We start from the raw sequence: 59820 nt of genomic DNA, 5'->3' as shown, positions 1-59820 counted from the left end.
GTTTTATACATTTTTTAAAGACAATTTTGCTCAACCTTTCTTGCGCAGGGGTTCCGCTCGAAAACGTTCCGCTGAAAAGGAAGCGCGAAATTCAAAAGTATTTTTTTTAAATATGTAACTTTCACACATTAACAAGTCCAATACATAAAATGAAAGATCTTGTTAATCTACCCATCATGTCCGATTTTAAAAATGCTTTACAGCTAAAGCACAACGTATGATTATGTTAGGTCATAGCCAAGTCGAAAAAACACACAGCCATTTCTCCAGCCAAAGATAGGAGTCACAAAAAGCAGAAAAATAGATACAATTAATCACTAACCTTTGAACTTCATCAGATGCCACTCATAGGACATCATGTTACACAATACATGTATGTTTTGTTCGATAATGTGCATATTTCTATCCAAAAATCTCAGTTCACATTAGCGCCTTATGTGCAGTAATGTTTTGATTTCAAAACATCCGGTGATTTTGCAGAAATAAACATTGATAAAAGATACTAGTGTTATTCACAGAATAATGCAACCGCTGTGTCAGATTTCAAAAAACTTTACGGAAAAAGCATAATCTGAGAACGGCGCTCAGAACCCAAAACAGCCAGAGGAATATCCGACATTTTGGAATCAACAAAGTTAGAAACAACACCATAAATATTCACATACCTTTGATGATCTTCATCAGAAGGCACTCCCAGGAATCCCAGTTCGACAATAAATTTGTTCCATAAAGTTCCATCATTTCCGTCCAAATAGCCACTTTTTGTTAGCGTGTTCAGCCCAGTAATCCATCTTCATGAGGCGCAGGCACTTCATCCAGACAAAAACTCAAAAGTTACATTACAGTCCTTTAGAAACATGTCAAACAATATATGGAATCAATCTTTAGGATGTTTTTAACATAAACATCAATAATGTTCCAACCGGAGAATTCCTTTGTCTTCAGAAAAGCACTGGAACGAGAGGTAACTCTGTCGGGAACGCGCGTCATGAGACCAAGGCTCTCTGCCAGACCACTGACTCAAAGAGGTCTCATGAACCCCTCCTTTATAGTAGAATCATCAAACCAGTTTCTAAAGACTGTTGATATCTAGTGGAAGCCGGTGGAAGTGTAACTTTATCCATATCTCAATGTGTATTCGGTAGGCCAAGCTTTGAAAGACTACAAACCTCAGATGTCCCACTTCCTGGTTGTATTTTCCTCAGGTTTTCGCCTGCCACATGAGTTATGTTATACTCAGACATAATTCAAACAGTTTTAGAAACTTCAGAGTGTTTCCTATCCAATACTAATAATAACATGCATATATTAGCATCTGGGACAGAGTAGGAGGCAGTTCACTCTGGGCACGCTATTCATCCAAAAGTGAAAATGCTGCCCCCTATCCCAAAAATGTTAAAAAATTTAAAAAATCCCAGCAGAATTCAGATATTTAGTAACAAAATGAGCCCTTGCTCAATATTCTCCAATGGGAGAATCTGTTTTCCTATAGTCCTCCCCATTAAGTGCTGTCAATCAATATCAGTAACATACCAGTTATTGCCATTCAGGGCTGCTCACAGGGGTACAGGGTCTGTCTGCCCGCCTACTGGCTCTTTTGCCACAGATAGCCCACACTGCCTTAAAGTGCAAAAGTGACTTAAAAAAACAATGGACTCAGTTATGACTATCATAAACTTTATCCGATCAACATGTATCCTTCTTGAGGCCTAATGCTCTCAAGAGAGTATGAGAGTTTAGGGAGGAGATAATTGCATTTCTCTGCAATTGCCGCCACAACAAACCCGCCCCATGGGATTCCCGTTCGCGGCATGAACCCAGAGTCTCTGGTGGCACAGCTAGCACTGCAATGTGGCACAGCTAGCACTGCAATGTGCCTTAGACCACTGCGCCACCCAGGAGGCCCCAAAATGGTGTCAAATTTGATATGAAAATATACACATTGTGAGATATTTAGCAAAATAGACAGACATACCTATATGAAACAATGGAACAACCTCGGAGTTCCATGAGTAATTTTTTGTTGTTGTTTCCATTTTAACTACCAGCAACGTGGGCAGGTGTGTATACACACACACACACACACACACACACACATGTATACACACACACACACTTGTATGTATGCACACACACACACACACACACACACACACACACTTGTATGTATGCGCACACACACACACACACACTTGTATGTATGCGCACACACACACACACACACACACACAAACACTTGTATGTATGCGCACACACACACTTGTATGTATGCGCACACACACATACACACACACACTTGTATGTATGCACACACACACACACACTTCTATGTATGCACACAAACACACACACTTGTATGTATGCACACACACACACACACACTTGTATGTATGCGCACACACACACTTGTATGTATGCGCACACACACACACACACACACACACTTGTATGTATGCGCACACACACACACTTGTACGTATGCGCACACACACACACACACACACTTGTATGTATGCACACACACACACACTTGTATGCGCACACACACACACACACACACACACACTTGTATGTATGCGCACACACACACACTTGTATGTATGCGCACACACACACACACACACACACACACTTGTATGTATGCACACACACACACACACTTGTATGCGCACACACACACACACACTTGTATGTATGCGCACATACACACACACACACACACACTTGTATGTATGCGCACACACACACACACACACACACACACACACACACACACACACACACTTGTATGTATGCGCACACACACACACACACACACACACACACACACACACACACACACACACGTGTATGTATGCGCACACACACACTTGTATGTATGCGCACACACACACACACACACACACACACACACACACACACACACACACACACACACACACACACACACACACACACACACACACACACACAAACACTTGTATGTATTGTGGCAAACCTTTTCAAGGTTAGGAGCATTTGTCACAAATTAAGTGGTAAACTGTCACCAAATCACCCAAGAATGAGAGTTATTTCGAACAGGACAGTACGTACCTGTGTGTTTGTTTCTCCGTCCTGGTCCACCCAGGCCGTAGACGAGGTCAAGGATAGCAGGGTTCGGTACACGAATCGGGTTCTCGGTAGGTCCAGGTCCAAACGCCAACAGGTAAATCCAAAACAATCCAGCTCATACACGGTAAATCCAGCCAATCTCTATTGTCTCTTTCTCTATTGTTCATAGATCCTTCCAGCACTCTCTCTCCCTCTTCCTGTTTTTTCTTGACCCTTTATCTGTGGGTCGGCTCCACCTTCTGAGGGTTCCCCTTGCTTCTGGGACTTGTAGTTTTGGCGGTCGGCCATTTTGTGATCTGTAGTTCTGACAGGGGTAGCCATTTTTGTGATCGGGCAGAGCCCGTTTATTAGTTCTGCTCTCACATATCTGCCATTTATCACTCGACCCCCTTCTTTGCCACAGTATTTATATATATATATACACACACACACTTGTATGTATATACACACACACACACATTTGTATGTATATGCACACACACTTGTATGTACAGTAGTGGCCAAAAGTTTTGAGAATGACATAAATATTAATTTTAACAAAGTCTGCCGCCTCAGTTTGTATGATGGCAATTTGCATTTACTCCAGAATGTTATGAAGAGTGATAAGATGAATTGCAATTAATTGCAAAGTCCCTCTTTGCCATGCAAATGAACTGAATCCCCCAAAAACATGTCCACTGCATTTCAGCCCTGCCACAAAAGGACTAGTTGACATCATGTCAGTGATTCTCTCGTTAACACAGGTATGAGTGTTGACGAGGACATGGCTGGAGATCACTCTGTCATGCTGATTGAGTTCGACTAACAAACTGGAAGCTTCAAAAAGGAGGGTGGTGCTTGGAATCATTGTTCTTCCTCTGTCTACCATGGTTACCTGCAAGGGAACACGTGCCGTCATCATAGCTTTCCACAAAAAGGGCTTCACAGGCAAGGATATTGCTGCCAGTAAGATTGCACCTAAATCAACCATTTATCGGATCATCAAGAACTTCAAGGAGAGCGGTTCAATTGTTGTGAAGAAAGCTTCAGGGCGCCGAAGAAAGTCCAGCAAGCGCCAGTTGATTCAGCTGCGGGATCTGGGCACCAGCAGTATAGAGCTTGCTCAGGAATGGCAGCAGGCAGGTGTGAGTGCATCTGCATGCACAGTGAGGCAAATACTTTGGAGGATGGCCTGGTGTCTCTGTTGAATCCCCTTTCCGATTGTTTGGGGCATCTGGAAAAAAATCTTGTCTCTGGAGAAGACAAGATGAGCGCTACCATCAGTCCTGTGTCATGCCAACAGTAAAGCATCCTGAAACCATTCATGTGTGGGGTTCCTTCTCAGCCAAGAGAGTGGGTTCACTCACAATCTTGCCTAAGAACACAGCCATGAATAAAGAATTTTACCAATACATCCTCCGAGAGCAACTTCTCCCAACCATCCAGAAACAGTTTGGCGATGAACAATGCCTTTTCCAGCATGATGGAGCACCTTGCCATAAGGCAAAAGAGATAACTAAGTGGCTTGGGGAACAAAACATAGATATTTTGGGTCCATGGCCAGGTAACTCCCCAGACCTTAATCCCATTGATAACTTGTGGTCAAGCCTCAAGAGGCGGGTGGACAAACAAAACCCCACAATTTCTGACAAACTCCAAGCATTGATTATGCAAGAATGGGCTGCCATCAGTCAGGATGTGGCCCTGAAGTTAATTAACAGCATGCCAGGGCGGATTGCAGAGGTCTTGAAAAATAATTGAAATGGGATTGAAACCAGGTGTGTGGGAAGACATTCCGTCACCTGTTGTGTATTAAACCCTCTGTTTCCCCTCATGTCTTTGTCAGAGATGGTTTGTTATTTCAGTGTTGTGTTGTTTTGTATTGGTAAGCGATCAGGTCCTCGAACCCACTTTGTTTTAACTGTTACATTTAGTGTTGGAGTTATGTTTCGTCTGTTGTTAATAAATAACTCCATTACACTCTGTTTGATTCTCCTGCACCTGACTTCCCTGCCACCTATACACATACGACTCTGACAAGAACCTTCAGAATATAGCCGCAGTGTGTAGAATATTACTCTGAGTTAAACATATTGAGTCAGCTCTTTATTTCATGTCCACCCATCTAAATAAGCCACTGACAAATACAACACTAGAACATGTCACAGGTGTTGCTAGGCAGATTAAATCATAAGTGACATGTAAAAAGGTAAACACGGGCAGGAAGACACCAGGAGAAAGGGGGAGGGAGAGGCAATGGAGGGTGTGAGAGAAATAGTAAAGGGAATTATAAAGAGTAGAGAGAGGACTGCAGCCAGGACCAGGTCATTATTCTGCATCCCTTAGTAATTTGTAGGGCGATGTCCCATCCCTCCATCCCTTTGTTCTCCAATCAATAGTCTCCTCTCAGAGAGGAGACAGAGAGCAGCGAGGTAACCGCCTTTATTCAACATGAATCATTTAACACTTTGGGCTGGTGGGAACTGCAGTTTATTTAAACACTATCACTTAAAATACTCAGAAGCAACATGCAGGGACATAAAGCATCTGGCCGCAGCATTTAGGCTTTAGCACAACAGGTCCATTCTGGTCTAGATACGTTCTAGCTAACAAAAGGATAGAAATGTGGGAGGGAGGAAGGGAGAGAAAGAAAGATGGGGAAGGCGAGAACTCATTATAGTTACGTCATCAGCTAGGTGATTGAGAGAGGAGAACACGTTCTCTTTTATGGTAACGACCTGCCTATAGCACAGCAGCAGACATATGATTCTCTCTCTCAGCAGCTAGGGAGAACTGTTTTAGTGAACAGTATTGTTGTTTTAAGGCAGTTCATGTTTTCTCCACATCTGGTGTGACTAGGACAAAATTCTTTAGAGGACGTCTAAAGGAAATACAGTTCAAGTCATTTAAAAGGAAACAAACAGAAAATCACAAAGGTGAGGTTGGATTTTTCTGGACATTGTAACTGATGTGTACAGTGTTACACTAAATGACACATTTAATAGCTTTATATTTTCATTATAGAAGTGTGTTATTTAAAAAATTGCATGCATCAATGAACAAATTCAAAAAAAATAATAATGTCAACAGTAGCCGTCATTGTAAATAAGAACTTGTCCTTAGCTGACGCCTAGCTAAATAAAGGTTTAAAAAAATGTAAGCAGGAGAATTCTATTTGACTATCAGCAGAAAAAAACTCTGTGTCACGATCGTCGTATGGAGTAGAAGGTGTGGACCAAAACACAGCGTGGTTAGTAGACATTATTCTTTATTGAAGAAAGAACATGAAGAAAACTGAACCAAAACAATAAACGAATAACGACCGTGAAGCTATAATAAGAAAACTGTGCTGACACAAGCAACTAACAAAGACATAGATAATCACCCCCCCCCCCAAAGTACCCACAGAATATGGGTGCCTAAATATGGTTCCCAATCAGAGACAACGATAGACAACTGCCTCTAATTGAGAACCAATCTAGGCAACCATAGACATACAATTTACCTAGGAAGGGTACAGGCCCATAAACACACAAAACCCCTAGACAAGACAAACACACACATCACCCATGTCACACCCTGACCTAACCAAAATAACAAGGAAAACAAAGAATACTAAGGTCAGGGTGTGACACTCTGAACATTGTAGACAACATCACGAACAAAAGCTGCAGTGGGGAAACCCGGAGAAATGTTTTGCTGATTAATAATAAACTGAACTTGTATAGCGCTTTTCATTCCCGAAAATAATCTCAAAGCACATGAAAAGGAAGCTCATCAAGCTCATCCACAGGGCTCTCCAGTGGGTGGTGCGGTCTGCACAACGCATCACTGGGGGAAAACTACCTGCCCTCCAGGACACCTACAGCACCCGATGTCACAGGAAGGCCAAGAATATCAAGGACAACAACCACCCGAGCCACTGCCTGTTCACCCCGCTACCATCCAAAAGGCGAGGTCAGTACAAGTGCTTTAAAGCTGGAACTGAGAGACTGAAAAACAGCTTCTATCTCAAGGCCATCAGACTGTTAAAACAGCCTAACACAGAGAGGCTGCAGCCTACATACAGACTTGAAATCATTGGCCACTTTAATAAATGGATCACTAGTCACTTTAATAATGTAACTTTCATAATGTTTACATATCTTGCATTACTCATCTCATATGTATATACTGTATTTTTACCATCTTTTGCATCTTGTCTATGCCGCTCTGTCATTGCTCATCCATATATTTATACATTCTTATTCAATTCCTTTACTTAGATGTGTGTATTAGGTGATTGCTGTGGAATTGTTAGATTACTTGTTAGATATTGCTGCACTGTCAACTAGAAGCACAAGCATTTCACTACTCTCCAATAACATCTGCTAACCATGTGTATGTGACCAATCAAATTTGATTTGATGCAATACAAATAAGACATTTAAATTGAGATGGTAGAGATGGGGATTGAATGTCACTAATGTCCAATTCACAACTACTTGGTCAGCCAGATCTGAACACAATCCGACGACAATGCGATCTTTGTATTCTGATAGCAGAAGTCGCATGTACTGTAAGTGTAGACACAGCCAAAGAGGGCTTCATCAGTGCACCACATCTGCTTCTCCGACGGTCAGTTACTCCGTTGGTACGGGTCTTCCATTGCCGAACATGTAGCACCCACCTGGGTGATAATACAACTGCTGAAATGCATAAAAAAAGAACAGTCCCTGAGCCATCTCTGGACAACATGTAGTACTTGTTGTGATTCTTCCCAACAGAAGAAACAAAGCCGGGGGTGCACTATTTGAATCCAAAACAGGCCTATTAGGCCTAAGCCAAAAATATACTTTTCATCCCAATTCTGCAAGGGTCAAGACCATGAGATCTAAGTGATCAACCCCCAGAGCAGTCAAACACCTATTTTTTTTATGCAACCAAAAACACAACTACAAAATGATGTACAGTAATATTATAATTATGACTAATATTCCTTAATTGGAGACAAGAATACAATCTCTGACATTCTCTTCTATACAGAGCATACTACTGTTTGGTATTCTGCCGCATTTAGGCACTTTTACCATGTCAGAAAGAAAGGAATCACTAATGGTCGGCAGACCTTGGTATTTGAAGAACAGGAGCCTGATAACGGACACTTCACCATTAACACCTACAACAATGTCACTGTAATGATTCAAGGCCTACAAGCTGCACATATCCTCAATATACATGAGTTTACATCACTGAAAGAGCTAGCAGACACCTTGAAAGAGAATGGCACTGCTACACTTCAATCAGAAGACTGACCTGATAGGAAATCAGTTAATTCCAAAAGTCCCCCCACCCTCATTACTTACCAAGCCACCATAGCAGACATGGCAAATGACAACCTGTACAAGCTGTCTCAGGCCATTGGCATTATATCCCTACTGGAGGTAAAGGTGGTGAGGTGACAGTTCTGAGGCTGGATAAGGAGGAGCTGAGGGAGAAACTGGTAATAGTCAAGAGCATCATTAGTAGAGAGATACAGTGCCTTGCGAAAGTATTCGGCCCCCTTGAACTTTGCGACCTTTTGCCACATTTCAGGCTTCAAACATAAAGATATAAAACTGTATTTTTTTGTGAAGAATCAACAACAAGTGGGACACAATCATGAAGTGGAACGACATTTATTGGATAATTCAAACTTTTTTAACAAATCAAAAACTGAAAAATTGGGCGTGCAAAATTATTCAGCCCCCTTAAGTTAATACTTTGTAGCGCCACCTTTTGCTGCGATTACAGCTGTAAGTCGCTTGGGGTATGTCTCTATCAGTTTTGCACATCGAGAGACTGACATTTTTTCCCATTCCTCCTTGCAAAACAGCTCGAGCTCAGTGAGAGCATTTGTGAACAGCAGTTTTCAGTTCTTTCCACAGATTCTCGATTGGATTCAGGTCTGGACTTTGACTTTGCCATTCTGACACCTGGATATGTTTATTTTTGAACCATTCCATTGTAGACTTTGCTTTATGTTTTGGATCATTGTCTTGTTGGAAGACAAATCTCCGTCCCAGTCTCAGGTCTTTTGCAGACTCCATCAGGTTTTCTTCCAGAATGGTCCTGTATTTGGCTCCATCCATCTTCCCATCAATTTTAACCATCTTCCCTGTCCCTGCTGAAGAAAAGCAGGCCCAAACCATGATGCTGCCACCACCATGTTTGACAGTGGGGATGGTGTGTTCAGCTGTGTTGCTTTTACGCCAAACATAACGTTTTGCATTGTTGCCAAAAAGTTCAATTTTGGTTTCATCTGACCAGAGCACCTTCTTCCACATGTTTGGTGTGTCTCCCAGGTGGCTTGTGGCAAACTTTAAATTACACTTTTTATGGATATCTTTAAGAAATGGCTTTCTTCTTGCCACTCTTCCATAAAGGCCAGATTTGTGCAATATACGACTGATTGTTGTCCTATGGACAGTCTCCCACCTCAGCTGTAGATCTCTGCAGTTCATTGGGTTGTGTATCGGAGGACGCATGACTTTCAACCTTTGTCTTTCCCGAGCCCGTTCGGGAGTTGTAGCGATGAGACAAGATAGCTACTAACAATTGGATACCACGAAATTGAGGAGAAAAAGAGGGTAAAATTCAAAAATGTCTAGTGCCTTAAATTCTGTCAAGCAACACATTAAATGGGGCTGACCACATAATTCACACAGGTATTATAAACTTATAAATCATTGATGACAGAGGACATGTAGCTCCTGCAATGCAGCAGGTAGCAGCCAGAGCTGCAGAGAGATTTCCTAACACCAAAATCATTTAATCATATACCCTGTTGCCATGTGCCCTTCCACATTATTCAGAGCAACAACACTAAGCTGTCCAGTGACTATCCTCTCTTAGACAATGTTTACCTAGCGAACCACCGTGACATTAACCCCCAGCTGATGCACAACATAGTTCACTTGAACAAACAGTGTGTCAAGGTGTTTGCTAGGAATCTGAAAGAAACTGCTCTGGGACAAAGCAAAAACCAAAATAAGAGGAAATCTGCCATACATCCTCCAATGTCACAATCACAACCCCCAGCCAGAGTGAGGTTGTAATCGCTGCCAAAGGTGCTGAGTAGTGCAAAGTACTGAGTAAAGGGTCTGAATACTTAAAACATTAGTGTTTTTTGTGTTATTGATTTGCCCAAAAAATATAGACATGTTTTTGCTTTGTCATTATGGGGAATTGTGTTTAGGAAAAAAAAAACAATCGAATACATTTTTGAATAAGGATGTAACATAACAAAATGTGGAAAAAGTCAAGGGGTCTGAATTCTCGATCTCTCTCTTTGCCTCGTCTGAAGACTTCTTCTATAGGGTGTTGCTTAAGGCCACTGTTACCAATGTATGTTACTCTTCAATAACACAAACCCCAAAGCAAATCAGGGGGAGCCCTAGCCTGTTGTTGACCTATTAGAATTCTTTGCAATAAAACTAGCTAATGGCCAAATAATGTATCCTATTTCAGAAGACATATTCCTCCCATGTCTCTGAACCATTTATCAATAATTCCCAATTACAGAATAAAACACTATTTCCATTGATCGTTAGTTCTATTCTTGTACTCTGTCTCTGCGTTGTGTATTTATCTTCCAAATGTTATTACACCAACAAGTGCTAACTATCTATATCTGGAGAATGTGTATGATGTTCTCTGATGCTACAGAGAGAGAATATACTACATGACCAAAAGTATGTGGACACCTGCTCATTGAACATCTCATTACAAAATAATGGGCATTAATATGGAGTTGGTCCCCCTCTTTGCTGCTATAACAGCCTCCACTCTTCTGGGAAGGCTTTCCACCAGATGTTGGCCTTTCCCAAACTGCTGCCACAAAGTTTCAAGCAGAGAATCGTCTTGGATATTAGTTTATACTGCAGTGTTAAGATTTCCTTTCACTGGAACTAAGGGGACTAGCTTGAACCATGAAAAACAGCCCCAGTCCATTATTCCTCCTCCACCAAACTTTACAGTTGGCACTATGCATTGGAGCATGTAGCGTTCCCCTGGCATCCGCCAAACCCAGGTTCGTCCGTCGGACTGCCAGATGGTGAAGCGTGAATAATCACTCCGGAGAACGCTTTTCCCATGCCCCAGAATCCAATGGTGGCAAGCTTTACACCCCTCCAGCTGAAGCTTGGCATTGCACATGGGGATTTTAGGCTTGCTCAGCCATGGAAACCCATTTCATGAAGCTCCCGATGACCAGTTCTTTTGCTGACATTTTGCTTCCAGAGGCAGTTTGGAACTCAGTAGTGAGTGTTGCAACCTGAGGACAGACGATTTTCACTCGCGACGCACTTCAGTACTCTTCGGTCCCATTCTGTTAGCTTGTGCGGCCTACCATTTCGCGGCTGAGACATTTCCACTTCACAATAACAGCACTTACAATTGACCTGGGAAGCTCTAGCAGGGCAGAAATTGGACAAACTGACTTGTTGGAAAGGTGGCATCCATGAAGGTGCCATGTTGAAAGTCACTGAGATCTTCAGTAAGGCCATTCTACTGCCAATGTTTTTTTCTATGAAGATTGCACGGCTATGTGCTCGATTTTATACACCTTTAGCTGAAATAGCTGAATCCACTAATTTCAATGGGTGTCCACATACTTTTGCATTTATAGTGTATATTGGTGGCCTGAACATTGACTGATTATAATCTAGTTGTCCTCTCAAGAGGAAGGTTTTTAGTGTGACTAATTCCTGCAGCATGACCCAGGTTATCACTCAACCAACTAGAGTGTATTCCAATAATGTTGGATCTGTGACTTCCACTTGTATTGATCATATCTTCACTAATGCTGCAGAGCTTTGCTCTAAAGCAATATCAGTTCCCATTGGCTGTGTTGACCATAACATTACGGCAATAACAAGGACATCCAAAGTATCAAACGCAGGTCCTACAGAGATCATATGTTTTTTCATACATCTTTTGTTGAAGACCTACATTTTTTTTTATGTTGGTCTGTGTGGGAGGAAGAGACTCCAGATGCAGCACTTGGAGTATTTGTATAACAATTATTGCCAATTGTTGACAAACATGCAGCTGTTAAGACACTAAACTGTTAGAGCCCCCTAGATCGATGATGAATTGAAAAATTGTATGGTTCAACGAAATTATTGGCTGGCATGCTGTTAATAGTTAATAGAGTGTATTCCAATAATTGAGAAATTGTGACTAAACGTAACAAAATAAGATAAATTGCATTACCAAAACTAGATAAATTACAAACTTTACAAAAAGACTTGAGCACTTTAAATTATACCTGAAAATAGCCGTGTAGCGACGCTCCCCAAACAACCTGACAGAGCTGGATGAGAGGATCTGCAGAGAATGGGAGAAACTCCCCAAATACAGGTGTGCCAAGCTTGTAGCGTCATGCCCGTGAAGACTCTAGGCTGTAATCGCTGCCAAAGGTGCGTCAACAAAGTACTGAGTAAAGGGTCTGAATACTTATGTAAATGTGATATTTCATTTTTTTCCCCAAGAAAACATTTCTAAAAACCTGTTTTTGCTTTTTAATTATGGGTTATTGTGTCTAGATTGTTGAGGAAAAACACAATTGAATCAATTTTAGAATAAGGCTGTACCTTAACAAAATGTGGAAAAAGTCAAGGGGTCTAAATACTTTCCGAATGCCCTGTATATTGACATGATCCCATATAAAAGGTGATTGTAGAGAAGGTTGGTGCCTTCATATTGGACTTCAATCAAACCCACCATTGCAATGTTTATGCAGTGTCTATGTTTACAAACTTCACACTGCACTTCAGAGTATGATTGAATAGATAGAATTGAGCTCTTAGAAAAGTTGTGAATAAACTCATGCTGTAGTTTACCACCAGGGAACAGAGTGTGATTGGGTTCCGTGACAAGCCTGCCACGTATCAACATTTTATTTCATTTGTTCACTCCTTTGAAGCAAGGAACATTAGTGGAGAAGCCAGACTACTTTGGAAAAAGCAAGCGGTGATGATGAAAATGATGATGGCTCAGTGACTGCAGGTGCATCACTGTCTATAATCGCCTCTGCTCTGCATCCATGGGTATAAACAGGCAATCAACGCCACACACAGATAAATGCAGGTATAGACAAACGCTAACCGGTAGTGCACACAAACACACACACGGCATATATTATGCGCGCACACATAAGCAAACGAATCCACAAAGACATGCAAAGACATACGCAGCTCTGCGCAAAGACACCTCACACCGTGACACAGATCTAGAGAGAGACATCCTACACCATTGATGCTCTCAGAGAGGTAATTCTGTTTCTGTGTGTTTGAAAGAGAAGAAGAGGAGGGGGGGGGGGGTAGAAAAGAAAAGTGTAAATCCAATAATTCTTACAGAACAGGGCCTCGGGCGAAGCCCTATAGGATCAAATCCAATTGTGGCTAGATGCACATTAAGCCCCGTCACTCAGTAGCAGCACTACACTGGCTGCCCTTGGAACAGAGACAAATGTTGATGAGACTACTGGTGATGGTAGTAAAGTGGGAGTTTCTCTCTTAGAAGCAAGAGATGAGGAGTGTAAACTCACGTGCGCATGTATGGACAAACACGTGAACGCACACCAAAACAAATGTGCGCACGTGCATACACACACAAAGGATGCAGCAATGCATAAACATGAGCGCACACACACAACACACTTTGACGCCCCGGCACCAGGCAACGTACCTCAGCCAATCAAACACTGGAAACAAGATTACGCCGCACTGGGAGCACTACTGCATGCCAAATCCAACACATACGTGGACACACGACAAACACAGAGAGACATGATTCACACTCGCATACAAACACGGCACATACCCCGCCCAAAAGCAACGAGTCCCTGTTTGATTAGGTTTTTACCTTTCAGACACAAAAGCTCGTACAGTAACGTACATTAGTAAAAGCATTAACGAGTCTAGTTACTTAAGGTGCTGGACTTTAGCTAATTATCTTAATAACTACACAAGTAATTATCCTTCCCTTCAAAGTCTTTGTCCGCCTCCCAAACGGCGCTCTATCCCTTACATAGTTCACTATATAAGGAAAAGGGTGCCAATTAGGACGCAACCCCTCTCCCTCTCTCTATGAAGCCCGGTCCTACAGCTTCCTGTGCAGACTGAAGCATGACATTCACAGATAATAGGCTGATCACCATGTTGCTGCTGTGTTTGATGAAAGGACATGTGAGAGCCCATACAGGTTGGGTAGTAAAAATCACACTCAAGGATAAGCATTAACACTATCGCACGGGAATGCACACACTCACAGACACACACTTCCACACACTTGTAATTTGAGAGATAAGGGGGATACTACACATAGTGGGCCAAGGTGTTAATGCCTGAATGACTTAATGGTGCTATAGACATATCTGTCTATCTGGGCAAGCCCTGTCTAAGCCCTGCAGAAAGCGAGTGAAATCGCATCCGACTCTTCCCATCAACTCCACCCCGAATTCCATCCTCTCTGGCCGCAGGTACAGCCAGCCAAAAGTAATAACCCACAGTGCAAGAAATTATTTTAATACAAGTGCAATACTTCAGATGTACAATATAGACTTTGAGCACTAAACACTTTGACATGCAAATACAGGCCCACCCTCACTTCGACATTTTTAGACCCTTGCACTATCCTGCCGACTTTTTTGTAAATATTTTGTAAATATCTGATCATTTTTTCAGTTTTTTTCTGACATTATTAATGTTTATTCTGAACAACCATGCTGTTTGTAAGGGCAACATCCAAGCCGTTACACCAGAGGTCCAGACCTCTCAACGAGGTATCTTCTGTTCAGATGCAGACTATGGATCGCTACAATGTGACGAAAAGAGAGCCATTGGCTCATTTTATTACAACACCATGATCTGTTATGATTCAAGACAGTTAACTCCTTTCATTCCATGACATCATCTAATAATAGTTGACTCAAATGCAGTTGTTTGACTGAAGCATGTGGATCCAGAGTGGGCATGATGTCTGGCCAACAGCAGTGTGTTTGAATTTATTTACTCACCTGCCAATAATTCTCTGCTGTTCTCTGACATTCAGAGACAGATGCAGCATTCCAAATGGCACCCTATTCCCTATGTAGTGCACTACTAACCTATGGGCACCGGTCAAACGTAGCGCACTATAAAGGGAATAGGGTTCCATTTGGAACACACTCAGAGACAGACCATAGTAACCATAGTAATTGGGGCAGCAGGCTAGCCTAGTGGTTCAACCCCCCCCCCCCCGAGCTGACAAGGTACAAATCTGTCATTCTGCCCCTGAAGAGGCAGTTAACCCACTGTTCCTAGGCCGTCATTGAAAATAAGAATTTGTTCTTAACTGACTTGCCTAGTTAAATAAAGGTTAAAAAATAAATCAAGTCATGAAGTGTTCATTAGCTAGCTACTAGCAGCAGCCAATTCCAACATGCATGGCCGCATAGTAATGTATGATGAATGAAATTATAAAACTTGCATTCATATTCTTTTGAAGTTGTTTGTTTGGCTTACCTTGGAAACACTCAATTCCTATTTCCCCTCTGTGGTGTGCATAAATATATATTAATCTACCTAGGGCCCCTATCCGGCCGAGCTAGTGTTTCACCATAGCAACTGGAGAACAGGCCTATTGGGGGAAGGAGGAATATATTGGGGGGATAATGTTGAATATTCACCAGAGTTGACATGTTTCTCAGTTGAAAGTTGGACTGTTTGTGTGTAAATGTTTATGAAAGAGATGTGGTTTTTAAATATACATTCATTTAAAAATGTGCCTCCTCATACCCTTGTCTTCTCGTCACAAATGTTCCTGAGGAGAGATTCCTCTCATCAATGAATGTCTTGGAACTGCATCATTTTGACATAAACCAAAAAGTGTGTGTGTGTGTGTGTGTGTGTGCTTCATATGCGTGTGCACTCACGCTCCAGAGCGCATCAATGTAAAATGCATAAAACCACTGACATTTCCTATTCCTTCCTAACCCAGGTTGGTGACACATCTGTATGTTGGTGAGATGATGCATTCATCCCCTCCCTCTCTAGTTGTCACTATGGTCTCACCTGCTGGCTACCTCCATGCCATCCTATCGACGTATCAGGCAGGGTGATGTCACGCACGTCGAGCCCCAGGCCTTGCCAAGCTCGGCTGCCAGCGGCATGGTGTGTGCGTGCGTGTGTGTGTGTATATATATATATGTGTGTGTGTGTGTGTGTGTGTGTGTATGCGGCGCCACATGCCACTAGGCTAATTAGAGGGCTCTTAACTCTGTCAAAGTCATTTGATGACACTGATGTGGGAGATTGATATTCACGCTTGACTCTCCCGTCCTCTCTCTCCACCTGAGTGCTTGCTGTTGTGTTGTTTACTTCCCTACACAATTAGTATCTGATTGTTGATGGTTGGGGACTGGGTGAAGGGGTCTCACTGTGCAACCTGATGATTAGGAGGTTGGAGGAATATGCATCTGGCCTCTATGTCACCGGCAACTTATTTTTCAAATTGCAAATACAGGTTAATACTGTGCACGATTTTCTCTGAACATGTGGTCCTCAGTTGGTGGAGAAAGGCGCTTGTAACGCCAGGGTAGTGGGTTCGATTCCGGGACCACCCGTAAGTAAAATGTATGCAAGCATGACTATATGTTGTGTTTGGATAAAAGCATCTGCTAAATGGCATATCATTGTATTATGTCAAATCCATGCAAGCCATTGCAGTGTCTTCGTGAAAATATACACATCATAACACTATTTAAGGGTTTCCATATAATACGCTATGATCACACCTGGCTTCATCTGTGTAGTATGATGTGAGAGTAGAGTAAGCCTCCGTCCGCATTCTAAATGGCACCCTATACCCTATGTCGTCCTGTTGTATCCTGTACACGTGACAAATACATTGACTTGATGTAGGGAATAGGGTGCCATTTGGGATGAAACCCCAGTTATAGTTATAGTTGTTGTAATTATAAGAAATCCTGCTATGCCTACCGACGAACAATCAAAAAGGCAAAGCGTCAATACAGGACGAAGATGGAATCGTACTACACCGGCTTTGACGCTCCTCGGATGTGGCAGGGCTTGCAAACTATTACAGACAACAAAAGGAAAGCACAGCCGAGAGCTGCCCAGTGACACAAGCCTACCAGACGAGCTAAATTACTTCTATGCTCGCTTCGAGGCAAGTAACACTGAAACATGCAGGAGAGCATCAGCTGTTCTGCACGACTGTGTGATCACTCTCTCAACAGCCGACGTGAGTAATACCTTTAAACAGGTCAACATTCACAAGGCCAGACGGATTACCAGGACATGTACTCAGAGCTTGCGCTGACCAACTGGCAAGTCTGTAATACCAACAATTTTCAGGCAGACCACCATAGTCCCTGTGCCCAAGAACACTAAGGTAACCTGCCTAAATTACTAACGACCCGTAGCACTCACGTCTGTTGCCATGAAGTGCTTTGAACGTCTGGTCATGGCTCACATCAACACCATTAAACAGAAACCCTAGACCCACTCCAATTTTCATAACGCCCAACAGATCTACAGATGATGCATGCTCAGTCTCCTCCTGTACTCCCTGTTCACTCATGATTGCACGGCAAGGCACGACTCCAACACCATCATTAAGTTTGCTGATGACAAAGGCCTGATCACAACAACGACAAGACAGCCCATAGGAGGAGGTCAAAGACCTGACCGTGTGGTGCAAGGACAACAACCGCTCCCTCAATGTGATCATGAGAAAGGAGATGATTGTGGACTACAGGAAAAGGAGGACCAAGCATGCCCCCATTCTCATCGATGGGGCTGTAGTAGAGCAGGTTGAACGCTTCAAGTTCTTTCGTGTCCACATCACCAACAAACTAACATGGTCCAAGCACACCAAGACAGTCGTGAAGAGGGCACGACAAAACCTATTCACCCTCAGGACTGAAAAGATTTGTCATGGGTCCTCAGATCCTCAAAAGGTTCTACAGCTGCACCATCGAGAGCATCCTGACGGGTTGCGTCAATGCCTGCTATGGCAACTGCTCGGCCTCCGACCGCAAAGCGCTACAGATTGTCAAAGACTACAGCCACCTTAGTCATAGACTGTTCTCTCTGCTACCGCATGGCAGGAGGTAACAGAGCGCCAAGCCTAGGTCCAAGAGGCTTCTAAACAGCTTCTACCTCAAAGCCATGACTCTTGAACATCTAATCAAATGGCTACCAGACTATTTGCATTGCCCACTCCCTCTTTAAAGTGGCTGCTACTCTGTTATTGTCTAGGCATAGTCACTTTATTAACTCTACCTACATGTACATATTACCTAAATCACCTCGACTAACCCCGGTACCTCCTGTATATAGCCTCGCTATTGTTATTTTACTGCTGCACTTTAACTGTTACTTTTACTTCCTACTTTTTGTATTTTTCTTAAAACTGCATTGTTAGTTCAGGGCTGGTAAGTAAGCATTTCACTGTAAGGTCTACACCTGTTGTATACTGCGCATGTGAAACAATACATTTGATTTCAGGGATATGTCTATGCCAGTTGTCATTTTCTGTAGAGCCACAGCTCCCCTATGTGAACAGTCTTAGAATGACACCCCATTTGAACAAAAATGATTTACCCTTGGAAATCCCCAATATCCCATGCCTCCACAAACACAATGCTTTTAGATTTGCGGGAAGTAGTGAACGAGTGCACACTTCGGGTGATATTATTGGGACAAAGTCTGTTTGAATGAGCATCCGGACTCCCATTCTTGCTTGAAGTTTTCACCGATCTCCAAATATTTGGATTTGTGAAAGCTAGTAAAGCCATTGCCTCCACCTACTATATGCACTCACCTGACAAAGTCTTCTTAGAAGTCAAAACCATATTGATTTGGGTGCATTAATAAAGCACTGGGGGAGCTGCAATATTCCGCATAAGGGCCGATCATTCCTTTTACTCCCCCTACTGTATTAGATAGTATAATAGTCAGGTAAGCAAGCATCGTCTTGTCATCTGCGGCTGTGGGTCTTCCAGAGCTGCCGGTCCTCCATTGCAGACGCAATCTCATCCTTGTTCAGTCCGATGTCGCTCCTGAGCTGTTCCATATGCGATCTCTGACCGTTAAAACTGCTGAAAAGAGGCATGGCATGAGAAGTGTGTACAGTGCTGTTGAAATATAGATTGTATCATATTAAGAGATGACTTTGCTCGTAGTGATTTTACATCCTGGTCTTTTTATTATCTGTGTCTTGATAAAAAGGAAGGACAGTCCCAAGCAATAGGCCTGATGATAAAAAAGATCTCAACTAAAAATGAAATTATCCAAAACTACCCAATGCTACCCAGAAAAAGAACTTACTATAAAAGAATGTTATGAAGTTTACAAGCTAAACCATCAAATTAACCAGAAGTAACTAAGAAAGTATTCACCACAAAATGAGCCAATAACCACTAGAAACTCTTACATGATTCTCCAAATATAAAGTAATACCTTACAATAAATAACAGGCACATCTTCCTAAGTCTACAATAAAAGTCCTAGAAGTAAGTAACAGTCACAATCCTGTTGTAAAAAATAAACTTTTAACCATTTTTTTTCAATAAACTTTCAAACCACAGGCACAAACAAATCCAAGTATAAAATAATCTGGGCAGCAAGATTTTTGGTTTCTTGAGAACAACGCACTTTCGGTTTCCATAACAACAAAATACTTCCCAACATGTGAGCATCTGAATTATACAGATATATATATATATATATATATATCTGTGTAAGTATGTATACAGTGCCTTGCGAAAGTATTTGGCCCCCTTGAACTTTGCGACCTTTTGCCACATTTCAGGTTTCAAACATAAAGATATAAAACTGTATTTTTTTGTGAAGAATCAACAACAAGTGGGACACAATCATGAAGTGGAACGACATTTATTGGATATTTCAAACTTTTTTAACAAATCAAAAACTGAAAAATTGGGCGTGCAAAATTATTCAGCCCCCTTAATACTTTGTAGCGCCACCTTTTGCTGCGATTACAGCTGTAAGTCGCTTGGGGTATGTCTCTATCAGTTTTGCACATCGAGAGACTGACATTTTTTCCCATTCCTCCTTGCAAAACAGCTCGAGCTCAGTGAGGTTGGATGGAGAGCATTTGTGAACAGCAGTTTTCAGTTCTTTCCACAGATTCTCGATTGGATTCAGGTCTGGACTTTGACTTGGCCATTCTAACACCTGGATATGTTTATTTTTGAACCATTCCATTGTAGATTTTGCTTTATGTGTTGGATCATTGTCTTGTTGGAAGACAAATCTCCATCCCAGTCTCAGGTCTTTTGCAGACTCCATCAGGTTTTCTTTCAGTATGGTCCTGTATTTGGCTCCATCCATCCAGCTGAAGAAAAGCAGGCCCAAACCATGATGCTGCCACCACCATGTTTGACAGTGGGGATGGTGTGTTCAGCTGTGTTGCTTTTACGCCAAACATAACGTTTTGCATTGTTGCCAAAAAGTTCAATTTTGGTTTCATCTGACCAGAGCACCTTCTTCCACATGTTTGGTGTGTCTCCCAGGTGGCTTGTGGCAAACTTTAAACAACACTTTTTATGGATATCTTTAAGAAATGGCTTTCTTCTTGCCACTCTTCCATAAAGGCCAGATTTGTGCAATATACGACTGATTGTTGTCCTATGGACAGAGTCTCCCACCTCAGCTGTAGATCTCTGCAGTTCATCCAGAGTGATCATGGGCCTCTTGGCTGCATCTCTGATCAGTCTTCTCCTTGTATGAGCTGAAAGTTTAGAGGGACAGCCAGGTCTTGGTAGATTTGCAGTGGTCTGATACTCCTTCCATTTCAATATTATCGCTTGCACAGTGCTCCTTGGGATGTTTAAAGCTTGGGAAATATTTTTGTATCCAAATCCGGCTTTAAACTTCTTCACAACAGTATCTCGGACCTGCCTGGTGTGTTCCTTGTTCTTCATGATGCTTTCTGCGCTTTTAACGGACCTCTGAGACTATCACAGTGCAGGTGCATTTATACGGAGACTTGATTACACACAGGTGGATTGTATTTATCATCATTAGTCATTTAGGTCAACATTGGATCATTCAGAGATCCTCACTGAACTTCTGGAGAGAGTTTGCTGCAATGAAAGTAAAGGGGCTGAATAATTTTGCACGCCTAATTTTTCAGGTTTTGATTTGTTAAAAAAGTTTGAAATATCCAATAAATGTCGTTCCACTTCATGATTGTGTCCCACTTGTTATTGATTCTTCACAAAAAAATACAGTTTTATATCTTTATGTTTGAAGCCTGAAATGTGGCAAAAGGTCGCAAAGTTCAAGGGGGCCAAATAATTTCGCAAGGCACTGATATATATATATATATATACATACACACATACACACACACATATACAGTGGGACAAAAAATTATTTAGTCAGCCACCAATTGTGCAAGTTCTCCCACTTTAAAAAGATGAGAGGCCTATAATTTTCATCATAGGTACATTTCAACTATGTCAGACAAAATGAGAAGAAGAAAAAAAAATCCAGAAAATCACATGGTAGGATTTTTTCTGAATTTATTTGCAAATTATGGTGGAAAATAAGTATTTGGTCACCTACAAACAAGCAAGATTTCTGGCTCTCACAGACCTGTAACTTCTTCTTTAAGAGGCTCCTCTGTCCTCCACTCGTTACCTGTATTAATAGCACCTGTTTGAACTTGTTATCAGTATAAAAGTCCACAACCTCAAACAGTCACACTCCAAACTCCACTATGGCCAAGACCAAAGAGCTGTCAAAGGACACCAGAAACAAAATTGTAGACCTGCACCAGGCTGGGAAGACTGAATCTGCAATAGCTAAGCAGCTTGGTTTGAAGAAATCAACTGTGGGAGCAATTATTAGGAAATGGAAGACATACAAGACCACCGATAATCTCCCTCGATCTGGGGCTCCACGCAAGATCTCACCCCGTGGGGTCAAAATGATCACAAGAACGGTGAGCAAAAATCCCGGAACTACACAGGGGGACCTAGTGAATGACCTGCAGAGAGCTCGGACCAAAGTAAGAAAGCCTACCATCAGTAACACACTACGCCGCCAGGGACTCAAATCCTGCAGTGCCAGACGTGTCCCCCTGCTTAAGCCAGTACATGTCCAGGCTCGTCTGAAGTTTGCTAGAGAGCATTTGGATGATCCAGAAGATGATTGGGAGAATGTCATATGGTCAGATGAAACCAAAATATAACTTTTTGGTAAAAACTCAACTCGTCGTGTTTGGAGGACAAAGAATGCTGAGTTGCATTCAAAGAACACCATACCTACTGTGAAGCATGGGGGTGGAAACATCATGCTTTGGGGCTGTTTTTCTGCAAAGGGACCAGGACGACTGATCCGTGTAAAGGAAAGAATGAATGGGGCCATGTATCGTGAGATTTTGAGTGAAAACCTCCTTCCATCAGCAAGGGCATTGAAGATGAAACGTGGCTGGGTCTTTCAGCATGACAATGATCCCAAACACACTGCCCGGGCAACGAAGGAGTGGCTTCGTAAGAAGCATTTCAAGGTCCTGGAGTGGTCAAGCCAGTCTCCAGATCACAACCCCATAGAAAATCTTTGGAGGGAGTTGAAAGTCTGTGTTGTCCAGCAACAGCCCCAAAACATCACTGCTCTAGAGGAGCTCTGCATGGAGGAATGGGCCAAAATACCAGCAACAGTGTGTGAAAACCTTGTGAAGACTTACAGAAAACGTTTGACCTCTGTCATTGCCAACAAAGGGTATATAACAAAGTATTGAGATACACTTTTGTTATTGACCAAATACTTATTTTCCACCATAATTTGCAAATAAATTCATTAAAAATCCTACAATGTGATTTTCTGGATTTTTTTTTCTCATTTTGTCTGTCATAGTTAAAGTGTACCTATGATGATTACAGGCCTCTCTCATCTTTTTAAGTGGGAGAACTTGCACACATATATACATACATACATATATATATATATATTACATTACACACACAGTGGGGCAAAAAATTACATCCCAAAAATTATATACACACACACACACACACACACACACACACACACACACACACAGCCTTCGGAAAGCATTCAGAACCCTTGACTTTCTTCACGTTACGCTACAGCCTTATTCTAAAATGGATTTTAAAAAGAATACAGGTTTTTATAAATGCTGAAAATGTATTACAAATAAAAAACATAAATAACTTATTTACATAAGTATTCAGACCTTTGCTATGAGACTTGAAATTGAGCTCAGGTGCATCCTGTTTCCATTGACCATCCTTGAGATGTTTCTACAAATTGATTGCTTGTCCACCTTTGGACATGATTTGGAAAGGCACACACCTGTCTATATAAGGTCTCACAGTTGACAGTGCATGTCAGAGCAAAAACCAAGCCACGAGGTGGAAGGGACTGTCCGTAGAGCTCCGAGACAGGATTGTGTTGAGGCCCAGATCTGGGTACCAAAAAATGTCTGCAGCATTGAAGGTCCCCAAGAACACAGTGGCCTCCATCATTCTTAAATGGAATAAGTTTGGAACCACCAAGAATTCCTAGAGCTGGTCACCCAGCCAAACTGAGCAAAAAAGGGCGAGAAGGGCCTTGGTCAGGGAGGTGACCAAGAAGCCGGTGGTCACTCTGACAGAGCTCTAGAGTTCCTCTGTGGAGATCGGAGAACCTTCCAGAAGGACAACCATCTCTGCAGCACTCTACCAATCAGGCCTTTATGGTAGTGTGACCAGATGGAAGCCACTCCTCAGTAAAAGGCACATGACAGCCCGCTAGGAGTTTGCCAAAAGGCACCTAAAGACTCTCAGACCATGTGAAACAAGATTCTCTGGTCTGATAAAACCAGGATTTAACTATTTGGCCTGAATGAAGTGTCACATCTGGAGGAAACCTGGCACCATCCCTACAGTGAAGCAAGGTGGTAGCAGCATTATGCTGTGGGATGTTTTTCAGTGGTAGGGCCTGGAAGACTAGTCAGGATCGAGGCAAAAATGAACAGAGCAGAACAGAGAGATAGATCCTTGATGAAAATCTGCTCCAGAGCGCTCAGGACCTCAGACTGGAGTGAAGGTTCACATTCCAACAGGACAACGACCCTAAGCACACAGCCAAGACAACACAGTAGTGGCTTTGGGAGAAGTCTCTGATTGTAATTGAGTGGCCCAGCCAGTGCCCGGACTTGTACCCGATCTAACAACTCCGGAGAGACCTGAAAATAGCTGTGTAGCAACACTCCCCATCCAACCTGACAGAGCTGGAGAGGATCTGCAGAGAACGGGAGAAACTCCCCAAATACAGGTGTGACAGATTTGTAGTGTCATACCCAAGAAGACTCGAGGCTAAAATCGCTGCCAAAGGTGCTTTACCAAAGTACTGAGTAAAGGGTCTGAATACTTAGTAAAATGTGATATCAGTTTTTATTTTTTTATAAATTAGCAAACATTTCTAAAAACCTGTTTTTGCCTTGTCATTATGGGTTATTGTGTGTAGATGAGGTGGGAAAAAACAATTTAATACAGTTTAGAATAAGGCTGTAACCTCACAAAAAGTCAAGGGGTCTGAATACTTTCCGAAGGCACTCAATCATATAAATATGTACGAACAAAATATACTAAAACTATCGTTAAAAAAAATATTACAAAATAACTAATGCCAAAGGGAAGCTTATATTTAGAAACTTCAATAACTTAAAGAAAATACAAAAACTGTAAAAGGAAAAAAAGGAAGAAAAAAAAAACACTTTACACTGCTAAGGATTTTTACACTCGTCTTATTTTCACAGAACTTGGAAATACCACACCGTGGTGCTTACATAATTCACCAAAAAGTATAAATACTAGTAAGAAAAGCCATTGTACAGTACCAATTTCTTTCAATCTACACAATAAGTTAGTGTGTCAGACAAATATTGCAGTTATTTACAGTTAACTTTAAAACATAGTAGGTAGTTTTGGGTGGAAATAAATGGCATAAGGTAAGATGAGTGAGGTGAGGAAGAAGCAGCCCATCTTGGCAGTGGCATGGTCATAGGGAATAGAGGAGGATCATGGCAGCAGTCTTGCAGCACAGTCATGGGGTCATGTTCCTTATGGAACACAACGGGAAACATATCAAAACTGTTTTGAAAGAAAACGGAAATGAGCGTTTCTTTTTGGGCAAGTCCATTAAACCCACCCTGTTTCAATTAGTTTTCAATTAGAACACGACCTTGGAGAAAGGTTGATAGGAGGGGAACTCGGGCACATTCATTAAAGCAGCAGCCGTCAGACCAGCGGGCGGGGGCTGACGAGGAAGGAGGCACCATATCAAGCCAAGAGGGTAGCCAGGCACCTGGTAAACACAGTCAGCATAGAACTCTGGAAAGACTGACGAAGAGGAGAAGGAGAGTATGCCAGACTCCGGTACAGGACAAGGCCATGAGCAGTAATTCAGGGGGTTGGGTGTCTGTGTGTAATGGAGAGTGTGTGTGTGTGTGTGTGTGTGTGTTTGTGTGTGTTAGTCCACGTCACTCATGTCGCTGACAGGTTCATCCTGAACGATGCTAAGATGGTTCATGGCACGTTTGAAGGCCGTCTGAACAGCCTTACGGATGCTGGACGTTCTGCCCTCCATCATCTTGATCTTGTCGATGGTCTTGTCAATCCCCAGTGGGACCATCTTAGACTTAGGAAGCCATTGCCTGAGAAGAGTGAAATCAAATTCACAGTCACATTTCTTCTGATACAAATCTGCAAAAATGTAAAACTTCTAATACAAATTTGAGTTCTCTGTGTTGTCTGTTGGTTGTGTATTTGCAGCATGTATTGAAATAACACTTAATATTGCAAATGTGGATTATAAAATGGTGTATCCATGCATGTTACGATAAAAAAAAAAGTCCCTTTCATAGCATTTAATATTGGAGAAGTCTCACCAGCTGCGTTTGTTGTCAAAGAAAAGAACGAGGAAGAGTTTTTCTTCGTTCTTGTACTGCATCCGTTCTCCGACCCGGAGGACGTCAAGGGGGGGCATGGGGATAGACACCCCGTTGTGCTGGCACCCCACCCGGGGCATGTGGGGGTCGACGATCTAACGTGGTAGAAGAGGTGTACCAGGGTTACTAGGGAGTGGTGTCTGGAGTGTTATGACACAGTATACTTGCATACACACAGACATGCATTGCACACACATGCGCAAACACACATGCTCAAATACATAGCTGGTGCTTGTGATGAATAGGTGCATCCACTAAGGTAAAATCAGACCTGTTTGACAATGGCGCCATCTAGAGGACTTGAAAGATATGGACCTAGGTTTTACTCTACCATGAAAGGCAAAACATTGTAGGATGTGTGGGTGTGTTACCTTACAAACATCTAGAGTGTGTGAACATCCCTCACTCACAATTTGAACAGGGCCTAAAATTAACACCCACCAAATGCGGGTCGATTTTGGCATTGGCGGGTCTGAATTTCTAATTCACCAGCCACATTGGTCAAAAAGATATGCATTGGCACATGCGCGAGTAGTGATTTATAGCATTGGACATTTACATTGCTTTGTTCACAAATTAGGTTGTTTTTTCAATGTTTGAGTTTGCTTCCAGTGCAAGCGAAGAAGAGACAGTCAGCCTCAACTAGTCAGATTCTCACAGGCACACTAGAATCGATTCCTCGACTCCTTGCCCATCGACTCCCGTTGCAGACTCCCATTTAGCGGAATCGACTCCACGACTCCTAAGATTCAGTATTTTTTAAGGGAGGAAACTAGGTTGCCGTAGACTACTTCCGAGAACACAAACTCTTGCATCTATCACAGCAAAGAAAGAGTGAGCTAACGAGGGAGGGTGAGAGAGGGGATGGGCATAGTCAGGTATAGGTAGACATGTCGGCCACCAGGCATAGTCAGAACCATGCATCGGTAATCAAAAGATGTACAGGCTATCAGTGGCGACCCGTCATTCAGGGCACGTTTTGCATGTTATTCTGGCATTTATATCAGTTTGCAAACAATGAAAAAAAGTGTATATATCATACACACACAAACGTCAACTATTTTTCGCTTTCTTGAGTAATGCAACTCCAAAATACATTGGCCATAAAAATTACACAGCAAGTTGGAAATCTCAAATTCAACAATGAGTGGTTTGGAAGGAATCAGTGACTAACTGCAAGCATTGCAAAGCAATAACTAGCCTGCTATTAAGTGGAACGGATGTGTGGTCCAAGTCTGGGTTTAAGGGTCTCTTTCCAAGCTTAAAAAGGATAAGCATTCAACATTCGCCATGTTGTCAATCCAACATGACTTCTACCATAAATCCAGAGAATGCCAGACTTTGACAAAATTTGCCAACAAGAAAGACCGCCTTCCTTTTCAAGTGAGCACAGCACAAGGTGAGTCCAAAAATGTATTGTATGCTGCTGCATAAATAATGTAATACGCCAGTGAGATATGTATACTGTAGCTAAGAAAGTAATACTAAGTGTATGTTGTGTAGTAAGCTGTTAGTAGCTCATGTTCCTCACCCTGATAATTTGGCCCCTTTCCCCCCCTCATAATTTAGGCTACTGTTCTTACTTGGTGGTGCAGGTGTAGCCTATAGCCTGTTTTAGCTAAATGTCATCAAATATTGTAAGAGCTTTCATTGTCTGCTTGTATGCCCACTTTATTTATCCTATGGTTCTGACTTGGTGTACAGGGAGAATTCTGTCGCTGTACATTTCAAAAGTGCTGAACAAATAGTTATATTGACTACGTCCTACCTCGCTCATTAAATATCCGCTCATCATCCCCCTATGCCATAGTTTGAACATCTCAATTGTCAGCAGAAACCACATTTGTTCAAGCAAGTAAGCCATATCAGCTCAGTTGTTTTTCTTTCAGGCAGTAAATGAGGCTGAATGGACAGTTCCACTGCAGACAAGGATCCTCTGATACACCTGGCATACAAGTGGTAAGGTGTTTGGACTCAGCTATTGAGACAGCTTAATGTAGGCCCTAACAGTATGTGGGCACCGTTTGTCACCATTATAGTCCAAGTAATGTATAGTTTAGTGTTGTAGCTTTGCTGGCATGCATCTAAAACATTTTTGGGAGTTTGCCCCACCAACATTTACAAGATAAAAATCGCCACTGATCGCAATGCTGTGTCTTGCAATTTCTTGGCTTGCAATGTCTCGCACAAATTCACTAGTAGGGGCTATAAAGGAGTAGACTGAGCTAAACAGACCGAAGAAACACACTTGCATTTTTCATAGCAAAGAGAAAGACCAGGCGAGCCAGCGAGGGAGAGAGAGGATCGAGGCAGGCAGACAACCCGTGCGCATAGGCTAAATTTTGGTAATCTGTATCTCGCAATGTCTTGTGAATTTATGAGGCATTGCTAGACCAAAAAGTACATTAAAGCATATATTAGGCTATCAATGGCTAAGCTATTCTTCATAGTACCAGTGAATTGAAGTTAAACATCGCCAAATGCATCAGTTTAATTAGGCCTAAATGTGCCATAAAAGTTATTGTGCCTATAGCGTATTTAATTAAATCCTGGCTGGCTCTTGATGTCCAAAGTCAGGGCTCTTCAACACTGTTCTTGGAGAGTTTCGCACCAACACCAGTTGTAACTAACCTGATTCAGCTTATCAACCAGCTAATTATTGAATCAGATGCGATAGATTAGGGTTGGAGTGAACACCTATAGGATACTACCTCGCCAGGAATAGGGTTGGAGAACCCTGTCCTTGGCAATAGATTGCAAAGCAGGGCATCCCCACTAAACTTGTTGGAAATGGCAAGTTCACTTTCTCATCCATAAAATGCATCTCAAGTGCAAATACGGTTCAGCAGCTTAAATCGAAGGGATGGGGGACATTGTTATTAGGAAGGACACTTACCATGGATCGCTAAAATAATGACTATGATCACACTTAATACATTTCAATATTATGAGGACACCTACAGTGCCTTCAGAAAGTATTCATACCCATTGACTTATTCCATATTGTGTTACAGCCTGAATTCAAAATGGATTAAATAGATTTTTCCTCACCCATCAACACCCCATAATGATAAAGTGAAAACGATTTTTTTTAGAAATGTTTGCAAATGAAATACATCAATCTCATTAACATAAGTATTCGCACCCCTTAGTCAATACTTTGTAGAAGCACCTTTGACAGTGATTACAGAGTCTTTGTAGGTAAGTTCGAAAGAATTTACTACACCTGGATTGCACAACATTTGGCCATTATTATTTATATATAAAAATTATTTATTTAAGCTCTGTCAAATTTGGTTGTTGATCATTGCTAGTCAACCATTTTTCAGGTCTTTCCATAGATTTTCAAGTAGATTTAAGTCAAAACTGTAACTCGGCCAATTCGGAACATTCATTGTTTTCTTGATAAGCAGCTCCTGTGTAGATTTGGCCTTGTGTTTTGGGACAATAACCTAAAACACAAGGTCATCTCCCAGTGTCTGGTGGAAAGCAGACAATCAGGTTTTCCTCTAGGATTTTACCTGTGCTTAGCTACATTCCATTTATTTTTATCTTGAAAAACTACCCAGTCCTTAATGATTACAAGCATAACACGATGCAGTCACCACTATGCTTGAAAATATGGAGTGGTACTCAGTAATGTGTTGTATTGAATTTGGCCCAAACATAACACTTTGTATTCAAGTGTTCTGTTTGTGTTTAATATTGTGTTTAATAAAAAGTGTATTTATTTTCCACATTTGTTGCAGTATTACTTTAGTGCCTTGTTGCAAACAGGACGCATGTTTAGGAATATTTTTATTCTGTACAGGCTTCCTTCTTTTCACTGTGAATTAAATCAATATTGTGGAGTAACTACAACATTGAACCATCCTCCGTTTTGTCCTATCACAGCCACTGTTTTAAAAAGTCACCATTGGCCTCATGTTGAAATCGCTGAGCGGTTTCCTTTCTCTTCGGCAACTGAGTTAGGAAGGACGCCTGTATCTTTGTGCTTGGTGAAATGATTCAGTACACTTTGGATAGTGTATCAATACACCCAGTCACTACAAAGGGATATTCAATGCAATGTCAGCTTTTTATTTTATTTGTACCCACCTACCAGTAAGTACTCTTCTTTGCAAGACATTGGAAAAACCTCCCTGGTCTTTGTGGTTGAATCTGTGTTTAGAATTCGCTGCACGGCCTTACAGATAATTGTATGTTTGGGGTACAGAAATTAACATGATTTTTTAAAATAAATACCTAAAAACACTCCATTCAACTTATGTGACTTGTTCAGCATTTTTTTTACTCCTGAACCTATTTAGGCTCGAATACTTATTGACTCAAGACATTTCAGCTTTTCATTCGTAAAAAAAAGAATATATATTTTTTTTAAACAACATTATTCCACTTGGACATTATGGGGTATTGTGTGTAGGCCAGTGACCAACAAATCTCAATTTAACCCATTTTAAATTCAGGCTGAAACACAACAAAATGTGGAAAAGGTCAACGGGTGTGAATAGATTCTGAAGGCACTGTATACATTTGGCAGCCAAAAATGAGTTCAGTGTAGCCTATTATAGTCTAGACATGACGATGAAATATCTTCATGCCTAGAATAAAAACCTCCAGGCTTCCGTCAGGAGTCAATTAAATCAGAAAAAATAAAGAACTTACAGTGGGCAGTTTGGAATAACCCTGTGTAAATCGCCTTCTGGAATAACACACATGCTTGGATAATAATTACATAACCAACACTCTGGTAATACCCGTCTGAATAGCACTATAAACATGGCAAAGAATGGCCTTATCAGCGTAGGATGAGCAGCATCATCACATGGGATGCGTTAAGGCTGCGCACAGCAGAACGATCACTGAAATATTCTAGTTCGTACACATCACCTTCTATATACAAACAAAATAGGACTTTTACCGGCTAAGTTAATGAACAAATGGGCAGCATTCCTAGTAGGACGCTGCAATAATGAGGTGGTGTGTACGTCTGTTTCAGTTCCTTTTGGGAGTCTAACAGTTCGTGCATATATTATGACGACATTGTGACATTTTTTGTTCATTTTGGACTTCGGCAAGGTTTTTTTTACGGCTATTTCGAGCACACAAACATTTTTCATGAGGCAAGCCGAATTCGGTAGCCGAAGTCTAGTTTTTCAAGCAACGGTCTTTTAAGGAAGTATGTGAGCACACTCGTTCGGTTCGCCTAGCATGCTGATGACTTACGCCACATGTGACGACTTGAGTGGCTCCATTACCATGGTAAGCTTAAAGGGGCAGCTGAACACTTGTCTCATCTGTGATATTTTGGTTAAAAGACTTCAGGTCACAAAATATTAAATTGAGCAATATACCACATTACTTCTTATTAGTAATAGATTCCTTGATTTAGAAACATTACTAAGCATGCGTATCCATTTAGATGTGTTTTTTTGTTGTAATTAAAGCACCCCAAAAATATTTTAACTCCTAAAAAATCTGAGTGGCTGGTGGACAAAAAAGTTAGTTGTAGACCCTGGTTGCAAGCACAGAAGTAAGAATGAGATATCCAGGTGTCATACATATGCTCACTGTCACTCACCAAGGCAGGATAGGAAGGGTATCCGCTACATTTTGCCCAAACTAGCTTTAGAGGTTCCAGAACAACTGTTGCAGCACTAGCAGGCATCCAAATATTGCTGTTGCCAACTTCTATGGATGCAGGAATAACAACAATCAAGTTAGGAGGGGTTCACTGTAAATAGAGCAAAACACTTCCAGAGCCATGCTAATAGTGACAGCATCAACACACAGGTTAAATGCATCACAACTCACTGAAAAATGTGATATTACAAAGAGAATACAATTTGTGGACTGTAAATCATGAATATAATTGCTTTAAGTTATGTTTACATAAATCTACTCCACTGACTGCATCGTAGCATACTACTGAGGAAAACTCTGGGTTCTGGTTATATCCTAATGCTAGAGCCAAAGAGTTTTGGGGCACGTTTTGAGGTACTGTGCTTTTACCGGTATTTACAGCATTGCCCACTAGTGTTGCTGGAGGTAGGAAATCCTAGGAAATGTTCTGTAATTGACATAAGCTGTCTCCAATCAATCAATTCTCTGTTTGTGCGTGTGTGTTTGTTTGTTTGGCAGGAGGGATTGCTTAAGCCAGGGGAGGAGTAGCTCTGCAAATCTTAAAATCGCACAAAACCTATTATTTTGCAGAGAATACTATTTGTGGAGCAGGGATTCTACACCTCTATTTTGCTCAAGCTGATCCTCTCCAACAGACTTGGAAGTTGTAGCTAAAAAATGGTCAATTAGGGGCAGTAAAAGGGGAGAGTCAATTAAACCAACCATGGAAGTATATTGTTGACAATTTGGGGTGTTGCCCAGACCGGGACTCGAACCTGGATCCAGCGACTGTCAATGGCTTCCCATGGCTTAGGCGATCCCCCCCACCAAACAAGACATTGATTGATTGGAGACAGTTTGTATCAATTAAATAACATTTCCTAGGATGATCTACATGCAGCAACCCATGCGGATCATGCTGGAAATACCAGTAAAGGAACAGTACCTCAAAAGCTGCCCCTATAGCAATAAATCTACTCCACTGACTCCCAGCCAGACCTCATCTGATACAATACACACTACTCTCCGCAGTCTCCACTTTACTGTACGATGAACATCAAGACAGAAAACTTACCGGCGGCAATCCTAGCAGCTCTGGCAAAGTTCCCGGTTTCTATACAGGCAATGAGGTCGTTCTTATCATCCACAGTGTTTCTTCGGACCAGGGCCGGTTTGCCTTTACCACATGCTGGAAGACTGAGGGTGCTGCTGAAATCAGGAAAAGACATCCACACTGTATGTGAGTCAGACTGCCATATACATGAAACACTATAGAGAAATGACCAGACTACATAGTTGAACTACCAAGTACCACCAACCATGTTCAGCAGTGAAAAGTGCACCACCTAGTCTGTTGTTATGAGATGTCTTTAACTACACAAGTCAGTTAGAACAAATTCTTATTTACAATGACTGCCTACGTTTGATTGAGCCTGCCTGTGTTTCCACAGTTGGGACTATTCTAGTGGTTCCATTGAGCCAAGCAGGCTCAATCAAGCTCAGTTTAAATTCTATTTGAACGCAGGTCTGTTGAGGCATATGCATGTACCTACCTAGTGCTGCCCAGCAGACTACCACTAGATGAGATGCTAGACTCAGAGGCACACCGTCTCCTGGTTTCTAGAGGCCTGCTGGCACTTAGCTCCTTCTCTTCATCAATTACCTCCTCCATCGCAAAACCATTAGACAGGCCTGAGGCGAGTAACACAGAGCAGTACAGTAATCAGTATACTATACATAAACCAACTATAGCATAGACCTACAACATTATGACCTTTTAATCATAAAGAGTCTCAGAGTAGGGATGCTATTCTTAGATCAGTTTAGCATTTTAGATTATAATTAATAAGATTACATGGACGAGGGGAACCTAATCTCTTATTTCACAAGTCTGAAGATCATTTTCTACTTCATGCTCGATTTAAGAGTCCCATTAAGATAAGTACTTTCTTTTCTGACAAGTGAGAAGAACCCTATTTACCTGTGTTAATGTGTTTGACAGGGGACTCGTCCTCCCTGTCTCCACCCCCCTCGCCGTACACCCCACGTGGACTGTGGCTCCTCTTCCTAGTCCTTGGGTGGAGGAGGGTCTCCAGCCTGGGGATCATTACCGACAGGAAGGTCTTGGTGCCCAGCTGAGGGCACCCTGTCTGGGCCTCATCGCCTCCTCTCCCCCCCTGGTTCTTCCCAGGGCTAGAGGTCTTGGACTTCCTGAAGAGCACGGCAGTGCGGCGGTTGACAGTCGTCCCCGAGGGTTGGGCCAGGGTGGAGGTGGCAACCACACTCACGTCCCCCTTTGAAAGAAGCAGGGGGTTCTGGGAGTCGGAGTGGCCATTGAGAAGGGTAGTGGTGGAGGAAGCGTTGTTGGGTTTCTCTCGGTCAAATTTGACCTGTCCGTGGGTCTTGCTGTCCGGGGTGTGGATGGGTTTGAGGGTAGGGGGTTCTAAGTTACTCTCGAAGTGCATGAGAGGAGTTAGGGAGTCAGAGGGTTCCAATTTGGGAGGTAATGATTTGTCCCCTGTTGAAGAATACAGTTATAAAATACATAGAAAGCATAACATTATATAGATCACAATGTAATATGAAAAGAGGGAACTGCACATTAATAAAAACACCAGAACCATTCCTAAAGCACATCATCCTCAGGGTGAAGACTTATTACAAGAATTCAATACAAATCATCTTGCCTTCTACAACTTCTTATGGCTGCAGGGGCACTATTGAGTAGCTTGGATGAAAGGTGCCCAGAGTAAACGGCCTGCTCCTCAGTCTCAGTTGCTAATATATGCATATTTTTATTAGTATTGGATAGAAAACACTCTGAAGTTTCTAAAACTGTTTGAATGATGTCTGTGAGTATAACAGAACTCATATGGCAGGCAAAAACCTGAGAAGAAATCCTAACAGGAAGTGAGAAATCTGAGGTTTCAAATCAGGCCCAATTGAATTCACATTGGGATATGAATGAAGTTGCACTTCCTATGGCTTCCACTAGATGTCAACCGTCTTTAGAAACTTGAATGAGGATTCTACTGTGTTGTGGGACTGAATAAGAGCTGAATGAGTCAGCTTCCTGGCAGAGAGCCATTTCCTGGTCACGCGCATTCCAAATGATATCGACTCCTCCTCGAGACACAAAGGAATTCTCCTGTTGGAACTTTATTGAAGATTTATGATAAAAACATCCCAATGATTGATTCTGTACTTAGTTCAAAATATTTCTTTGACCTGTAATATAACTTTTTGAAAGTTTTTGTCCGAAGAAATGCACGAGCGTTTGGATATGTATACCAAACGCGTGAACAAAAGTAGCTAATTGGACATAAATAACGGACATTATCGAACAAATCAAGCATTTATTGTGGACCTGGGATTCCTGGGAGTGCATTCTGATGACGATCATCAAAGGTAAGCGAATATTTCTCATGTAATTTCTGGTTTCTGTTGACTCCAACATGGCGGCTAATTGTATTATATTTCTGAGCGCCGTCTCAGATTATTGCATGGTATGCTTTTTCCGTAAAGTTTTGAAATCTGACACAGCGGTTGCATTAAGGAGAGATATATCTATAATTCCATGTGTATTACTTGATTTATCATCTACATTTATGATGAGTATTTCTGTTGAATCGATGTGGCTATACAAAATCACTGGATGTTTTTGGAACTAGTGAACTAGCGCCAATGTAAACTCAGATTTTTTTATATGAACTTTGTCAAACAAAACATACATGTATTATGTAACATGAAGTCCAATGAGTGTCATCTGATGAGGACCATCAAAGGTTAGTGATTCCTTTTATCTCTATTTGTGCTTTTTGTGACTCCTCTCTTTGGCTGGAAAAATGGCTGTGTTTTTCTGTGAGTTGGTGGTGACCTAACAATCGTTTGTGGTGCTTTCGCTGTAAAGCATATTTGAAAATCAGACACTGGTGGGATTAACAACAAGATTACCTTTAAAACAGTATAAGATACATGTATGTTTGAGGAATTTTAATTATGAGATTTCTGTTGTTTTGAATTTGGCGCCCTGCACTTTCACTGGCTGTTGTCATATCATCCCGTTAGCGGGATTGCAGCCATTAGAAGATAATGCATAGCTAAATAACCAATTATATTTAAAATATATTTAAAATCACATCACGCAAAGTATTCTGCTTTCTAGAAGGAAATCTAATAGTTACTGAGTTAGTCTAGGTTTACTGTGAATCAATTCAGGCTCCTAGCATATCAACTCCACTGTACCATGACCATGTAAAAGAGAAAGCCATGCTAACATGCAGATACAGTGGCAAGAAAAAGTATGTGAACCCTTTAGAAATAACTGGATTTCTGCATAAATTGGTCATAAAATTTGATCTGATTTTCATCCAAGTCACAACAGACAAACCATGTGCTTAAACTAATAACACACAAATTATTGTAGTTTTACTATATTGAATACATAATTTAAACATTCACAGTGTAGGTTGTAAAAAGTATGTGAACCCCTAGGCTAATGACTTCTCCATTAGCTAATTGGCATCAGCAGTCCGCTAACCTGGAGTCCAATCAATGAGACGAGATTGGAGATGTTGGTTAGAGCTGCCTTGCCCTATTTTTAAAAAAAATTAGTTTGCTATTCACAAGAAGCATTACCTGATGTGAACCATGCCTTGAACAAGAGCGATCTCAGAAGACCTAAGATTAAGATTTGTTGACTTGCATAAAGCTGGAAAGGGTTACAAAGTATCTCTAAAAGCCTTGATGTTCATCAGTCCACAGAAAGACAAATTGTCTATAAATGGAGAAAGTTCACCACTGTTGCTATTCTCCCTAGGTGTGGCCGTCCTGCAAAGATGACTGCAAGAGGACAGCGCAGAATGCTCAATGAGGTTAAAAAGAATCCTATAGTGTCAGTTAAAGACTTACAGAAATCTCTGGAACATCTCTGTTGATGAGTCTACAATACGTAAAACACTAAACAAGAATGGTGTTCATGGGAGGACACCACGGAAGAAGCCACTGCTGTCCAAAAAAAAAAACATTGCTGCACATCTGAAGTTTGCAAAAGTGCACCTGGATGTTCCACAGCACTACTGGCAAAATATTCTGAGTTGTTTGGAAAGCACACACAACACTGTGTGGAGAAAAAAAAAGGCACAGCACACCAAGATCAAAACTTCATCCCAACTTAAGTATGTTGGAGGGAGTATCATAGTTTGTGGCTGCTTTCCTGCCTCAGCAAGCTGTCCAGGCCAATCTTCGCCAGAAAAATAAATTCCCAAGTTTATCAAGACATTTTGCAGGAGAATGTTAGACTATCTGCCAATTTAAGCGCAACAGAAGTTGGGTGATGCAACGGGACAACTCAAAACAGAAGTAAATCAACAACCGAATGGCTTCAACAGAAGAAAATACAAGTCCTGAAATCAACCCGATTGAGATGCTGTGGAATGACACCAGACATCCCAAGAATATTGCTGAAGTGAAACAGTTTTGTAAAGAGGAATGGTCCAAAATTCCTCCTGACCATTGTGCAGGTCTGATCCGCAACTACAGAAAACATTTGGTTGACGTTATTGCTGACAAAGGACGGTCAAACAGTTATTAAATCCAAAAGGTTCACATTTTTTCCACCCTGCACTGTGAATGTTTACGCAGTGTGTTCAATAAAATTGCTTGTGTGTAATTGCTTGTGTGTTATTAGTTTAAGCAGACTGTGTTTGTCTATTGTAGTGACCCAGATGAAGATCAGCATCCCACTTCAGCAGGCACACTCATCAACCAGGCAAAGGGATGTCCTCGAACCCAGCACGACTACGTGGTAGCAGGTTAACATGACTAAGCACACTATATGGTATGGTGGGTTAGAGGTTACAGTTCATTCCTGATCTAGCTTGAGTTTATATCTAGTTTCTGCCAATAAAACAAAGGACTGAGAAGCACATGACATCCTGAGACCAGGTCACTGGGGATATCTGAGTGCTTGGCCAATGTCAGGTCCTCCCTCTCCCATCCTGACACTGAAAACCTCATACATGCATTAATCTCCACCAGTCTTGACTACTGCAACTCACTACTCTCCGGCATCAACTCACATCACCCGTGAACTCAACTGTCTCTCAACGAATGAATTACAAGATCCTCCTTCTGACCTACAAAGCCCTTCACCACCCTGCCCCCCCTTACCTCTCAGACTTTCTCTACTACCAAACTATACACGCAATCCGTTCCACCACAGCTGGCCACCTTGCCATTCCAGTTCAAAACTCCAGCTTCCAAGATAACGCCTTCTCTCCTAAAGGCACACCCCCTCCTTTATGGGCAAATATTATATAATAAACCATTATGTCAAAGTAAACTTGGAGTCACGCGATGTTATGCTACGTCGTACTACCACCACGACATGGAAAAGCATAGGTAGATGTTGGATGTTGATGAGCTTGATGCAAAATTCCAACAAATAGAGGGTTTTATTTGAATGCTGGTGACATGATCGATGCACGCCAAAACCAGATTGCGATTTATATGGAAAACTTGCGCAACCGTTTTAGTGACAAAACCGTCAGTCGATTTTAAAATGCGATGGAAACACATTGAACTGTAGATTTCTATTTGTGCAGATTTTCTTTATACAGATTTTAGAATGTTTGCATGACAATCTGTCACAAATTGGATGGAAACCTAGCTACTGACATCCTGAAGAGAGCGCTATCCTGCCAGGAGCCATAGTTATCACAACAGAGTCTCCAAGTAATCCAGAACAGTGCTGCCAGGGTCCTGATCAGGACCAAGAAGTCAGACCAAATCACACCAATCCTGGCCCAAGTTCACTGGCTACCGGGCAACTACAGGATCAACTTCAAATTCAAATTCCTCATTATTATATTTAAAGCCTTGAATGGATTAAGCCCCATTCAAGGCTTCAAGGCATGGGAGCAGAAGGCTCCCATGCCCCTCTATGGAATGCTCTCCCTGACCATCTGAGAGCCACTTCATCAATTAGAACTTTTTAAAAATGGGCCTTATTTAAAAATGGGCCTAATTGTGTATATAACGTAAAATAAAAAAATCCTCCGTAGCGCTTTGACATAACTATGTAATGAAAAGCGCTATACAAATTAAAATGTACTATTATAATAATAACATATTGGGTTCCCCAATGCAGATAAAGTAACAACTTGAAAAAACCCACCCTCATTATCAGGACTCTGTCCATTGGTCTTCACACACTCTGCCTCCCCAGCTTTACTCCTTTCTGGCTGGGAGGAAGAAGAATGCGAATGGGAGTGGTGGGACGCCCTCCTCAGGCCGAAGCTCATCTCGCTGCGCACGTCGTTGATGGTCTTCTTGAGCAGCTTGAGGCGTTTGGAGCGTGACGGGCTGGACTTCATGGAGAATGTCAGGTCCAGTTTCTCCAGCAGCTCTTTCAGCTGCTCCTCCAGAGGCATGTGCTGCCGGTTGGCTGGGACCAATAACTGGTCCACTGGGAAAGGACACCAAGATAACACTGTCATTGGGAGACATTTGCTTGATGTTAACTTAAACACAGGCCTAGGTAAGTCGAATTATATTGAGGATCCAGATTAAGCAAACTGCTAGACAAAAATTCTCAAGAGCATCTCAATTGAAAGTGCTTCTTAGACCAGGAATATGCTTTATTAATTTGGATCTTTGCAAACACTGCAGTCTGTTCCAGTATTCTATATTGACTGATTTATACATTTTATATATACATATATATATATATAAATAAATAAAAACTCTTTGACTCGCTAGGCCTTTTACCGTCCTCCCAGGAAAATGGTGGAGGCGCTTCGATCTTGGGCGGTTCGGGCAGGTGCATCCCGCTGTCCTTCTCGAAGCCGATTCGTTCCACATCCCTCCGCGTCTTCCTGATCAAAGCCCCACCTTGGTCTCGGAGACGGGCGGCCGCCCGGTGGAAGAAGGTATCCTTGCAGTTGTACTTCATGCAGTTGAAGATGATGAGATTGAAGTCAGACTCAAAGTCATCCAGGTTGCTGTAGGCCTGGTCATCAATGCGTTTCCTCATAGTGGAGAAATCCATGGGGTTCTTGATGTGGTCAAGGTAGTCAGGCACCTACAGGTATAATGATAGACAGAGATACAAAAACATCTGATAGTCAGCACCTACAGGGCATTGAGATGTAAATGGCAAATCCAGTCTGATATTTTTTTGGAAATACTTTAAGATTATTATTATTTTTTAAATCAGCCCAAATGAGATGGGCTCTGACCCATGCTAGGAGGAGTAAAGAATTGAGATGTAAATCTACTATAGTAAACAAAATAAGGTCATTCAAGTTAAAATATATATTTTTTAATTAATTAAAAACGTGAAAGGGCATAAGCAGCATCTCAACTCTAGTCTGGCTGACACCAGACTCCTGACTTCAAAGAATGTTTGATGTTAGGGTTAATGAAGTTGATAATGATGGGGGCCGTGCTTTTACTGCTTGGTTCTGTGACTTTATGCCTCAAACACCCACATGTGCAGCCCCAGAGCAGCGCCCCCTTACATTAAACCACTGGATTTATAAATCCAAACAACAAGAGGTTTAAACTCACCGGGGGGGTGAGAGAACCAATAAAAGCTTGATCAATTTCTGGCCGAATCTTACATTATCAAACGGTCCAGACCAGTGGCTCTCCCTCGCTGTGTACCACGCGAATCATGTCAGCAAGAATACCTCAACTCTCCAACATCTCAGGCTGTATGTAGATGTCATAGTAAGTGCTGCTCTCCTATGGTAAGTAAGCCTTACCTCTTTGATGTCGACAGGCTGGGCAAAGATCAAGGACTGGTCTCTCTCTTGTAGCTGATCCAACACAGACCTGAGCAGGATACTGAAGGGAGTCAGCTGGACCTCTAACAGGCTCTGCTGCAGCTTCATCTGAGGACACACAGGGGACCGTTAGCATCATTATATACTGTATATGGCTGCTGAACCATGGAGGGGGAGAGAGAGGGGGAGGCGCTGCAGCTCCAATTTATACTATACTACTAATTGTCTTATAGTTGGCTTGTGAGATATATTTATGTATTGTTGGCTTGCAGAGACAGCTACAGTTATCTAACCTACCTCTTCTCTCTTGAGTTTTTCCCTCTTGCGTATGAGCTCCAGCAATAGCCTGGCTCTCTCCAGGTCATGTCTTAGACAATGCCACTCCTTGAGCTGCTCCTTCAGTGCCCGGCTCTCCTCCTCACTCTCCTTCTGTGGTTGGAATCACACAAATCAGGACTTATAAAACATTGCAGACATATACAGTTAAAAAATAATATCACCAACATTAGGGTTAGAAAACAGTGGAATTGTAATCATGCAAGGAGAATAGTGGAGCTCTCATTTATACAATCATATGCCTCTGGGCAGTTTTGGCCTGTTCTCTTTGACACTGCTATGGTAATAAGGAGAGGGGTATCTTATAATGATAGGAGTGTGAGAGGGAATTGAGTGTACCAGCCAGGGGATGAGAATTGTGTCAGAAACAGGGGGACAAGAGTGCTCGACCGTCTAACTGACCGGCTGTGCAGCATGGGTCTTCTGATGGGACTGTTGGCTGGACTGTAGTCGTCTGATGAGGGGTACTCCGTTCCTCGCCTGTCTCTTTAGAGTCCAGTAGTTTAGAGCCAGCTCCACAAACACCTTCTTTTTCTGCATAGACACCCGGTTGAGGATGGTGTTTAACCTGGGAACAGATGGAGAAGATATTAACGATTTTAAAAATAATTGCTTATTGAAGTAATGTCTATGTCTGAAATTGAATGACATGTTTTTTTCACTTTAAGTCCTGACCTCTTTGTCTATACAGTGCCATGAACATGGCCTGAAACTAACTTTTTGGTCCACCAGCCACTGTGGCATAGATTTAAAAATCTACCAGCCCCTCAGATTTTTTCTTATCAGACAAATATAGATTGTTTTTTACATAATTACACAAAAAGCAATGAGCATGCTTTGTAATGTTTCTAAAATCATACATTTCTTACTAGTAAGAGGTGATGTGGTATATTGCTCAGTGTTATTTCATTATTTGTGACCTGAGTCTTTTAACCAAAATATCGCAGATGAGACAAAAATGTTAATCTATCCCTTTAAGGGTGGTAGGTTACCATGGCAACAAGAACACCATTTGAGTTCAGTGTGCCTGTGAGAGAATCTGACTAGTAGCTGATGCGTCTTTGCTAGCAGTTGAAACAAACTCAAACATTGAAAAACTTAACTTAACTTGTGAACAAGGTGGGGAGGAAGATTATATAAGATACTGTTTGAAGAGGTAGGGCTTCAGATGTTTTCAGGAAGATGGGCAGGGACTCTGTCCAGATAAGTTGCAGGGGTTTGATGGCACAAGCGGGGAGCCCTGCCAACCGCGAGTTTGCCCCCTGTCTGATTCTCTATTTTTGCAATTTTTTTTTACACTGAATTATCAGATCTTCAACCAAAACCTAATATTAATATCAACAGCACGCATTTGGTTGCAGTCATTGCAGCTAAAGGTGGCACAACCCGTTGAGTGGAAGAGGGCAATACATTTTTCAAACAGGGACATTGGGTATTGCATAATTTTGTTAATTAAATAAATGAAATAATTATCAACATTTTGTCATTTCATATTAGGTTTTGGTTAAATCTAATAGCATTCACTGTAAAAAAAAAAATGACAGAAAATAAGAATGGGGGCAAATACTTTTCACGTCACTGTATGTTGTGTATTGTCACATTTACTGATACGTTTGATTATCTGCAAATTATGAAAATGATGCTTAGATGAATGGTGAGTGAATCTACCTTTGGGGAGGAAAGCTAGGCACGGCCACGGGTGGGACCTCTTCCTCTGGCTCCACCTTCTTGCTCTTCCTCTTCCTGCCTTTCGTCAGTGCATTGGCGCCCCTCATCTTCTCCCCTTTCAGAGGGGAACACAATCCATTTTGGGGTTTGGCGTCCTCGTAGATGGTGAGAGGTCGTCTGACCGAGCTGTTGGGGGTGTGAGCCCCACAGTAAGCAGTCTTCTTCACCGAAAACGTTGGTTCGCCGGTCTCTGTAAACTCCTTGATTGGTTCCATCTTCATAAAGAGTCCTGCTTTCTGAGCACAGCTGACATGGAAGGCTGTATAGCAGTTAGCCTTGTGACACTGGATACAGGCCCCCACCCCCTTCTCCTTACAGAGGTAGCAGGTGAGCTTCCAGCGAGCGGACGGTATGTTGCTGACTCCGTCGATGGGCTCGATGAAGACTGTGTTGGAAAACCCTACCTCCGGCACCCACAGGGCGCACACCACATGACCCCAGCGGTCATCGTCAGTCTTTTTCACTGCTCCGCCTTTGTTAGGACACAGTATGCAGCCTGCAGGCTGGGTGGGCGACTGGAGGCAGTGCCGGCATAGCCACTGTCCCTCTGGGATGTAAGGGACACCGTAACACTCTTGGTGCACGGCCAGGTTACACATGTCACAGAAGAGGATGACGTTGCTGTCCTGGCCGTCTCCGTCCATGCAGATGCAGCAGACAGCGTCCTCGTCTATGGTCAGCTTGTCCTGGCCCTGGCTCACCTTCTCCATCTGTGTCTCTTTCTCAAAGCGGTCCACCAGGAACTCAAACACGTTGTGGGACACCTGGTGGTTGGAGGGAGAACAGTAAACATTTACACATGTATTGTAGTTTTAATGACTACTGTTGTGTTGTATTCTTGTCTTAGCCTGTGATCCATTTGTTTTTGTTTCTTTGGGGGGAGGGGGGAGCTAGCCTGAGTGTCAGTGTTTCTACTCTCGTCTAGTTGGCAAAAGAGTAAAAAACAGACTGAAATCAAATCCAAGTTTATTAGTGGCGTACACAGTTTAGCAGATGTTAAAGTGGCTGCAGTGAAACACTTATGCTACTAGCTCCTAACAATGCAGTACAATGTCAAAGTCCACAAATAATCAAAAATGAATGAATAAATAAAAAAATAAGAAATCAAGAAATACCAGAATTAGTCCAATTAACCCTAATACCACTAACAGTAATCCAAATGCAATCTATGCTTATACACACCAGATGAAATATACTAAGAATGCTATCTTGTGTACATGTACAGCGGTAGCTATACACTGAGTGTAAAAACATCAGGAACATATTTTCTAATATTGAGTTGCACCCCCTTTTGCCCTCAGAACAGCCTCAATTCATTGAGGAATGGACTCCACAAGGTGTAGAAAGCGTTCCACAGGGATGCTGGCCTATGTTGACTCCAATGCTTCCCACCGTTGTGTTAAGTTGGCTGGATGTCCTTTGGGTAGTGGACTATTGGTGATACACACAGGAAACTGTTGATCGTGAAACATCCAGCAGCGTTGCAGTTCTTGTCACACAAACCAGTGCGCCTGGAACCTACTACCATAACCAGTTCAAAAGCACTTGATTATTTTGTCTTGCCCATTCACCCTCAATGGCACACATACATACACAATCAAGGCTTAAAAAAATCCTTATTTAACCTGTCTCTTCCCCTTAATCTACACTGATTGAAGTGGATTTAACAAGTGACATCAATAAGGGATCATAGCTTTCACCTGGTCAGTCTCATGGAAAGAGCAGGTGTTCCTAATGTTTTGTGCACTGAGTATCAGAGTGAGATATGTCAAGAATCCAGTATAAAAAGAAATATGCAGTGTGTAAAGAGTAACTAAAATGCAATGTACAGCAGTAGAATATAATAATATGCTGTCGAGAATACAGTATTTAAATACACAGTACAAAACCCCATGGAAAAAAATGATTGACTGGCACCCAGGCTACAGGAGAGAAGCCTCACCATGAAGTTCTGTAATTATGAAAAGGCGTCATTTAAAAAGACAAGGCCTACCTGACTGACGCCCTCACTCCTCCTCTTGTCGTTAACTACTTCCAGCCAGGCGTAGTCCTCCTCATCCATATCATACTCCACCTCCTCATCCAACTCCTCTGACGTCTTCTCCACATACTTATAGTACACCGGGGGCCTCCTGGGGACCGCTGGTAGGTTATACTCCACCGTCCGGACCTTGGCCTCTGGAAGTGTCTGTACTGGTGCTGCTGCAGCTCCACGTGTTGTGTGGTTCTGTGCGACCGCAGCTGCACTTCTCTTCTCCTGGTTGTTTTTTAACCGGACGGAGCGCATTGGCGTCTGCTGAGGCTTCTCCGTGTTCTCCTTGTTGCTGGTGCACTCCATAATCTCCTGAGCCGTAGGGTCATCATCCGAGATCACGTCCAGCTTGTCGTAGATGCTGATCCGGTGCATCCGGCCATCAATCTCCATGTCCACCATGCGCTGGGCCTGGGCATAGGTCAGAGTCTGTTTGTTGGGGGACGGCTGGATGGGGGAGGGCGGCCGCTGGGGCTCAGGGACCCTGTGGTGCCGAGCCTTCTTCCTCATCCTCGACACCTGAACAGCTGCAAGGAGAAGAGAAGCAGGTACATAGAGGAGTCTATACCACAACACAATAAATTAAACAAGCATGTGGATGACAACAGAAGCAGACATAGATTACCATCACAATACATTAAGTTTTAAAAAAATTAACAAATAGTTGATTTTTGACTGGTTTTACCTAAGGGTGTGGTAACGGAGACAAACACCAGGACAATGTAAACAAGCATCAATTGGTGAAGGTATTTGAATAGATAGCTGGAAGCTGGCCTATTTGTTGATCGACAATGTGCGATATCAGTTTGAGGATTTCAATTTCCATAGCATTGTTGAATTTGTTTACATTAGAAACTATAATGTATACTCCTGAGTGGAAATGGGGACTCGGTGAGTAGAGCATCTGCTAAGACATATGAATAAGAAAGTGTGTCACTAAAAAGCGTGAGGGACAAGGGGATAGTAGTGATATGGGGGGGGGGGGGGGCAAAAGGATGGCTTGTGCTCAAAAGAAACTCAGGTTTCCCATGCCAGCAAAAGTATGAGATAACTGCTAATGTTATCACCACAGCTGCAGTGCAGGCATCTGATGACAAGATAAGAGTTCAATTAAAAGTTTGAACAAGAAAAATCTCTGCATGGGTTTGTATGGAGAATGTGGTCCGTTTTGGAGTGGATGGATAGATGTAGAAAAACTGTCTGGTTATTCTTAAGAATCATTCAAGATTTGAGACTGCAAGATTCCACAGTAAATCATACTGAGCCTAAACATTACAACACAACAGACACATGAAATGTTTTGGGTTGCTAGAGACAATCTAAAACGTCTAATAAAAAACGTTTGCTATGCCAGAGAAGACAACTTGTTCACACAGCCTGCGTAAAGTAAGGGGGGTGTTAACTTTAGCCTTTTAAAATTGTGCTAACTTTGTTGCGCCTAGGAGTGGCAGGCAACTGAGCCCCCCCCCCCCCCCCCCCACCATGATAAATTGCACCATTTAATTTAACAGCCTTCCGAGGATGTCATGGTTCTTTCTAGCAAACTAGCAGCTGGCTGAAGAGAGAGAACAGCGACACAAACGAAGAGCGAAAAAAAGATGAAGCCAGTGTGGGCTAGTAGCTAACAATAACATTACTGTAGCTACTAATGCTAGTTACAGTTAGCTAACAACCTAACGTTAGCAAATGGCGTCAAACAAAACAGGGCAACGGAGCCCTTTAAACGTGTATTGCGCTTCCTACAACACATGCAGCATTAATCAGTTACTGGCCGACTATGCTCTATATAATCCATGATAAAATGCATCGGAAAAATAACACAAAAAAAACCACATACCTTAGAACTAGAAACAGCTTTGCTGGTTGTAGATAGTAGCTTGTCAACAGCCTTTGAAAGCAATGGCGATGTGGCCTGCTCAGTGGCTGTAATTCCGTACACAATGTTCTCATCCAGCGGGAGATGCTTAGGCTTTTTCAGTAATAAAGAAGAAGAATGCAGTTGGGAGCCCTCTGGGTCTTGTTAAATACTAAACTGGGTTCTAATCATGAGCATAAAAGCATTTTCTCAAGGATCTGAATTGGCTTCTTCCCTATAGCCTGGAACCATTTCGAGGCTGCAACTGCAAGCTCGAGCTCTCCCCCCACAACAATGCAGTGCACGAGCGTTGTCCCACCCGCTACGCACGACGCAACGACGTACACTATAGGTCATGTTGTAGCGTAGATACACAGATTATACACACAGATAGAACAATGAGCCCGATATTTCATCGGATGTAAACTGTGACGCATCCGGTTGGAGTTTAACACTACCAAATATGGTGATGAGAGGAAGCCCAGTGGCCGGCAGTGGGAGAAGATGGAGCGACATTCTGCAAATTTGCTCATCGATGAAACATTTGATCTCCATACAGTTGTCTGTTTCCAAGAATCTGTAACAAACATAGTAGACTGCGCTTTGTAGACTTCCGCCTTTGCAAAATGTACAAAGAATTGCATTGTTTATACTCGCGCACTTCAGAATAGGCGTTCCCTAATGGAAATATGCAAATAAATGCTAGAACGAGCCAATAGGATTTCACTAGCTTGTACTTGGTTCTGCCCAACTCCTTGCTTGTTCTGCCCACTATGAGTAATTTGCTCCCTTTGGCAACGACAGGCTCTGGACGATCTTTGGTTAGTTATAAAAATCTTTGTTATCCATGTCAGAAAAGATGGTCGTCACCAGTTACTGCATTCTCAAAGTCAGAAGGCCCGAATAGTCGACCAAGCAAATGGAGTGTGATCGGTCATCTGATTGGTCGATTAGGCGGGCCTTCTGACTTTGTGGCTCTGGTAACTAGTGGATCAGAAAATTCAGCGAGACACTTGGCCCCTCATTTTTTTCTGATCGGGGCCACTCTGGTCTATTTATTGCCCCCGCCCCGTGGAGGGGGTGTCCCAAAGCAAGTTTGTATTTTAACATATTGAGATACTCGGTCTCTCTGCTTTACACTGGAAGTCACAACTCAAACATCTATTTGGTATTTGCAGTGCGTGCTGCCCAAATTGCTAGCCCTTCCGACTTAAAAAAAAGCTAATGATCCTCTGTGGCTAAATCGTGCTTTATGGTGTAATAGCCTATTTTTTAAATGATTTTATTTATTTATCTGTAGCCGATGTGAAATTGCTAGCTAGTTAGCGGTGGTGCGTGGTTCCCCTTGCTCTGCAAGGGCCGCGGCTTTTGTGGAGCGATGGGTAACGATGCTTCGAGGGTGACTGTTGACGTGTGCAGAGTGTCCCTGGTTCGCGCCCAGGTCGGGGCAAGGGGACGGACGTAAAGTTTTTACTATTACATTGGTGCCGTGACCCGGATCACTGGTTGCTGTGGAAAGAGGAGGAGGTCAAAAGGGGGGTGAGTGTGGCCGATGTAAAATTGCTAGCTAGTTAGCGGTGGTGCGCGCTAGTGGCGTTTCAATTGGTGACGTCACTTGCTCTGAGACCTTGAAGTAGTGGTTCCCCTTGCTCTGCAAGGGCCACAGCTTCTGTGGAGCGATGGGTAACGATGCTTCGAGGGTGACTGTTGACGTGTGCAGAGCGTCCCTGGTTCGCGCCCAGGTTGGGGCGAGGAGACGAACATAAAGTCTATACTGTTACATCTCTATAGACTGGAGTAAGCTAATAAGACTAGACCTGTATAATTTTGGCAATTTAATATAATTTACTTCAGGGAAGCCTTATGCCTTTTAATGTGGCAGAAACACAACCAGTCATAATGTTTTCATCTAATTGTTAAACAATCACTTAACTAAGGTGTTTGTGAAAATTTGGTCACTGTGTACAGCCACACCTGTTTTGAGACCCACATTTTAAAAAATGATTACAAATAAAAAATAATATATATACACAATACCGTTTAAAAGTTTGGGGTCACATTGAAATCTCCCTGTTTTTGAAAGAAAAGCACATTTTTTGACCACTAAAATAACATTAAATTGATCAGAGATACAGTGTAAACATTGTTAATGTTGTAAATGACTATTGTAGCTGGAAATGCCTGATTTTTAATGGAATATCTACATACGCGTACAGAGGCCCATTATCAGCAACCATCACTCCTGTGTTCCAATGGCACATTGTGTTAGTTAATCCAAGTTTATAATTTTAAAAGGCTAATTGATTATGAGAACCATTTTGTAATTATGTTAGTGTAACAGTACTCTTGCGTTGTGTACAATCAATCATCAACACGAACTCCAACTTGTAGCACCAGTCTCACCATCGGCTCACCATCCAACTCTGCACTCACGCACGCTTGTTCACTAGGCAATGTAGTTACAAAAATAACACAGCAATTACAATATAATATTTTGAACATGTAGCTGATAGAAACAGCACAAAATTGCACGTCATGCAATGCACGGCTCACACCCAACTCTGCACTCATGCACTGTACAAAATATTTAAATCCCTCCACCAGACACAGTAAGTTGCTAGCTAGTATTAGCTGGAATTCTCTAAATGAAATCACAAAAAAATCTCTAAACTAAATGCACATCAAACATGCACCAAAAAACGCTGCATCTTATGTGTGGTGTTCTAATAACATTTACAAACAAATTTATATAAATTGTACATTCAAATCATCACTCGGGAGTATAAAAATCACTTTCGACGTACAACCAACAACTTTTTTTTTTTGCAACCAACAACGTACCGCTGGTTTGGTGCTTGTTCACTGGAACAATTCTAACTGAAACATCCTCCCTTGTAAGCAAGCTACGCAAACCAGCCAATAAGATGCCATGTTGAGTAGGTGAAGGCAAGACAAAACTAAAAACCAAAAACCCATTGGCTTAACAATAAGGTGGCAATGGGAATCATCAACAGAACCCTGTTACATTAGCACAGCTGAAAACAGTTGTGCTCATTAAAGAAGCAATAAAACTGGCCTTCGGTAGACTAGTTGAGTATCTAGAGCATCAGCATTTGAGGCATCAGGCTCAAAATGGCCAGAAACAAAGCACTTTCTTCTGAAACTCGTCAGTCTATCCGTCAGTCTATAAGATCCTGTATAATTCTGCTCCCTACTCCCTTCACAGAACAGTGCAAACTGGCTCTAACCAGAATAGAAAGAGGAGTGGGAGGCCCCGGTGCACAACTGAGCAAGAGGAACAGTACATTAGAGTGTCTAGTTTGACAAACAGACGCCTCACAAGTCCTCAACTGGCAGCTTCATTAAATAGTACCCGCAAAACACCAGTCTCAACATCAACAGTGAAGAGGTGAAAAAGAAAAAGCCATATCTCAGACTGGCCAATAAAAATAAAAGATTAAGATGGGCAAACGAACACAGACACTGGACAGAGGAAGATTGGAAAAAAGTTAAATGGACAGACAAATCTAAGTTTGAGGTGTTTGAATCACAAAAAAAATAACATTCGTTAGAGGCAGAAAAAATGAAAAGATGCCGGAGGAGTGCTTGACGCCATCTGTCAAGCATGGTGGAGACAATGTGATGGTCTGGGGGTGCTTTGGTGGAGGTAAAGTGGGAGATTTGTACAGGGTAAAAGGGATCTTGAAGAAGGAAGGCTATCACTCCATTTTGCAACGCCATGCCATACCCTGTAAACGGTGCTTAATTAATTGGTGATAATTTCCTCCTACAACAGGACAACTTCAAACTATGCAATAACAATTTAGGGAAGAAGCAGTCAGCTGGAATTCTGTCTATAATGGAGTGGCCAGCACAGTCACCGGATCTCAATGCTATTGAGCTGTTGTGGGAGCAGCTTTACCATATGGTATGTAAGAAGTGCCTGTCAAGTCATTCCAATTTGTGGGAGGTACTTCAGGAAGCATGGGGTGAAATCTCTTCAGATTACCTCAACCAATTGTGAACTAGAATGCCAAAGGTCTGCAAGGCTGTAATTGCTGCAAATGGAGGATTCTTTGACGAAAGCAAAGTTTGAAGGACACAATCATTATTTCAATTAAAAATCATTATTTATAACCTTGTCAACATTGTCTTGACTAGATTTCCTATTCATTTTACAACTTATTTCATGTATGTTTTCATGGAAATTTTTGAACGGTAGTGTATATTTGTATACAGTGTATACTGTTTTGCATGTTATTTTGGCATTAATACGAGTCAAATATCAGTTTTCAAACAATGTTAAAAAAAAATCTTGATTGGGCAAACTCCCCAATTTTTGGCGGGATGCAAAGCCACTACATAACACAACACTAAACAATACATTAATTGCACTATAACGGTGACAAGCGGTGCCCACAAACCTTTAGGGCCTACATAAAGATGTCCCAACAGCAGAGCTTTCTTTCCAGCACAATGGAGTGAATCCTTACCACTGCTACACCCGGCTATCAGCAGAGCCTTGTCTGGCAGCAAAACAATTCATTGATGCCTTTTTTTTAAAACATAGCTGAAATGGCTGACTTGCTTAAACAAATGTGGTTCCTACTGACAATTGAAATGTACAAACTATGGCATAAGGAAATGATGAGCGGATAAGAGGCATTCCATAATTTTGATTAAGACATTAATGAGCGAGCTAAGACGGACAATGTAAGTATGTGTTCAGCACTTTTTCAACACCGGGAAAACTAGGAAACAGGAACAAATCGAGAGACAGGAGCAGAGGGGAAAACCGCTGACAGGTTTGATGAAACAAAACGAACTGGCAACAGACAAATAGAGAACAGAGGTATAAATACACAGGGGATAATGGGGAAGATGGGTGACACCTGGAGGAGGGTGGAGACAATCACAAAGACAGGTGAAACAGATCAGGGTGTAACAATGATGACATTTCTCAAAAACAAGTTATAGGCTACATGTGCACCACCGAGTCAGAACAGTAAAATTAGCTGGAAATTAAGAGGTGAAAATAAACCAAATTATTATGATGAGGCACATGGGCTAGTAACAGCTTACTACACAACATACAGTTAGTATTACTTTCTTAGGTACAGTATACATATCTCCCTGACATATTACATCATGGACTCGTCTTGTTGTGATGTGCTCACTTGAACAGGAAGGTGGCGTGGTGGTCCTTGGTGGGCAATTTTGTCACCAAATATATATATATATATATGTTTTTACAATTACTAGTTGAATGACTGCTCAAAATGTATTTTCTCAGCTTGATCATTTATTCCCAACTTCCCAGTTGCAATGCTTGCGGTTAAGCCACTGTCACCAATTCCTTCCACACCACTCATTGTTGAATTTATGATTTCCAACTTGTGTAATGTTTATGTCCAATGGCCAATGAGCACTGATATGTTTATCTTAATTATTTGTCTTCATATGACAAGGATTAAAAGGATTTGCCAGTAGATTGTCGACTTGATTCATGATGATGACTGCTAGCTAAGATTTTGAATGTAAGATGTTGACATGATCAGTCCAATCAAAGTTACTGTACATATAACGTGATTTGAAGTAATTTTATCTGTGGCCAATGACCTTGAGCCTTCTTGGAAGGGCACTACTAATGTAAATATATATGGCAGGGTGCAGAGGGATAGAACTTTCGATGTCTACCCTTACTAAGGACTGTTGACATAGTTTTCCCATGAGTGACAGAACCCTGAGCCAATCACGGCACAACACTCCTATTTTCTGCTGGCTTGCCCCACCACCACAGAAAGCACTGAGCTAGGCTGAAACACCTATATTTTGGAACAGCCTTACTCAAGAAAGCAAAAAAGACACCAACTTCCAATTTTACTAACATGCTATTAATAATTGCATAATAACACAAGGCTACAACAACAATACACTGATGTTATGGGTTATTTATTAAATCCGTTTGCTAGCTCCAGGTAGGCTACACAAGTGACACAAATTGATTTGCACTGACTCCAGTGATATATATGGCCTGTTCTTAGGTCGTCATTGAAAAAGAAAAATGTGTTCTTAGCTGACTTGCCTAGTTAAATAAAGGTTAAAAAAAATGTGTGTGTGTGTGTGTGTGTATATATATATATATATATATATATATATATATATATATATATATATATATATATATATGTGTGTGTGTGTGTGTGTGTGTGTGTGTGTGTGTGTGTGTGTGTGTGTGTAGCCTAAAGTAGCCTACAATGGCATATAAATAAGTAGGCTACTTGATGGCCAAAAGATGCAAATGTATCATTCTCCACATTTATTGTCAGTTTCATTGAGTACTTTTCCCCATAACAAAACGCACACGAGGGAGTGCCATAAATTCCAATTAAAATATTCACTTGCTCATAATGACTGGTAAAAAGTTATCATGATGTGCGCATGTGCTGCTCTGTCTCCTCTCACTCATGTGACTCAACCAATAGTGGATACACTACAGTGCTCTGTCAACACACACACTTATGGGGGGTGATAAAGGCCTAAATTCAGCATTAGGCAACAGTACCATCGTGTGGCTGTCACCTAGCATTGAACGTCTGACTGACTGACAGCACATGATCCCAACGCCCAACGTCTGTGTGATGCCTGCGTGTTAATAAACACTAGGGAACAGTACCACCGTGTGGCTGTCGCTTACCATTGAACGTGTAACTAACATGTCATCATAACAGCGCCTTACTAATGTCTGTATTAAATCAAATCTGGTTTCATGTAAAATAATAACTTTTTATGATAACAAGTTTTTTGATAAAGTACTTTTGAAAACACATTGGCAATATTATTTCCTGTGTCGATAGAGAAGAAGGCTAGTATACAATAATAACATAATTTGATCTGCTACTATTATTTATTTAATGGATTAAATCAATTGTAAATGAAAATATACACACGTGGTGCTATAGGATATATACAGTACATACTTTATATTGCAATTCTACATGCCATTGAGATACTTTAAGATACATACATATTTCCTATGTGGAGATTGAAGAACCTTCCAGAAGGACAACCATCTCAGCAGCACTCCACCAATCAGGCATTTATGGTAGAGTGGCCAGACGGAAGCCACTCCTCAGAAAATAGAAGGGCACAAGGCGAGACCCATATGCATACACAGGAGGCAGATGGTTGAGCTCCGATATTTATTATAACACAAGGGGTAGACAAAAGCAGGTCGGGTACAGGCGAGAGTTCATCAACCAGGTCAGAGTCCAAACAGTACAGGGCATTAGGCAGGCTCGAGGTCAGGGCAGGAAGAATAGTCAGGCAGGTGGGTTCGGTGTCAGGACAGGCAAGGGCCAACACCAGGATGGCTAGGAAAAACAAAGACTGGGAAAAATAGGAGCTGGGAGATAAACGTCGGTTGAATTGGCAAACAAGACGAACTGGCACAGAGAGATAGCAAACACAGGGATAAATACACCAGGGATGATGAGCGACACCTGGAGGGGGTGGAGAAGAGCACAAGGACAGAAGAAACAGATCAGGACGTGACAGTAAAAGGCACATGACAGCACGCTTGGAGTTTGCCAAAAGGCACCTAAAGACTCTCAGACCATGAGAAACAAGATTCTCTGGTCTGATGAAACCAAGGTTGAACTCTTTGACCTGAATGCCAAGCACCACGTCTGGAGGAAACCTGGCACCATCCCTACGATGAAGCATGGTGGTGGAAGTATCATGCTGTGGGGATGTTTTTCAGCGGCAGGGACTGGGAGACTAGTCTGGATCAAGGAAAAGATGAATGGAGCAAAGTATAGAGAGATCCTTGTTGAAAACCTGCTCCAGTGCTCAGGACCTCAGACTGGGGCGAAGGTTCACCTTCCAACAGGACAAAGCCTTGAAGCACACAGCCAAGATGACTCAGGAGTGGCTTCGGCACAAGCCTCTGAATGTCCTTGAGTGGCCCAGCCAAAGCCCGGACTTGAACCCAATCGAACATCTCTGGAGAGGCCTGAAAATAGCTGGGGAGTGACACTACCAATCCAACCTGACAGAGTTTGAGAGGATATTCAGAGAAGAATGGGAGAAACTCCTCAAATACAGGTGTGCCAAGCATGTAGCGTCATACCCAAGAAGACTCAAGGCTGTAATCGCTGCCAATGGTACTTCAACAAAGTATTGAGTAAAGGGTCTGAATACTTAGGTAAATGTTATATTTCAGTTTTAGAATTTTGTATACATTTATAAAAAGGTATTGTGGTATTGTGTCTAGATTGATGATGAATAATTGAATACATTTTAGAATAAGGTTGTAACATAAGACAATGTGGAAAAAGTCAAGGGGAATACTTTCAAAAAGCACTGCATGTGCTAGTATTATTTATTTAAATTGATAAATTAAATTGTTGTTAAGGGAATTTTTATCTATAATGACTAATTATGTATACATTTCAATCAGGATGTACTAATCAGAATACTATTATGCTACTGTACATGTATGAATTGTCTCTCTTGATCCCAGTATTGAATATAATGTAGTGAATGTAGTCAAGAGTTTAGAACAATGACGGTCTGTTCCTTGGTACAAATTAATGAACTTATCTCCAGACTGTCTAGAATGCTTATCTACACTGACTGACCTTGGTTCTAGGCGAGGAGGGAAGGCTTGAGAGCTATAGGACCTTTCTACCAGTGTCAAGAAGAGACGGAACATTTAGAAAACACTGACGTCATTTTCAGTTTATAACCTGTGGTAAAATGTGTATGTACCCAGTACTCTCTTGACTAAAGGCTGTTACTTGACTTTAAGACCGGGGCTCTGTCCATTCCTATAAAATAAGGGTCTTACAAATTCTTATGAATTGACAGAGTGTTTAATTTTAATTGGGTATTAAAACAGAGGAATTCAATTCCTTCAACAATTGTATATGTGGATAGGTACTCTATTTTATTCAATGATTCTAGTATTGGACAAGGTAGGTACAGGAGTAGCCTATAATCTACAACAATAACGTAATTGAATGTGCTATAGTATAATTTATTTAATTGATTAATTAAATTGTAAACGGTGGGTAGGCTACTTCAATTAGTGAATACGGAATGCTTTGCTATCTCTGGGAGTATGTTGTTAATGAAGGCTTTTCAGCTGTTGATCTATGGCAATGTCAAAGTAATTTCTAAATCTATCTTTCTTTTAGTCAAGAAGTAATGAGCCAGATCAACCTATCAGCGTCACTACAGCTGTTCTACCAGCCACCCCCACTGCTGTCCCTCCACAAGCAACCACATCCTCTTCTCCTGTTCAACAAATACAATTTAGGGAGCCTTGTTTTCAGATTAGCTTTGTTAAAATACCCATCTACAATAAATGCAGCCAAAGGATATTTAAAAAATATATATATATTTTACCTTTATTTAACTAGGTAGGCTAGTTGAGAACAAGTTCTCATTTGCAACTGCGACCTGGCCAAGATAAAGCATAGCAGTGTGAACAGACAACAACACAGAGTTACACATGGAGTAAACAATTAACAAGTCAATAACAGAGTAGGGAAAAAAAAAGAAAAAAAAGAGAGTCTATATACATTGTGTGCAAAAGGCATGAGGAGGTAGGCGAATAATTAAAATTTTGCAGATTAACACTGGAGTGATAAATGATCAGATGGTCATGAACAGGTAGAGAGATATTGGTGTGCAAAAGAGCATATGTGGTTTCCAGTTTACATATTATAGTCTGAGCAGAGGTTCTATCTTGGCACAGAATTGGTTCTACCTGAAACCCAAAAAGGTTCTGCTATGAGGACAGCGGAATAATCCTTTTAGGTTGTAGATAGCACCTTTTTTTCTGAGTGCAGGCCTATATTGCAGTGATGTTTCCGTATTTTTCAATTTTTTTCTAAATGGTTAATTGGTGGTGGGGAGTTAAGATAATCAGAAATATTATGAAACATCCCCACTTTTAGCACACATTTTCAAGCAGGGAAAGTAACTTCTATGCGTGCTGAGGCATGTGTGATCACTCAACAGAAAAATACATGCTCACATGCAAACAAAAGATAACATGTGTCTGACTTGCACCGTTATGCAATTATTAAGAGACGTGACATAAATAGCTAATCCTGGCTTCCAATGTTCTTGCATTTATTTATTGAGGCAAGCAGATTAGAGATGTCAAGGTGATACCCAAGCATATGCCATGTGTATATGTGACACACACAAATATGTATGGCTATTTTTTATGTTTAATTTTGTTTGTTATTTTATCAAGCCATCCTTTGTACCATTTTGTAGGCCTCCCAACTATTTGCATTTAAAGTAATGTATATGATTACTGCCCCTAGGTGGTGATGTGACGTCAATGGGGAGCTTTAGTGAGATTGTGAGGCCTTAGAGGTTTCTTTTTTAATCTTGGATATTGCCTACTACTAAAAATGACTAACTAACGTTTCTCCTTCTCATCATTTTACATTCAGGTATGTAATGTGCAAAGGTTCAATTAGACTTTCAAAATATTGAGGTGACATGGTTAACTACATAGTCCATGAGTTTGGTGATGTTTGAAGGCAACTGAAGGGAGTTTTAACTGAGTGGAAAAACTGGTTGGAATTTTCCCCATTTTAATGGAGGTTTCTGTACATCCAAACTTTCTGTACTTTTCAACGTTTTAGACCCTATTTGTTTTATTTTCTATGAACGAAGGCTCAGTTTAGTTCAGGTAATATATGTAAATATGTGATGTCACAATAAAATGTATTAAGGTGTTAATATTTGTATGAAAATAGCATTTAGCAGTTTCCTACCTTGATGTTAACCAAATGCATCTTGGCTAAGCGCTAGCTAGCTCCAGGCAATGTTTCTGTCAATCTTAGCTTACATGTTAGTGGTTAATAATGTAATGGTTGTAGCATTGTTTTGCATAGGCCTCCAGTAATGTATATATTTTTCAAAATTGACATTGCTAGTACAGTGCTAGCACATCAATATGTAATGTGAATGTGGAGATCTATGGTGACTCCAGATTTGGATGAATGGACCAACCATGGGCAAGTCCCTTGAAGGGCAGGAATGGTGGGAGGACAACCTGAAGGTAATTCTCTTTGCACACAACAGCAGTGTCCAGGCTTCCAGAGTATTCACTCTATCGCCTGGTGTACGGACGGGAGCCGCAGCTTCTTAGTGAGGTAAACAACGAAATTGTCTATACAATTTCTGCATATACTGTAGTATTAGAATTTGTGAATAACTTAGGATTGTCTGTCTATTGCTATTTAGTATTACTGAATTCACTGAGATCACTGAAACCCCACCTTATGTGGTGGAAGTTGTCAAACCAGATCAGAACGCCTTCGAGTATCATCTTCAGGCATGAGCTGAGAAGCATGTTGAGGTTATTGACCTGGCAAAAAATGATTGTCCTCTGTTAATTTATTTCATGGCCCTCCAAGAGATATGTAAGAGATGTATTAGTAAGAATATGAAATCTAATTGCATTTATTATTAATCAAGGTGGGACTGAACATGGACAAGGTGCAGGAGAAACAGAAGGAGAGCCACCGGAGGAGAATCAGGAATGGGACCAAGTGCTTTGACATCCGGGTGAATGACTTGGCTTGGAAGAAGGACAAAGGGAGGGTGAGATCTGGGAAACCTTGCTGCTCTTTTGTTCCTAGCTGGGGTCACCATCCGGTAAGGTGAATATAAAAATCTCAATTTTTCAGTTTTTGATTTGTTAAAAAAGTTTGAAATATCCAATAAATGTTGTTCCACTTCATGATTGTGTCCCACTTGTTGTTGATTCTTCACAAAAAAATACAGTTTTATATCTTTACGTTTGAAGCCTGAAATGTGGCAAAAGGTCGCAAAGTTCAAGGGGGCCGAATACTTTCACAAGGCACTGTATATATATATATATATATATATATATATATATATATATATATATATATATATATATATATATATATATATATAGTTACCGAAGTCGTTCATAGTTAGAGTCCATAATGCTTCAGGTATCCTTGTTGTGGGGGGCTGTCCGCTGTAACCTTTTATTTAATTCTTAATTTTTAGTACAGATCTTTTAAAACATGCTATAATTAGTACAAACAATTTTACTATTCCTTTCTTACAGATAAAGGGGCTGGCTATAGGGTTAGTCCTGACATCCATCCGTTTCCAATTCACCGTCGTCAAGACAGGCTTTCTGGCTCGCTAGATGTCACGCACATTCCACGTTCTGTAAGTTTTCATTCCATGGATAGATCAAACGTTGTGCCTGTAGACCCTGGGTATGTCTTAAGGATAGACACGCCCAAATCAAATCAAATCAAATCAAATTTATTTTATATAGCCCTTCGTACATCAGCTGATATCTCAAAGTGCTGTACAGAAACCCAGCCTAAAACCCCAAACAGCAAGCAATGCAGGTGAAGAAGCACGCCCAGCGGCGTAATTGTTCACGATTTTGGAAAAGATTGTCCAGCTTTTTCATCATGGCCAGGAATATATGATAATCTCCCCACTTAAAGCTAAAGACTTGCAAAAAAATGTTCACATCCTTGCAGGCTTTGGAAAATACATATGAACTAACTGATTTTGTAGCATTTTAACTATCAAATTGTTCACAGGCTATAATTGTCAATTTGGAGTAGGGGCTATGCACCATTGAAGAGATTCTTATGGCTTTCAAATCATCGCACACCTCCTCTTCCAACACGTAGCCGGGCAGGGATGTACCACTCAGGGCGTTTTCGATCTGACATAGCGCTAGCCGTATCTTAACTTCTTATGGCTGGGGGCAGTATTGAGTAGCTTGGCTGAATAAGGTGCCCAGAGTAAACTGCCTGCTAATCAGTCCTAGAAGCTAAGAGATGCATGTTATTAGTATATTTGGATAGAAAACATTATGAAGTTTCTAAAACTGTTTGAATTATGTCTGTGAGTATAACATAACTCATATGGCAGGCAAAAACCTGAGAAGAAAATCCAACCAGGAAGTGGGAAATCTGAGGTTTGTAGTTTTTCAACTCATTGCCTATTGAATACACAGTGTCTATTGGGTCATATTGCACTTCCTAAGGCTTCCACTAGATGTCAACAGTCTTTAGAACCTTGTTTGAAGCTTCTCCTGTGAAGTGGGGGCGAATGAGAGGGGAATGAGTCAGAGATCTGCCAGAGAGGCATGAGCTGACCACGCGCGTTCACGTGACAGAATAGATCAAACGTTCATGTGCTTTCCATTGCATTTCTACAGACAAAGGAATTTTCCGGTTGGAACATTATTGAAGATTTATGTTAAAAACATCCTAAAGATTGATTCTATATATCGTTTGACATGTTTCTACGGACTGTAA

The 59820-nt window shown here is 41.6% G+C and overlaps 1 protein-coding gene across 2 annotated transcripts; it reads right to left on the bottom strand.

Moving 5' to 3' along the window:
• Positions 1-24524: 24524 nt before the first annotated feature.
• brd1a (bromodomain containing 1a) lies at positions 24525-47357 on the bottom strand. Of its 2 annotated transcripts, none has more exons than XM_021563370.3 (14): positions 46448-47357; positions 44572-45137; positions 42519-43342; positions 41253-41418; positions 40812-40943; positions 40494-40622; positions 39496-39808; positions 38903-39193; positions 33707-34243; positions 33279-33417; positions 32801-32934; positions 31685-31794; positions 26044-26198; positions 24525-25809 (listed from the first exon to the last, which is right to left on the bottom strand). In XM_021563370.3, the coding sequence occupies exons 2-14, from the start codon at positions 45118-45120 to the stop codon at positions 25626-25628; spliced, it is 3663 nt and encodes a 1220-aa protein (XP_021419045.3). In that variant the 5' UTR covers positions 45121-45137; positions 46448-47357; the 3' UTR covers positions 24525-25625. The 2 variants fall into 2 exon arrangements, with proteins under 2 accessions (XP_021419045.3, XP_021419046.3); XM_021563371.3 differs by having other exon boundaries at positions 32801-32931.
• Between the last annotated feature and the right edge of the window lie 12463 nt (positions 47358-59820).

This window comes from Oncorhynchus mykiss, chromosome 15 (genome assembly GCF_057628025.1).
Source record: "Oncorhynchus mykiss isolate SJ-2025 chromosome 15, ASM5762802v1, whole genome shotgun sequence".
Classification (NCBI taxonomy): domain Eukaryota; kingdom Metazoa; phylum Chordata; class Actinopteri; order Salmoniformes; family Salmonidae; genus Oncorhynchus; species Oncorhynchus mykiss.
The sequence above is the reverse complement of the archived record's forward strand: the minus strand, read 5'-3'. Positions and strand labels throughout refer to the sequence as shown.

What these genes read in the sequence shown, in the direction of transcription:
- brd1a (XM_021563370.3), bottom strand. Translation starts at nt 45,120, where the DNA reads ATGAGGAAGAAGGCTCGGCACCACAGGGTCCCTGAGCCCCAGCGGCCG. An exon ending in CCTAGCTTTCCTCCCCAAAG is followed by an intron (nt 41,419 to 42,518) that starts GTAGATTCACTC and finishes ATCTGTTCCCAG; the next exon opens with GTTAAACACCATCCTCAACC. An exon ending in AGCCTGTCGACATCAAAGAG is followed by an intron (nt 39,809 to 40,493) that starts GTAAGGCTTACT and finishes TTATACCTGTAG; the next exon opens with GTGCCTGACTACCTTGACCA.